The sequence below is a fragment of the Scomber scombrus genome, chromosome 9, assembly GCF_963691925.1.
Source record: "Scomber scombrus chromosome 9, fScoSco1.1, whole genome shotgun sequence".
NCBI lineage: Eukaryota > Metazoa > Chordata > Actinopteri > Scombriformes > Scombridae > Scomber > Scomber scombrus.
The window spans coordinates 14467704-14526478 of NC_084978.1; the positions used below are offsets into that span (position 1 = coordinate 14467704).

General features: G+C 39.6%; 4 protein-coding genes and 1 non-coding gene across 10 annotated transcripts; 1 reads left to right on the plus strand and 4 right to left on the minus strand.

Annotated features, from left to right (window-relative positions):
- Positions 1-503: 503 nt before the first annotated feature.
- On the minus strand, positions 504-7174 carry zgc:92907 (uncharacterized protein LOC436733 homolog). Of its 2 annotated transcripts, none has more exons than XM_062425550.1 (4): positions 6971-7174; positions 4589-4751; positions 2855-2993; positions 504-2754 (listed from the first exon to the last, which is right to left on the minus strand). In XM_062425550.1, exons 1-4 carry the CDS (start codon positions 7049-7051, stop codon positions 2643-2645), a joined length of 495 nt encoding a protein of 164 aa, XP_062281534.1. In that variant the 5' UTR covers positions 7052-7174; the 3' UTR covers positions 504-2642. The 2 variants fall into 2 exon arrangements, with proteins under 2 accessions (XP_062281534.1, XP_062281535.1); XM_062425551.1 differs by having other exon boundaries at positions 6957-7057.
- Positions 7175-12236: 5062 nt separating this feature from the next.
- rap2c (RAP2C, member of RAS oncogene family) lies at positions 12237-16723 on the minus strand. The gene is made up of 3 exons (XM_062425607.1): positions 15987-16723; positions 14204-14489; positions 12237-13588 (listed from the first exon to the last, which is right to left on the minus strand). Exons 1-2 carry the CDS (start codon positions 16257-16259, stop codon positions 14211-14213), a joined length of 552 nt encoding a protein of 183 aa, XP_062281591.1. The 5' UTR covers positions 16260-16723; the 3' UTR covers positions 12237-13588; positions 14204-14210.
- Positions 16724-19906: 3183 nt separating this feature from the next.
- Positions 19907-50442, minus strand: mbnl3 (muscleblind-like splicing regulator 3). 4 transcript variants are annotated; one of them, XM_062426317.1, is made up of 8 exons: positions 50217-50442; positions 43032-44182; positions 37329-37493; positions 36723-36926; positions 36395-36634; positions 35243-35396; positions 26938-27053; positions 19907-22437 (listed from the first exon to the last, which is right to left on the minus strand). In XM_062426317.1, the coding sequence occupies exons 2-8, from the start codon at positions 43203-43205 to the stop codon at positions 22351-22353; spliced, it is 1140 nt and encodes a 379-aa protein (XP_062282301.1). In that variant the 5' UTR covers positions 43206-44182; positions 50217-50442; the 3' UTR covers positions 19907-22350. The 4 variants fall into 4 exon arrangements, with proteins under 4 accessions (XP_062282301.1, XP_062282302.1, XP_062282304.1 ...); XM_062426318.1 differs by lacking the exon at positions 50217-50442 and adding an exon at positions 45659-46291; XM_062426320.1 differs by lacking the exon at positions 50217-50442 and adding an exon at positions 44289-45397.
- Positions 50443-52771: 2329 nt separating this feature from the next.
- hs6st2 (heparan sulfate 6-O-sulfotransferase 2) lies at positions 52772-56008 on the minus strand. 2 transcript variants are annotated; one of them, XM_062425522.1, is made up of 2 exons: positions 55109-56008; positions 52772-54118 (listed from the first exon to the last, which is right to left on the minus strand). In XM_062425522.1, exons 1-2 carry the CDS (start codon positions 55678-55680, stop codon positions 53314-53316), a joined length of 1377 nt encoding a protein of 458 aa, XP_062281506.1. In that variant the 5' UTR covers positions 55681-56008; the 3' UTR covers positions 52772-53313. The 2 variants fall into 2 exon arrangements, with proteins under 2 accessions (XP_062281506.1, XP_062281504.1); XM_062425520.1 differs by having other exon boundaries at positions 52772-54121.
- Positions 56009-56255: 247 nt separating this feature from the next.
- trnaf-gaa (transfer RNA phenylalanine (anticodon GAA)) lies at positions 56256-56328 on the plus strand. The gene has a single exon. It is a non-coding gene; the product is annotated as a tRNA-Phe (tRNA).
- Positions 56329-58775: the final 2447 nt, after the last annotated feature.

The window sequence follows — 58775 nt, forward strand, 5'->3', positions numbered from 1 at the left end:
AGTCCACTCTTTTAATGAATAGGAGGTTTGTTCTTTATCAGACATCTTGGTACAGAATTGGTTCAAATCAGGTTGTTTTTCTGTCTGAGTGCAGGAGTCACGACATTCATTCACAGTCAATTAGTTGCACTTTGCTTTCTGTTTTTTACTTTTTTTTTTTTTTTTTTACTATCCCCTGACTTCAGGGGATTCATAGTTTGTTACTAAGCTTGTGATGTTTCTGTGAAAGCTGCTATTTCTAATGTTAATCAACGGTTGTTTACTCTAAAGAAGTGAATGTGGTATTGTTTAACGGGACTTTTTGTGATCTATTTGTTAAATAGAAACTTCAGTTTTAAGGAAGTGAAAATGAGCACAAATATGGACGCACAAAGTACACACAAATGACATGAAAATGTATTTATGAGTACATAAATATGCAAAATACTTTCAATAAGCCTTCTTAAAACTAAAATGACTTTTATAGTGCCAGTTCAAACTAAACTGTAATTTCTGTCCAACCTGACACTGTTTAATGTGTTTAATCTGATACTATGTTCAGTTAAATGTCCACCTTTTGATTGTTTGCCCAACATCTCCTGAAGTGTTGAGGCCTTTTTCAGTACCAGTACCAGTATAAAACATATATATTTAAGCTACATTACCTGAATGTATTATAATGTGCTGTAACAAACAGTTCAAGTTTTGAATGAAAGTAAAGCTGAAAAACAAGCTTTGGCTCAGTAAACATGTGACCTTCTATTAAAGTGTCCATCTCTATTAGATTAACTTGCAGTTTGCACAACTATCATGTGAATCATTCTGGAGAGGCTGGCAGAACCGGTCTAAACCAGATATCTACAGCTCAGTTTAACTGTTTAATTTAAGCAAAAAACACCAAAAAGGCTGTGACTTTACCTAAAAGATCTGGAATAAAGAGGGTTTTTTTCCCCAAAACTGGTTGTTGATGACAGACACTGCCAACCAAATGATATAATGTTATTTTGTGTCCTGAGTGAATTTGGCTGGAAGCAAAGTAGTTATTTAAAGATAAATGGGTTGTGCTACTAAACTGATTATAATGCAAAAATGTCAAAGTGGCATCTAGACATATTCATGGTCACTTGGTATTTCAGTCAAGTAATTTTGAGTGCCAAACCGCTGCTCAGTGTTACCACTTACTTTATAATTTTTCTGTCAGCGAAAAGTAACCATTTCCTTAATTAAGCTAATGTGGCACAGCTGTCTGGTTTAACCACAGAATTAGAAACTAAAGCTCTTACACTTCTTTTTTTGCATTCTGCATGATCGTCAGCTGTGACACATTTGGTTGAACAAAGAAACTAACAAAAGTCGTCTGTCCAAACATGTTTCCTACCAAACTGATCCCTCTGTTTCTACAGAAATTGTTCTAGAAACAAACAGGAGGGGCTTTCCTAAGAAGGAAGTTTATCTGAAGTCCTCTGTGATTTTCCCCCTCAGTGATATGAGATTTGAGTTTAAAGAACCAGTGTGTGGAATTTAGTAGCATCAAGCAGTGAGGTTGCAAAAAGTTGAATCCCCCCCTCCCCGACTCACCCTCCCCTTGCAGCATGTCAGGGAATCTGAGGTGACCGCAAAACTCATGAAAACAATGAAAGGCCTTCTCCAGAGGCAGTTTGGTTTGTCTGTTCTGGGCTACTGTAGAAACATGGTGGTGCAAGATATAAACGGTTCATTCTAAGCTAACCAAAACGCAACAATTATTTTCAGGTGATTATACTGAAATTAACTGCAACAGATTGATCACTAAATGCAGGTGAAATCAGTGTTAGCTTGTTTGACTAGCTGCCTTATATCAGATGAACACAGCCGTTTGTTAAGTTAATCAAAGTGGCTGCTGAAAACTTTCTGACTTTTACTCTGTGGTATAAAGTGGACAGAAATGTTTCCTGCTGTGAGTCTAAACTCAGCTTAGAGCAGAACTTGACTACGTGCTGCTCTTCGCCCATCATTTCCTGTAAAACAAAACCTCTCCATGTGAAGAAAGTATTGCGTAAAGACATCATGAATCAGCAGCATTAGAGCAACAGCAGTACATTCTCTAAAAATATGAACTTTTCTCGATGGGTCGCTCGCTCCACAAAGCTGAAAAAAAGATTTGATCTCTGTCTTCAAAATAAATTAAAAAGACCCCAACAGAGCTTCATTGAGGATTTCAGCTCCTAATACAAACACAGAGTATGACTCTTCTCTGCAGGTCAGATGATTTATGATGGCCTCTCATACACTGATCACTTAAGCGGAAGGTGGTGCCTCTTATCTGAGCTAAGAAGACATTTTAAAATGCTCCTATTTCTCCTGACGTTATGCAGATTTAGGTTTGACTTAGTAGAAAAAGCACAGAGAAGATTCTACTTTAAATATAAACAGTAAGGGCCAAAACATCCTCCTTTAAAATGGACACTGTGGTTTGGAGCTATTCAGCATGTCACACCTGAAAAAACAACCAAATGTCAGCGAAGTTAAGAATGTATTATTAACAAATACACACTGGGTATAAAAATAGAATAAATCATGTTAAACAGTTGTGTACTGTGCAATCATAATGTATCAACCATGTATCAACATGATATTGTTGAATTCAGTTTGAGAACATAAGCAGTCCTGTTTAAATTAAAGTTTCACTGGATGCCGAGGGCTTTGTCGAGAAAGTTGGCAAAATTCTTTGGCTGTCCAGGCGGAAAAGGCTGAAGAAGAGACAGATCCATGGTCCTCAGTGTTTCTGTCAGGGTGCTGAAAGATTTATCAAAAGGAAAAAAGATCCTCACTTTTATTTTATGCTCATTACATACACATATACTGTAGACTGTATAGACACTATAGGGACACATACCTGCAGGTGCAGTAAAGCAAGTGGGAGTCCATGTGTAGCTGTCTAGCCAGCTCCAGCTGGTGGTTGTCCATCAGCTTGTCATTGACAACGACCAGCAGAGGCTTGTTTGCACCGAGGGCCTCCAAGCAGCTTCCTGCCCCTGAGAGTAAACATGACCCACTATTAAAAGAGCAGTCCGTGTTTTTGCTACACTCTGGGCAGCTGCTGGTGTCCAATGATTTTACTACGGTGTGAAAACCAAACTGCAGAGATTTGAAATATGCTTTAGATTGAATTTATTGTCAGTTGCTTTGTAATGAATGTTTTCTGATAATTATGGACGACACTACAACATGAAATATGTATAAGAACACATAGTTGTATATATTTATACTACGGCCACCACAGAAAAAAAAGATGTGGTCATTATCATTATTATGTGGCTAAAAGTTAAAGTATTGTTGTCATGTGTTGTCATGAAATTAAACCCTGAAGAAAAACAAACACGGACACAGACGTCTGACAGTTTATCTGACTATCGTGACCAAGTTTCAAGTCTCTGCAAGCTGATTTTCACAACTGAGTGACGTAAACCGAAACCAGCAACTGTTGAGAATCTCGATAGATGCACTTCAAAAAACAAAACATGTAGCAGTCAAGTGAAGTGTACGCAATTTGAAACTAGCAGGTCTTCTACTGAATTGAGATCTTGTCTTATTAAAAAACAAATACTTCTGTTAATTTCTTTCCTCCCTGTTTCTTGTAAATAGCTTGAAGCTGCAGAATTCTAAGAAGACTTCCAACCGTGGCCATGTTGTTACTGATTTCTTGCACCAGCAGCACCTTTTCTACAGGTGTGCACTGTGCAGCTACTGGCAGACAAAATTCGAGCAAAGAAGGAGGAAACACGCCCACACGACTGTCGCTCAAACAAGAAAACACTCCAGATTCAGGTCAGTTTGTGGATTGCATGCTGGCATTTCAGTCAAAGACACAAAAAAAACAGATATGCAGTAAATAAGTAAACATGCTGTGTGGGTGATGACCACTGCTGAGTCATCTGGTGCTGCTTGTGGTTCACCTGACTCTTTTCTCACCCTGCAGGTGGATCGTTAGGCTAACCTTGAACAGCTGAGGGCCCCGTTGTGACCCCAGGTTATTTAAACCTGTGTGCCGCTCCCTCCAGTTCTCACATTTTCCCCACAGGCGCCTTTTTTGATTTGCTTCTGTTGCTTCAGTCTTTGCTTTTTCCCACAGTACAACACCCACCCACACACACATCTTCCTATCGTTCACAGCAGAATGCGTATTACACTGAAATCCACACCCCATATTGTAAATATCTAGTTTGTCTGTTTAATGTGAATTAATAAATGATCTTTAACATGGTGTGTCTCTTACTTCCTGGTGGCCACAGAGCTGGGTCAGAACAGTGCTCAACTACTTTGCTTAATATCTGTTTGTGTACTGTCGTGTTTTTAGCGCTCTGCTTCACGCCCTCATGTTGCATCTGTCTGTGAATGTTTGCACAACACTGACATACCTGCATTTTTTTTTTGCTTTGAATTCTACACACTCAATGTTGTCTGGATGGGCAATGAGCATGAAAACTACACCTTTTAGCTAAAACAAGTTAACTAAAGTGTATTGTGTTTTTTAAAAACCTGATAAAATAGTCTGAAGTTTGATTTATAAAACTACAGAAATGCTTAGCCACTATTTACACCTGCTCAAAGTGTTTGATATTTTACTCACCTGCATGACTGATAACGAGGTCAGCCCGCTTCATGTCCTCCGCTATCGAATCTTTGAATCGGAAAGCCTCCAGTCTGATGTGTGGACAGCTGTCAGCATCTGGAAGAAGAGATCCTCTTCCAACCTGAAGAACCAAACGCTCATATCCACAAGATTTTAAAGCCTGTTGGGAGAAAAAAACAGTGACTTTTTTTAAAATAAAACTGGTCAAAAGTTAACTAATTCACACTTATTTCATCCATTCACTTATTTTATAGCAGTAAATTAGCCTGATAATAAAGTAATGTTAATGACATTTTCAAAGACCCAAGTCATGGAGAGTTTCAAAGGTTTCAGACCAAAATTCAAAACCACTGTGAAGAGTCGAACATGTAAGTATTCTGATATTGAAGTTTCCTACGAGCCATAAAAGGAACCGCACTGAGCTCAAGTTGCTTTCCTTGGAACAACACCTGACACTGCACAGCACACGCACACACACAGGTTCAGTTTCATATTTCCTTGTATGTGATAGTAATGGTTTCACACAGATCTACAGCAAACAAACAGCATGGTTCCAGATTCACCAAGTATGCATGCATGCTGTTTTAAACCCCTTATATACAGTTTTTAGTAGCTTAAAGGTTGGAAATATTCTTCTCCCTAACTGTCTTACAGTGTCAGATATAATTTGCGTCAACTTGTTTCAGCTCTTAACTGAAGCTGTGACTTTATTACTGAGTGGAATATTTAAACCCAAGACTCTGTGTTTATGTGGCTGCACCATTCCAGCAAAGTGAAATACTCTAGATATCATGTGCATCATTTTATAATCTTTTCACTCAAATTCAGCAAGAAATATTGCCAATAATTCGAACTATTTATTGAACAATGTTTGGCTACACAGCATTTGTTTGTAATAGCCAGCCAACCAGCGACTTTGTAAACGAGTTTAAAGTTAATATAGAAGGAATGATTACAATTTTGTATATTTAACAAAAAATATGTGTCGATTAAACTGCAACTTTGGAACATTTCTATCAATGGAAATGAAAAATATTTGTAGAAATATTTTATTCTTTTTGTGTTTGTGTTCTTGTCTTAAAACAAATATAACATGTTTTTCTTGCTCTAATCATTTCTCCTGTTCATACTGACCATCAGAAGATGCCTTCATAATGAACTTACAATGTAAGTGAAGGGCCAAAGTCCATAGTCATCATACAGTGCAAAAATGTATTTAAATGTTTATCTGAAGCGTCAGTGTTCTCCCACCAGACACTTCCCCTTACTTGCCAACCAACGTGATTTTGTTGCCTTTGTAACAGTTTGGCCAGGTGACTTGTATTATTTAATAGGAAAAGTGACACAAATAAGCTGGTTAGCTGTTGCGTTTCATTTTATGAAGCTAGAGAAAGTCCGACATACACTACAAGGCATACACTACAAGGTTTGGTAGCCTCTCCAAAGACATATTGAGACCTTGCAGCTTTTCTCTCTACCTGCTCAGCCTAGACCTGTATGACCCACATATCTATTATTATCGTTAATCATTCTACACACAGACCCACATTTTTGTTTGTTTTGCTCTATGCAAGTAGTTTTTTTCTTGGGCTTTATGACTCTGCTATGACATGCTGATACGCTCAGGATGTTATTGTTTTGATTGCTACTTCAATCCCTGTATCATATCTCTGTCCATTGCTATGATGTGTTCAAATTCAAATAACTAAATCGTAATATTACATTTATGTGAAGCTAATATGAGGCTTCAAACTGGTCAAATCAAATCTGTTTTTTTAGTGCCAAAGTCCTTGTTTTCGTTACTAACCCTAACCCTAACTTCTCTGCAGCTCAACAGGGCAACACAAAGCAGGAATTTGATGCTACAAAGACTGTAAATGTGGCAGATAGCCACTTGATATTACTTCTGAAGCATCATATAAGCTTCACATTAACTTTTAAATACATTTTTGCACAAAATGACTGTGTTGACTCACTCTGGATTTTGGCCTTCATCATTTCCACTTAAAGTACATTTGAAGGGTTATGATTAGGGACATCATTAATGTTACTACCACCTTTAATTATGTGATGTATTTTAAAAGCTTGTTATATTATCCATTGTGTCAAATCTTCATCTGAAAAGTAACTAAAGCTGTCAAATAAATGTCGTGGAGTACAAAGTACAAAGTAGCATCAAATGGAAATACTCAATTATAGTACAAGCACATCAAAACTGTACTTAAATACAGTACTAATTAACATCTCCCCACATGAATATAGTATTGTCCCATGTCAACATTCATAACATGGAGGATGTACTGGTATTAAAATGCTCCACTGGGCCGTTTTCCTAATAAACACAGTAACCAGGTGTCTCTTTTACCTAGCTGGTCTCACCTGAGCGGCTTCAGAAGACGTCACGTTTTTAATGAGCTCATCAAAGCTCGTGGTGCCAACCGTCACAAACACGGTCTTCATCGCTGCTCGCAGAAAAAGCACTTTTAATCAGTTTTCAGGCTCGTTTTGGTGTCATTTTAAACAGTTTTCAGCTCATCTTCATCATCCTGCAACTGCACACCATGTAGCTGACAGCTACTTCCGCCTCCGGCTGATGACGCCAGCACGTTGAGTATTAAAGCACGTCGTGCCGCCACCTACAGGCCTGGAGCTGCAACATCAAGTCATACGAACAATAAACATATCTGAACATACATGGCTAATTACATGAGAATTTAGATTATATAAAATAATAATATAATACAGTTTTTAAAAAGTAATGATCTTCACATAGTACATCAAATATTTTCAGTTCTTCATCACTCTGCGGAGACACTTTGCATGTTTTCCTTTCATTAGTCTCAAAGCACTATGATGATTTTCCAAACAGTCCCTTTTTAAAAACAACAACAAAAAAGGGTTTCATTTTCCTCCATTTAAGATGTGTGGAAGAACATTTTTGCCAGGAGTATCAGGTTGTTCAATATCAAGTTACTTCATGTTAATACAATGAACAAGCACAATTCTCTTGTGAGCGGAGTAAGTAAGTTGGATTTTGGTTGACAGCCAAACCTACAAACCTTCCCCAGAATATCAAAGTGCATATAATGGCAAGCCAAAGGATCTGTAGTTTATGTTTAAAGGCCTAAAAACTCTGTTTGTAATGTGTCTGATCTTTTTTTATTTACAGGAAAAGTAGCACAAATGACTTCTTTTCTGGATAATGATTTACTGTTACATGGTAATGAAAGGTGTTATCTGCTTTTCCGTAATCACTGAAGTTTTGGAGCCAGATGGCAATTATGATTGGTCTGCAAATAATTCTCAGGAACTGGAGGACACTGGAGAGCCTCCTTTTGAGGACTGGGTGATAGAGTCAGGCAAAGCAGCAGCATATGTAGCTGGATATGCACCTGGGACACAAGAACTGCCTGCTGTAAATGAGACAAAACTGTCTCCCATCTCTCATGGTTGTGCTCAGCGTCTGCCCTTCATCCCCTCATTTTAAATCCAGGCCTACAAGTGACAGTGAGTAAAAGGCCTTGTCTCCTTCAAAGGTCTGCTGTCCTTTCAATTTGTGCCAGACAAGCACTCCTGCGAGGCACAGCACAGGAATCTGGGCAGCATGTGAAGTCCAGACTTCCTGTACCTGAGTATGCAGGTGTACCGCAGCAAACCTGCATCAATTCTTTAAGTAGGTCAAGACAGAATAGAATAGAACAGAGTAGAGTAGAATGGAATGGAATAGAACAGAGCAGAGAAGAGTACAGTTGACTAGAGTGGAATAGAATAGAGTAGAGTGGAACTGTATAGAGTAGAGTAGAGTAGAGTTGAATGGAATAGAGTAGAGTAGAGTACAGTACAGTAGAATATAATAGACTAGAGTGGAATGGAATAGAGTAGAGTACAGTACAGTAGAATATAATAGAGTAGAGTGGAATGGAATAGAGCAGAATGGAATAGAACAGTACAGTACAGTAGAATAGAATAGAGTGGAGTAGAGTAGAATGGAATAGAATCAAATTAAACAGAACAGAACTTAGTTGAAACAACATAAAGACAGATGAGCAGTTATTAAAACAACATGAGTCTTCCTCATTCTTCCTCGTCCTTTCTGTGAAAAGTTGGGTCAAGGCCTTTTTGGGTTTACAAATAATCCTGCTGGCCATTAACACAATCCTGGAAAGTTTATTCTTAGATCTATAGTTTAGGTGATCGTACCAGGCAGGAAGATGACACATTAAAGATCTAAAATCTGCTGACTAACGCAGAGGCCGCTGAAGTTGATGTGAGCACCTCTTGAAAATATACTCTGTGTTTTCAGAGAAGCTCACCAGGAGGTACCAAGATATTTAAAGCTTTCCTAATTCAAAATGTTGGCCATCAGGTGAAACTGGCTCTGTTTTCAAATCTTGTTTTATACAGATAATTAAAGAACACGACCTTGTGGATCCCAGTTTCACTCTGGATAGGAAGATGTCTACCTGTAAATCTGGGATTCATTTGGTTACTGGGAGCTATTTTAATGTCCAGACAACAGTCATTGAAATACTAAAGTACAATTATAAGATACTTCTACTTCACTTTTCTGCTATTGTGTACTTCTGCTCCACTGCATCGCAGAGAAAGACAGCACATCACGTTTACTTAACAGCTGTGAAGTCATTTGTTCGATTAGCCAGCAAATTTCACAGACAGCAAAATTAATCATTGCCTCTGACGTGCCTCATTCTCCCTTCTGGTCAGAGACACCAGTTTCTGAATATTAGGTATAAAAGATTAAGAATATTTATATGTTGTGTGATAAACACTCTTCTTATATACTATAAACTGACTCTTGGCTGCCTCTTATCCCTGGTCTTGTTGTTTTTATTCCATCAACTTTTCATTATATTCTGTATTGTGTGTATAACAGCATTTTAAATGTCTTCACTTGTCTTATTGTACTTATGTTTATGTTTTCAGGCTGCAGAGTGAATTATGGGACGATGAATATCTGAACTAAACTGGAGTTAACAGCTGACTATTAGAGATTAAAGTTTTAATGTACAAATCTTGTAATGCTCTCTAAAATGCAACAGTATACAAATTAAAGCTGCAACCTAAAAAGCTGCGTTCATATTAATAAATTACTAACAGGGCTTTTTCACAACAGATTTTACATAGAAGGAAACGCTCAGATGTTACTAATAAACTTAGTCTCTGACTGTTTACTGTTCCAGTCAGCCGGGACAGTGTGACAGTGAGTCAGCACACACAACAGCAGCACCCTGAAACTGACGCTCATAAATGAAATTCAGCCTTCATTAATTTGACTGTTAACACCTATACTTTTATGATTAGCAAGTCAACATGTCAAGTGAGGAAAGGTAACAATCTAGTAATATGCTATCTAATAGTAACACTGATGTAAATCATTCTGCAGCATAATGATACTTCTGTTATTTTACTGAAGAAAATATTGAATGCACAATCTTTACCTTTAATGTGAATTTTTATGTTGTAGTATTACTACTTTTACTTAAAGGACAGGTTCACAGTTTTCCAAGTCTGTCTCAAAACAAGTCAGAAGTCCAAATGAACATTGAAACAGGTTTTTTTTTTTTGCTGTAATCATTCCTCTTGTTCATAATGACCATTAGAAGATAACTTCATAATGCCCTTTCAATGTAAGTGATGGGAGACAAAATCCACTGTCCTTCTGTGCAAAAATGTGTTTCAAAGTTTATCTGAAGTAATCTGAAGCTTCAGCCATTAAAATGAGTAAAATCGAGTAGATATCTTTAAACGTTAATCTTTTTAGAGCCAGAGTCTCTCTTTTTGTTACTATACTTCCACCACAGCTCAATAGAGAAACACAAAGAGGGAATTTGATGCTAAAACAACTGCAAATGTGGCAGATAACCTCTAGATATGATTAACTCTGACTGCTGAAGCCTCATATAAGCTTCAGCTAAACTTTCAAATACATTTTTTTCACAAAATGACTGTGGACACACTGTGGATTTTAGTCCTCATCATTTACATTGAAAGCACAATTGAAGGGGATCTTGTAATAACTGGTATGAACAGGAGGAATAATTACAGCGAGGAAAACACCTGACTGTTTTAGGAAACTCTTGAAAAACCATGAACCCATCCTTTAATGATCTGAAAACTCTGTACACCCCGGAAAGTTAAATGTAGTTTAGGTGTTTTGTCAACCAGATTAATCCCAAGAAAAAACATCTTTAACTCATAAATCAACAAAGCTGTGCTTACTGGTAAACTAATCAGAAACATTGCAGAGCTTCTCACGTTACTTGATGCTTGAATTCAAAGGGTTTCACACTGGTTTACTTGACTCTAAGCACAAGAAACTGTCCTGTAACTGAGCATACTACACAGATATGTCCCTGTGAGCACCAGAAGAAATGGAAATCGTCATCATTCACAGCAAAAAAACACTAAACAAACAACTTTTTGCTGGCAAACAGTGTAGACTGCAGGCAGCTGAGAGCCTCTAGTGTATTTTTCTCTTATGGTGCAGACAGAGATGAACCCAGCATGGGAGCCAGGATAAGACGATAAAATGGAAGTTCCCCCACCACCACCTCAAGGAGCTTGAAGGAGCTGTGGTGACCCAGCTGATTCAGAGACGTCAGCTCTATCCTCACACGGCAGCTGCTGCCAGCTCACTGAAGGGTGCAGAGTCTAGCACCCAGCAGCTCCACCTGCCAACCGCAGAGCAAGAGGAAGGAGAGGCAGCTTTGTAATCTGTAGGGTGTGAAAAATGCAAGAAACACATTTGCAAAGCACCCGTCAAACAGTACTGCACCCTGCCAGTCTGGTTCTTGAACACACAAACACAGCAAAAAAGGAAGTGGAGAGTGCAACCAGTTTCTAATTTGATATTTTTAGACAACGTAGCTTCAGATAACCAGAAACTTCCCTTACATCACCAACAAAACTATCTCTCTGCTGGTCTTAGTAGCTGTTCTGGAGCTTTTAGTCGTATCAATATATCTTCATCTGCAGATGCGAGATTGCTCAGTTGTTGTGTTGGCATCCATCTTGGAAGACTTCTTTACAACCGCAATCTGCCGATGAAGATCAAGTCATATGAGTCAAAGTTTCAGAACAGCTGCTAAATTGATCGTGTGGTGTGTTTAATGGTTGCTAACAAAGAATCAGGACTTTATTGATTATTGTCACTGTCGATGAATCTATAAATGTCTTAAAGTGATGGATTCATTTAGTCTATAAAAAGTGAGACAATGGAAAAGAAAAACGCTGACTACAACTGACAATTTAAATTGCCTGTTATCTGATTAACAGTCTTAAATGCAATTATACATTATTTTAATCTGAAAGGCTGCAACCAAGGTATTACTCAAGAATATTGGCTTAATAACTGACTCAAACAATAATTTGAATATCAAAATGCTTGTGCTAGTGGGATTAACTATTTCAGCTCTACAAAACCGGTCAAAATTGGCACAAGAATTGTATGTAACCATTGCAAGTTTAAGAAAAGGGTTAACGTGATTCACAGTAGCATAACCAAGAAGATGAGGCTGACCACTGAAGTCCCTATTGCTGTAGCGAACACGAGAGAAAATTTGAGAAATGATCAGATTAAGGTCAGCAGGAGGAAAACTCAGAGCTGGTTGTTTGTTAAAGACGAAACTTTAACTGTGTCTCATGACGAAAGCAGAAGGCCAACATGTTTTATTACCAGCTGATAACAGCGGTTTGTCTTAAGAGAGAAAAAAAGAAACATGAGACCAGGGTGCAACAGAAATTATTTAAGGCTCTGTTAAATTCTCAGCTTAAAAAACAAAACAAAACAAAAAAAAGAATATACCATGTATCCTGAAAAGTCACGAAAAGCAAAAAAAACCTAGTATAAAATTAAATGTTTAAAACTGGCTACCCATGTCATTAGTTTTTAATAAATAGGTTACTATGATAAAAAAAAGAATACAATGTTAAATCTGCTTAAATGTGCCAGAACTTTTATCAAACCACATTGCAGCGGGAGTTATTTTATGACACGAATCAGCGTCTCCTGGATTTAAAGCAACACACATCATGGAGTCAAACACAAATATGCACCGTGAGCTTCCTTTGGTCTTTCCAAAATCATTCTCCGACAGAGACTCCTCGAGAAAACTGGATATTTGGAAGACCTCCTGCCTCTGCGTGGCTCACGCCTTGTACAGCACAGCAATAAAGTTCCAGATGTTTGACAGAATTCAGGCTAAACACAGTAAAATGGCTCTTCTTATCACTTCAAGTTGATTTAGTAGGACATTTTCAATTTTGAGCATGCCTAGTTTCGGTTGAGCTAAGCTGCCTCAGGCTACTGCGATAAAAAAAAAGGAAGATTCTTAAAATTTATACCAGAGGGTGGATAAAATGACCATCCCTTCATGAAAATGTCACAGGTTTAATCAAGTTTCCTCGAGCTTAAAAGCTTAAGTTTAATAAAGTTTAGGTGTAATTCAAGGTTTGCTGAATAAAACGAACCGTAAACCTGGGCAGCAACTCATGAGCTCCTTAAGTATGCATGCTGAAAAGTAAAAATGTGTCAATAATATGAAATACTTTTTCAAACTCCAAACTTGAGACATAATACAATTAATAATAAAGTATATAATAGTGCTTAAAGCAGCTTTAAAAAGAAGCTGCAACCTCACAAACACTCTTGCTTATTACTTCAGGGATACTTCCGACTAAAAGGAGAAAAAAAAGGGAGAGACTGAAATTCACAGATGGCTGTCCGAGCTCGCTCCAAGTCAGTCTGTCTTCTGAAGAACAGCTCCATCCCAGGACATCACAAAGGCCGTTAAGGTTGCAGCAGAAAACGTCTTCTAACAGTTATGATATCAAAAATAGGAACGACGTCTTTCCTGTCAGATGCTCTGTGACAGAAAGTCAGAAACTTCACCAGCTGCGATAAAGTTTTGTCAAGTCAAAAGTTTGGTTGTTCATGGTTCATCAAAATGCTTGCAGTGATCCACACAGATGGTGCATCTAAAAAAAAAAAAAAAACAGAGAAAAGGAGAAGAGATAATTATTACAACAGGTATAAAAAGGTCAAAACTGGCATTCTCAGCGTGCATCTGTGCCAGCAGTGCTTAACGCAGGCAACATTTCTCACAGAATCTAAAGTGCACTTCCTGTTTTGGAACATAATTTCTTTTTCAGGATGTTCCATTTTCCTCTTTCTACGGCTCGGCTCACAGGACTGTCTGCTTCATTAGTCTCTACTCTTTGGGGGCTTTTTCCCCCTCCCGCCCCTGAGCTGCTCAGACAGTTGTGATCTTCATGCCACATACTTTGTGCGATCTTATGATAACAAGCTAAACCAACGGTTTGTGCAGAGCAGCACCACCCACTCGTCCTTCTCACTTCCAGCTGAATCTCTCCTCTGCTCTCCCTCGCACTGCATTGAAGCACCACACAGTCATCCATGTGTCACATTTCTCCTCAGCTTGTGAACCATTTTTACACCGGCACCGCAGGGACATTTCATCACATCTTGTAAAATTAGTGACCAACCAACTGTGCTGTGTTTGTAAGCTCTGCGTTGCAGCCTGAGTGTGAATCTAAGCATGCAAAGGAGGACGAGAACAGAAGTGTCCGTACCTCTTCTTCACTGTACCACACAGGCCGTGCAGCACTGTTCCTGCTTCTCCGGCAGCGTGGAATAATTCATCTGTCGGACTATCTCGGCGAACAGCTCGTCCACCATGGTCTTGCTCTTGGCAGAAGTTTCAATAAAAGGGCAGCCCCACTCTTGAGCCAGAGCTCGCCCGTCTGACCCTGCGACCTCGCGCTCAGACTCCAGGTCGACTTTGTTCCCCACCAGGATCAACGGCACCTTCTCGAAGCGCTTCACTCGCACTATTTGGTCTCGCATTGGTCTTATGTCCTGAAAGATGAAAGAAGAAAGGAGCATGAGCGTGTTAGTTTCCCTGGAAACCACAAGGTGATCAATAGGGCGGGAATAAAAATCAGTATGAGTTTATAGTTGTGTCCTAATCCTGTGAGCACTTTGAAACCCTAAAACCTGTTGATTTTTGGCAGAGACTGTTTCTTAGACGCTTGCGTATCATCACTGCCTGGTACGGAAACAGCACTAAACAGGACCACAAGGCCCTGCAAAGAGTGGTTAGTTTGGCTGAACATACAACAAGTGGCGCTTGACCCTGCCTTAAAGATATTTACACCAGGCGCTCCAAGTATAAGATTAGGAGAATCATCAAGGAGCCAAACCACTGCTGCGGTTGGGAAGAAGGTACCGTAATATAGAAATAAAAACAATGAGTCCTTATTGACTTTGACATTTTCTGGCAGTTTCCTCTGTAGTTACAAAGATATTGTGTTGTATAGTAGATCAATGTTTTGCAATAAATCAGATATTATACTCCAGATCCCTATTTTAAGATCCTAATACACCATGAGAGCACCACATTGTGTGATCCCAACTTAACTACAGTAGCAACAGGTTAAAATGAACAGGAGTCACAGGATGGTTCATGGATCTGAAATAACAGCACTAAAAACATGGGTACTGTTCATCAGACCTTTATGCAGCAACTTAAAACCCTGATCACCTTTCTGTGTGCGGACTTTAAAGTCCCCCTCCACTCAAAAATGTGTTTTTCTTCTTGTTCCTTCACTGCACAGAATGACGTATTGTTTCACACCTGAAGAAACTGATTTCACATTCATCTGAAAGTAGAAAGTTTCTCTGTGCTCATCGAAACTCTGATTTTAGGCTGCAGGCCTATGAGCAGGATTTAGGATATCACAAATAGTCTGGAGGCCCATGATGGTCTCATATTCAGATGAGTGAGAATAGACTTTGCAGGGAATCAGGAGACATCTTGTTTATCGTCCTCTTCACCACAGTCTTCTTATATATAATATTATAAATCCATTATAGTTTATTCATCATGCTCCATGTTGCATTTCTGTTATTTATCTTTCTTTTTCTATTATGTACATACAATATCTATTAGACATCTATCTGTCCTGGGAGAGGGATCCCTCCCCTGTTGCTCTTCCTGAGGTTTCCTCCATTTTGTTCCCTGTTGGAGTTTTTTTTAGGGAGTTTCCTGCTTACTACTCAAGAGTTTAAGGACAGAGGGTGAACATTGCTGTACTCACTGTAAATCCCCCTGAGACAGATTTGTTATATTGGGCCATACAAATAAACTTGATTCACTACATTTGCATATTAATAGAGTCTGGGATTTTTAATGGGTGAGAAGCAGGGGGTCATTTTAAGGATTTTAACAAGATGCTTGAAGTTTTTTGTGAAGGAAAACTAAACTGTGTCAGACAAATATTCATATTCAAAGTATTTTACATACATCTTAAACATGCATAGAGGGGGTCTTTAAGTTGTGAGTATGTGAGCTACCTGGAAAGACTGCTGGTTGACCAGGCTGTAGACCAGGATGAAGCCCTGTCCATTCTTGATGTACAGGTCTCTCATGGAGGCGAACTGCTCTGTCCCCGCCGTGTCCAGGATCTCCAGCACGGAGGGAGAGGAGTCAACCTCGATCTCCTTACGGTAGAAGTCCTCGATGGTCGGGTCGTACTTCTCGATGAAGGTACCGGTGACAAACTGGACGGTCAGCGCGGACTTGCCGACGCCGCCGCTGCCCAGCACCACCACTTTATACTCTTTCATTTGAGGCGGGGAGGCTAAACGGAGCAGCTAACGACGGAGCGAAGAAACATTTATCAGGCCTTTAAACAAGCAAAGGAACCCCTCTTCTTTCACTTTAACCCGACCCCAGCGTTCATACTCGAGTTAGGACCGACCACCGTTAGCTAGACGTGAGCCCCATGCTCCGAGTTTCTTTACCGGGTAACTTTCTGCCTCTGCCTACACACACGGAGCTGCTCGTCCTCTTACCGACAGCATGCCCCTCATACAGCGGCCCGCAGTGCTGTCCGTGTCCGTCTGTCCCGGCCTGGTCCCGGCCCCGGTGTGTTCGCTATCGACGGACGCACCGCTGAGTCAAAGTTAAGCTCCGAGGGTCCATGGGGGGGGGGGGCTGTTGCTGCTCCAGTGTGTGCTTAACACCGCACTGGGCAGATTTTTATTACAGAAAGAAAATATTTTTTTTCTACTCCAACTGCTTCCCTGAATCTAAAAGCCTCGTTTCCGCTAACCAGAACAACACTTCCGGTTGTGTTTTTTTCCATTAGTTCCGCTTCCGGTGTTGCGTAGTATTTGGTGGCCCATCAGATTCTGTGACCTGCAGTGTTTGAAGAAGTACTCAGATTCTTTATTTCACCCTCCTTTTGTCTTTGGATCAATTTTTAGACCCTGGAGGACAACTCAAAAATGAGGTATGCTTTCACTTAATGAGGCCTAAAAATATGTGTAAAACCTGTGATAATAAGTTTGGAATGAAGGTGGCTAAAAAAAAGTAACACAGAATTAATCAGACCAAACTGGGTCAATTTTGACCCGAGAGGACAAAAGTTGCACGGTCAATTGGAAGACAACAGGAGTGGTAAGTAAAAGTATCAATACCACAATGTAAAATTACTTCATTACAAGTAAACATCCTGCATCATACTTGATAAGATAAAATAAGATATGATAAGATGTACATCTTTATTGATCACCCTTGGGAGAAATTCAAATTGACACACCAGTACAGTGGGAAAAAGTAGCAGCGTACAAGTGAAATTGATAAAGTTAAATAAAATAAAATAAAATACTACATACAGTAAACAATATCTGTAATTAATTCTGCAATATATAAATGTGCAATATGCAGAGGTTCCTGAGATTATATACATGTTCCTAGGATTTATATAGTAAGGACAGCATCAGTCTTTTTAGTGGGAGTGGGAGCCTTTGAATTTTTCTCTGCAGAATTACAACTTTAGTACTTTAAGTAGGATTTTAAATGCAAGATTTACTTAAGTATTATTATATTGTGGCATTGGTACTTCCACTTCTTATAATAATACTGCAGGTCACATCATTTTATCGGTCACCAAATACAGTGTAACACCAGTTATGTGAGAGTATGAATCATCTTTAATGGCGTGTGGTGTTTACACATATAAGCAGTTTTACTCTGGTTTAATGGCTCTCAGTGTACTTACACAAAAATAAGTGAAGAGTGCTGAGATAAATATTAAATGGTAAAAAAAAAAAGAAGACATTATTTTATATACATACAAGATGACACCAGGGGTAATCACAATACAGCTTGCTCAGACATACACCAGTGAGTGAAATGTGCAATGTATCATATTTTTTACAGCAATAAGCCATAGATATAATAATAATATATAAAACTACACTTAATTTATATAGCACTTTTCCAACATTACTAAGTGCTGTATTTGGTTAAAACATTTAAGTTATGCAGTGAAGCAGTCAAACCAGACAATTAAAATAAAACAATGAAATACCCCTAGTATAAGATTAAAACAATAAAATAAAACAATAAAATAGACATGACATGTTGGAAATAAAACAGTGTGGTAACAATAAAATCAAAGCCTTTCTAAGAAGATAGATTTTGAGAAGTGATTCAAAAGATATCACAGATTCTGCAAGTTTAAAATCTTCAGGCAGGGATTGCTTAATATACCTAATGTACACAGCGCAGGTTAATAAATCTTCAAGTCTGTCTTGATGGAGGCCAAAATCCAAAGTGTGTCCATGCAGTCAATTTGTGCAACAATTGATTTAAAAGTTTATCTGAAGCTTAAATGAGACTTCAGCAGTCTGAGTTAGTCATATCAAGAGGATATCTGCCACATTTACAGTCTTTTTAGCATCAAATTCCCTCTTTGTGTTTCACTGTTGAGCTGTGGTGCTAGTAACAAAAAGAGAGACTTTGGCTCTAAAAAGATTAACGTTTAAAGATACAGTATCTACTCGATTTAAGTCATTTGGATGGCTGAAGCTTCATATTAGCTTCAGATAAACTTTTAAATACATTTTGCACAGGACGACTGTGGATTTTGTCCCCCATCACTCACATTGCAAGTGCATTATTATTGAATCTTCTAAAGGTCAGTATGAACAGGAGGAATGATTACAGCGAGAAAAAACAGTTTCAATGTTCGTTTTGGCTCCTGACTGCTGTTTTAAGACTTGTGATGAGATTTATCAACTGTCTTTTAAGGCAATTCTTATAATACACATGAAATAATGGGAAAGCTTCAGATGCTACAAACATGACCAAATCACCACATTTAATTTTGAATTCAAATTTTTTAAATTTTGAATTGTGAAAACTGTTCATATAATTGATCAATTTAACCATTTATTAATCAGATATCATTTAAGCTTTCATAAAAGCCAGTCTTACCTATTGGGAAGAATAACACAAGAAGTGATTTCATTTAACTTTTTGTTGAATTCAACCACACTTTAAAGAACAACATGACACAAATTTAAAAAAATCTTATTTTTGCTTTAACTCCTCACCATGTTGCAGTGATTCAGGTGTGTGTGTTCAAGGTGTGTGTCGGTGATGTCACTGTTATGGGTGGGTGTGCTCCAAAACCTGACTGACTGGCACAGAGTCGGTTTAAGCCGGGTGGGTATGATTTAAAACTACATTTCAAACAAAACAGTACATGTTGCTTTTGCTGACTTGAAACAATGCCTCTGTGTGGCAAGTAAAGAATATACCATTACAACAGCATCATAAACATTTCAGACTAAAACTATAAAACAAATATGTCATATGGATTACCATGAATGAATCCAATTGGGAATGGTGAATTTAAAACATACCACAGCAGATTCATCACATCTGCACCATTCATGCAGGTTTCCCCACCATTGCCGCTATGTGACAAGCAGCACACCGAAAATGGCCAAAATGGAGCGCAGCCTGCAGTTACAGGCACAAACGAGCGCACTTTTGACCAATCAGCATGTTATCACTTGACTCTTTATCTCTAATGTTTTTGTTCCTTTTGCTTTTCACTTTTAGCACATGGATGGTTGGAAACATGCTCCAATAATAACACACAATTATAAAATCAAACAAAAAAAGTACTTTGATTTGGTCTGATATGCTGGCTGATAATGTCTGTAATTCAAATTAAACATTGTAGTTCAGAACGTTCAAGTATTGCAATCAATGAATGAGCTGATTTCCAGTTTCTGATGCAATATTTTAACGTTCCACATCTACATTCATGTGACATCCATTAGTTCACCTGTAAATCTAATGTTCATATTAACACAATCAACAGTCATGCACAGGTAAACCAACACCGTATAATCCATAAATGTATCATAGGTTAAGCAAAAATAGAGTAAAAAAACACACTACAAGGAGATCACAATTATGTGTTTTATTAAAGGTCAAACAGAAATAGCAGAACTCATCATAGGCACATTAACTTACTCTTAATAGCTATACACTGCAAAATAAATTGGCATGTAGCACAGCAGCACATACAAGCACCACAAGCAGAAAACAGAGTGAAACGATTTGGTGACTAAGAAACAGCAGTCACTTTCAAGTCTGTCCTAGAGTGTCAGAAAGAGTTTTTCATATGGCTTAGTCCTGAACAGTCTTTGGCCCTCGTCACCTCCCGCAGGTTTGCCATTCAGTCTGGCACTTCGATTGTACCCAATTTAATGACAGCTCACCAACAAAAGGATTTAAAATAAAGGGATAGACTTCACACACAGTCAATACACGTGCTGTTTGTGAGATTTAAATGTTGATCATAAACAAAACAAAACAAAACAATAAAATCATATTTTGCATGATAAAGGCACAATTACAACTGAACTGCTTTAAATTAATGGTAACAACTAGTCAATTTAATAATAATATCACTCTAAAAATAAATGCGTTTGTTGGCGACTGGAAACCCACATATGTATGTTAAGTCCACTCCACAAACACTTTTCACCGTACATTGAGACAGTAGTGATGACGAGAGCTGGTGAGTCAAAGTAGAGAAGCTTTGGTGAGTTGTGGGTACACGTCGAACAGAACAGAGACCCGTCTCTGTGCACAGACCCTTGAAGTCAATATTAAACAGTCAGAGGGCTGTGAACCGATTCACCAGGATGACTCAATCCATCCACCACTAGGACAAGTGCCATGGCAACAAAATCGCTGGCTTTAAGAGCAATTGAAGAGCATCATATGTCCAAATCTGCAGGAACAGAGTTGTGTAAGGATGTTGCTGCTGCTGCTGCTGCAAGAGTAACATCGGAAAACCAGGTTTCAATTTTGACTGTAATCCTGAGGAGAATTCAGATTTATTATTGTTTTGGATAATGACACCAAGGGAGAAAATAATAACTAATTTCACAAAATGACAGAAATGAATGTGAACTTTAAACCCTGTGTACAAATCTCACACCAGAGTCCTCCTGTAGTCTGATCTGTATGTCTGATCTTATTTTCTGGGCTGCTTATCTACAGACAGCCTGCAGCTGGAGCTACTCTGTGCTTTATATTGGTGCATTACTATGTGCACCTGCATGTTGGTGTGTATTCATGAGCTATGGGCAAGGTAAGCACTGTTCATCACATATATATTCCAGTTTAACTGTTACTTTTAATCCACCTCTCTTGTTTGATGTTAGGGTCAGACATTGTTGGACCAAAATTGCTTCTGTAAATTAACTGATAAAAGCTTCTTTTTTTTAAAAGCAAACCATTCGTGGTTCACAGCTAGGCAATGTCAAGCTGGGCAAAGAACAGGGCTCTAGCAAACAAAAAAGCTAACAAACAAAAGGACATGAAGCAATCTTTTTTACTATAATAAAATGATAGACATACTCATCATTAACGCTACATTGATTTGATTTTTAATCAACTCTTTTATCTATATTTATTCAAAATAAATTTTGAGTATTTTGACATAGTTATGTACATAAGTGCAAACAAGGTGAACATCACACATTCGTATACACCACGGCAAGGATCGACATCACCCAGCGCAGCTGGGCAGGAAGAGACTTCTGGACCACCTTCTTGGCCGAAACTGAAACAGAACTCACTCACGAAGGTTTGCACCTCCATGCAGAGACAGCCGAGCGAGGGCCGTCCGGTCTGCAGGAGGACACGTTTGAATTTGACAGAAAACAGATGAAGAATTCAAATCTCACGTTCAGTCCAAAAGCCTCTTTACCTCCCTGACAGATAGGTGTTTGCTTTAAAAGCCAAAATCCATTCGTATTATTTTGAAAAACACCATGTACAAGAACGGAAAAAACAATTAAGCTCAAATAAACAAAACAAAATAAACACCTGATCTCCCCTAAGGACCTTTGGATATTACAAGGAATTTAAGTTTTCCATACAAAATATTTAATCAAGTCGCAATTACAAGACAAACTAATTAGACATTCCCTTTTTGAATAAGTTAGTGATGTATGTCATTTCAATTCATGTGAAAAAATTCACAATTAGGATAATAGAAAGGTAGCCATGTTGTCATTTTGTTGCCATAGCAACAGCAACTATTACCATTAACAATGACCCCATCATTGTATACAAATGTAGATTCTCTTATTATACCTTTTTTTGTTGTTGGTCTACACAAACTATTAACTATGTATAAATGATTTTTTTGTTTCCATGCTGTGTTTTTTAAAATGTCAAATAAAAAAAGCTAAACTTACCATTAATACATGTCATTTTTATACACAGCTATCACATCTTTATACAGTGAACGAGAAATAAGGCCCTTTGTTTGTACCCCGGGAACCAGAAGTATGCTCAGGACTGAATGAACTGTCCACATGCTAAAGGATCTGGTCACTGGAAACAATGAGCAGAGCATTTTGCATATTCCAGGTGGACACAGAGTAATGATTCATGACTGTATGTGAGAATACAGCGGGCCTAAAGGAGGATGAGAAAGGGAAAGAGGTAAAAACAAATTTGAAATTTTCTCGTGCCACACTGCAATTCCCCATGCTAACACACTTTTGTGCATCAATACATATGTCTAAATGTACTTAAAATTCAAATGCCCTCAAGAGGCACAATTTATTAATCAAGTATTCTGTTATTTCCAGCTGACAGCAGTAAGTGAAGGCATAATGACGTGAAGTTGGGAAGAGACAAACACGAGACTAGAGGGAGGGGGTTTCTTGGCTGGACAAAGCTAGTCTTTCAAAGCTGTAAGATTTAGACAAACTCAATTTGCCTGGACATTCGAATTATCAGTTTCATTAAGTAAGAGAGGAACATTTCTGTTGAAATTGAGATTTGAAAAACTGTCGTCATGGCCACCGCTCAACACACTTAAACACAGAGGTAAAGGAGGAGTAGTCTTATACTGAAAAGTACATTTCTTTAGAGATAACCATGTATTGTTTGAAATAAAATAAATAAAATATTAAAAGTAAATGATAGTTTAAAGAAGTATAAATACATTTTAGGAAACGCGCTTATTCGCTTTCTTCTCAAGAGTGGGATGAGAGGATTGATACCACTCTCATGTCTGTACACGAGACTGTAAGCTTAGCTTAGCATAAAGACTGGAAACTCTGCACCTCTAAGGCTCACTGATGAAGTTATATCTTGTTTGATCAATCTAAATAAAAGTTGAAATGACTATTTCTTGATTATATCTCTGGTTGCTTGGCTACCTCGCTGGGACAACGACAATCCAGATCGTCACTGTGTCTGGCTGATGTCAGAAACAGTGACGTCATGTAACCCTCCCTACAGCTACAATCAGATACAACACAACTTGTAAATCTTCAAGATATTTCGGACATTTTAACATTTGGACAATTCCAGTTGATTTCAAATGCTTCCAGTCTTCATGCTAAGCTAATCAAATGCTGGTTCTTGCTTCATATTTAACATTTAACTCATTCTGTGTCTGACTGACAGACGTAGACGTCACCGAGCAGTAATTTTCGAATCTATAAAATGTGACGCATAGCATGTTGGTATTGTTATCAGAAAGTGCTCTTACACTTTTTTGCATTATTGTGGACATTTTCAGGGTTTTATATAGTGGATAAATTTCCACACCCAGAATTTAGACACCTATAAAATGTCGGACAGTATACAGTGTTATTGTTATATAGTTGTAACAGTTAGTTGATGAATTGATTACTTGCCAAATATCAAATTAATTTTTTCTGGTTTCTTCTGTCTTGTATAAAACAATCTTTGGGTTGTGGACTGTTGGATTGAATTAATCAATCAAGTGAGAAAATAATCGACAGAGTAATCAATGATATATTAAATTTAAATAATTGTTGGCTGCAGCCCTCCATAGTGCACTGTACAGTAGACAGTGAGTGATATTAAGTATTTGTCCTTGAATCTAACTCCGCACAAAAGCGAATAAACGTATTGTCGCTTAAAAGGGACGCATTTGTACTAATTGAGCGTGAAATAAAGGAACGATTTCTACAGTTCAGGGAGGGCACTGAAAAGGATCCACTGAAACCCAGGTGAGTCCTAGAGACCGGTGCTTCTGGCCTGGCCCTGTCCAGTTAAGGGTGTTCAAGCTTGGGAAGCCAATGAAGGATCATGTCCTTGTCGCAGCACTAGTGACTCCATCTGAATGATCTGTCTATAGTGTGTACTTCTGTGTACACCCTCCACAGACGAAGAGTACACTGCAATGCAGCATGAACGGACCTCGACATCATTTGAAAAATAGAAAAACAAAAAGGGGAGCACACAGATTTTCTCAGTTTTTTGCCCATTGATTATACCGCAGTTTATAGGTGCATTTTGGGCACTTTGGGTACATAATAGTACTTTTGAAGGTAGGGGTACAAAAATTGACTTGCAGTAAAGGGTACTGTAATGTACCTGTATGGTGTACATTTGTACTTCAAAAAGTACAATTCTGCTCTACCTTTTCTGAGAGTGAAAGATATTTCTAAAAGTAGTCACACCACCCACTGACATTAAATATAAATCTATATAACAATACACATATTTTTATATGTCTTAACACAGTATCAGCATGGTACCTATGTGACCTCAGAAGGAGTCTATATATAGTGAATCATTACATATCAACATGCCTGTCTTTTAGAGGGGCATGTCTAGAGTTTTTGCATTAGATACATTCACAACACGATAACATTATTTAGAATGAATAATGTTCTGTGTGAAATGCCGTAATATCTGCAGCATTTACAACTAACCAAATATGTGATTCATTGTCTCTTCAACACACGTATGTATGCACACAACTCACTGTTTCATTTTTTTACACTAACAATAAGACAGCACAGCTGTCTCGGAGTAGAAACTAATACAGATGTCATTTACTACTATAATAATGTACCAAATAACACATTTATCTGTGAGCACTCGTCTGTTCTTACAGTGTATCGACAGTGGTGGTTTGAGGAGACTTGAAAGAGGCACATTTGAATTTGGATAAAAGTGATTTCAGCCCAGTTTCCAAAGCTGTCAAGTTCAATTTTATATGCCTGCAGAGCGATTCCTGCCTGGACATTTGAACACCAAAAATCCAGCTGGTTTGTAATTTCTTTCTTTCTTTCTTTTTTTAACCACCAGACATCAAACGGGTGAATTATTCCTCCATCAACTGAGTTAACCACGACTCAGTTCCACTCATAACAACTGTGGCTTCTGTATTTAGAGTCTGACGACTTTTGACATAAAGGACACATCAGTAAAAAAGACGACACATTTTAAAGTCAGACAGGACGTTTTCAAGTTCTCAGCTTTCTCCCTGAAGAGCCATAAAACATAAAAATCTTGTGCCACTTATTCAATCCAAACGCCTCGCAAAAGGAGGAAATTACACAACAAATCTCTAAACAAATCTCTGCGTTTGAGACGGAAACATTTATTTGGAGGAATTATTCTGCTATTGCGTTAAATGGGGGAGCTCTTTGCATATACTGCCGCCTCGCTTGGCACATCCTGTATAGTCTTTGGGCACAACAGCAGGAAACAAATCCAGCTTCTGTCTTATGGAATAATTCAGATTTCAGGTGTAAAGCATAAGATTTCAAAAAGCCCATAATCTTAGATCTCACCCTCGCAAATTTGATAATTTTGTTGTAGTAAGAAGTTATCGCCTGTAGATTGTCTTTCTCTTACATGGTGAAGCCAACACACCATGTTTGGATTTCAAATCATGGAGAAAACAGGACACGGACTATTTCCTGGTACAACCAAACAACGACAACTGATCAGACATCATGACTCGAGATACTGTACTTCATCACTCAAATTCAAACGTTTTAATAATTTAACCTGTCTGGCTCGTTACTGATAAGAATTAAACGGAGACAGACCTTCACACAGAGAACATGACCGCTCCTGCTTATGGTAGTTTGTGTCTTAAATCAGATAATTAAAAACCACATTCTTAAATATTTCTCAACTCAGCCTCTTCGGAAGTGATTAAATTCTTATTTTAAGCCAATTTGTCTTTTTTAAAGGTTGTCACATTACATAAAAGGTTATATCATCTCTTTTGAGATATAAAACTTGAGGACAAGAAAATAAGGATTAAAATCTTACTTAAGAACAAACAGTATGAATTTAAAGGGGGGGTCACTGTAATTATTTTATTGATTATTACAATAAGAGCTTTTTAGAACAAGAGATTTTGCCCTAAATCACGCATGACAACATTTTTCATTGTATGCCGTCATCTGTGAAGTCATTTACTGTTTTTAAGTCTCCTCTGCGGCTGAGCAGATAAATCAAAGGCACAAACAAAGAAACAACAACTCACTGACGTTTCATCAGGCGAGAATGAGAGTAGAGAGACCATGAGAACGAACTGAACATGGTACAACTCTAACAAAAATGTACATTTTTTTAGCCATCTCGAAACGTAAACGTGACGTGATATGAAACACTCTTTCGACTTCTGACGACAACACGTGACGGGTTGTAGAGCGGCAGGTCTGTCTGCCGTTCGATGAGCTTCTCAAGAGTTTCTGACTTTGGAACAGTCAAATGTGTTGGGTCGCCTTAAGAGATGGCTCCAACCCATAAAGGGCAATTAGTCTTCTGTGTGTGTGTGTGTGTGTGTGTGTGTGTGTGTGTGTGTGTGTATTTGTATGTGTTTGTGTGCACTTTTAAGGTGTTGGTATGTATGGCTGTAATAACGAGGGAGCTCTATTACTCAGCCTGATCTTCAAGTCTGTATGCATCAGGATGGCTGCTTTAAAGCTGCAGTAATACGTCCAGGCTTGTATTGTGTGAACTGTCGCAGCTCTCCTAACTGTTACAATATTTCATAAGTAAGTTCACGTCGCCCCTCAGTCAGCGTGCACTGAAGGTGAGGCACATGTTCGCTGCGTTCTCAAAGATGACCGCCCTCTTAGTGCACAGGTTTCGGGGACTTTAACTGGTGTTTCGGGAAAGGCTTACTGAGTTTAGGGCCACCGGAGCCGCCATCAGCAGTTTGGGGACGGGACAGAAATGGGTTTCCATGGGAACGCACTGGAGCTCCACCTGGTCAGGAGTCAGAAGCTCAGACGGGTCTACTGGAAGACAGAAAGAGAGGGGTGAAGGGAGGAGCTGTGACTTTCTACCGCCACAAAGAGCATTCAAACCTTCAGTAGGAGGAAATTAAGTTAGTGTGCAAAATATTTATAATGTGAAGCCAGAGGTTTCCAGATGTCCAAATTACACCCAAAACAAGCAGTAAAAGTGCAATTAGAACATTTGACTCATATGGATTTTGAATAACTGTTTCTAATATTTACATTTCCTATTTTTTAGATTTAGTATTTTTGTTTCCCCCTCTGAATTTCATTCTTTATGTTGGATATAAAACTCTCCATTAAAAGTCAAGCTATAATTAAACTGTTGGTAGTTATCAACCCTTTAATGTATATAAAAACGATGGCTTCATATAGTTGTTGCTCACTATAAACCATTTAATCAATATTAAAAAAACGTGAACGTGACGATTCCTGTTCATTTTTTGATGAAAACTTTTTTTTTCTGTGGTTCTTGCAGTGAGTTTGTGTACTGTAGTATGAACAGCGTGAGTTGGGAAATACTGTGATAAGAGAAATGACAGCCAAACAAAAGTAGAAGCAACATTTATGTCTGTATTTTTGTTTTTTTAAACAACGTAAAAAAAAAGAAGAAAAGTAGCAAATGTCTCCTGGTAGAAGAAAATGAGTCAAACTGTATGTTGACTGTGTGCAGAAAACAGAAATAATGAAAAGAGACAAACTAAAACAAACCAGTGCTCTTATTATTTGGTGTAAAACCTTTATAGCAGGTGCTATTAATGATATAAATATTCTGTACGTATTTTAAAAGAAACTACATCTTCAACTAGTCAGTTAAGTAATGTCTCACACTCATCTGTGCCAAGCTGCATTAAAACAGTTTATTACTTAATTTCAGACAGACTTAAAGTGTTACCATTACTCTCTTTAATATTGCTGAGTCAGTGTCTGCTGCTAAACTGCCTGCCGTCGGGAACATTTCGCCTAATCTGCATGACAGACGTACTGTATGTTGAGGGGAATTCATTACAACAAAGACAAGAGTTAAGGCGTTTCAATTATAAGAAGTGTTGAACTGGCACAAATTTACATTACACAGAGCAACAATGAGACTGAGACAGTAAGTGTGCTGATGAGAAAACAGTTTCCTATTTCAAGGTAAATTCTGTTTTCATTTGCTCACAAAAGCCTGAAAAGTGAAGACAGATGAGATGTGAACAGAACACACGTGAGACACCACAGGCAGGCGTTTGTTTAAGCTCATAAAAGACGGCTATGGACAAGACTCGGAGCCTACAGAGCTAAAATAAAAGGGAACTGAAATGAAAGAGCAAACCTGATTCGAGGTGGCGGATTCAGCGAAAGGAACATTGGTGACTGGGGTCGAGGCCGACGAAACAGTGGAGGTGGTGGCACCGTGCATCATGGGAACTTTTATTCAGGCGAGTCAGACGAAAGACAGAGGACGAGGATGTGGGCGAGGAGGAGGAGGGAGGGAGGGGGGGACAGGAATGATATGGTTACCATGGCAAAATGTGTAGGTTTAAAAGTCATGGCACAAGTCAAGTGATATTGCCAGGATGAATTTGAACAAGTACCGAGACACATGCAAATGAAATAAGAGATAAAGAAAAATACATATTTAATCAGCCAACCAGTTAAATAAATAAAAGGAAATGCATTGTTCACCAACACATGGTCGTTAACCAAACGAGGCAATACACAGTCATACAATCTAATCAGACTGAAGTATCTGATAATTGTATTCAGATGAACGAGGCATGTGTATGGAGAGAGCGAATGATCAATACAAGGATTTACTTTCATTATCGATTAATCTGGCTATTATTTTTTATGATTAATCGATTCATGGTTTCTCCTTAAAATGTCAGGAAATAATGAAAAATGAAAATGTTACCAGACCCCAAAGTCACGTCTTCAAATAACTTGTATTATCCAACTAACAATCTAAAAGATATTCAATCATATAAAAGTATGAAAATCAGCAAACCTTGATTCTTTGAGAAACAGGAAATATTTAGCGTAATTTTTCGGGATACAGGACTTCATACAATAATCAATTATCAATTGATGATTAATTTTCTGTTGATCGACTAATGTTTCAGCTCTAAAAAGGACAAGATATTTTTCAACTATAACATGACAGTATTTAATCTACTACATTTACGTTATCATATAATTGAGTATGATGGTGAAGTGATAAAACTGATAAACGTACTAGTTTAAATCTGCAGGAAAAAAACCCTTTATTTTATTTTCACTGACAATTTTGTGATAGTGTCGGATTTTAATAGCTAAACTTCACATTCAACATATAAAGGTCCTTTAAACAAAGACTAACACTGACACATTAATTGCAATATAAAGCTTGTATAACTTTTAACTCCTGGGTTTGGCATTATATCTTTCATTAATATCTTAAAAGGGGGTTTTTTTGTCTGATTTTGGGACGAATTAAAGGGGAAATTTTACACATTAAGATCATCTTACGAGTAACTCAAGGTGTGAAAAAAATACGTTGTGTACTTTCTGTGAAAGTAACCACGATGACACCATCAGGGATATTTCAGCTTATAGGCTGAAAACAGAAAGCTTGAACAACAAACTGGAGGAAGGTGGAAGACGTGTACATTTATCAGACAGGGAGGGTCTAATGAAAAGAACAGTTACAATATGAGAAACGCAGGATCCAAAACAGGAATTACAAATCCTTATATCTCGGTCTCAGCCTCTTTGATTTTGACTATTATTATTCTAATATCGAAACATTGAGAGGGCAACGTGATAACATTTGTCAGTTAGTCTGCTGGCACTTAGATTAAAACCACCACCATTAAGACTAGAAGACATGTGACAACACATGTGAACTGCATGAGAGACGTGATGACACATTTCATTACAGATGAGTATGTTCTTCAAAATATGGCCGCCTTTTATAAATCACTTCAACCAGACTGAAATATTAATGAATATGGATACCACCATCCTCACCATTAGTTACCCACTTACTCTTTAAATTAGTTTCACTTTATTGTACAGATGGACAGATCTTCTATAAATACACCAGTTTATTTGCTGACAAAGGTTAGAAACATCTATCATTATTTACCTAAAATTCATTGCTATATTTTTCTCTGTTGGTGAGACTAAAGATCTCATCTATCTATCTATCTATCTATCTATCTATCTGTATATATATATATATATACACATACATATATATCTATATCATAATCATTATTATTATTATATGACATACGGTGTTTATTACAAATCTGTAATTCAAAATGTTATCTTTTGTTTGGCCTCTCATGTGGAGAGTTTCAACTGTTAAAAGCACAATAAAAACTGTAAAAAAAAAGAAAAGAAAAGAAATGTGACTGAATGAAATTAAATGAAATTGAAAAGTCCAGAATGCTGAACAACGATCACAACAACTGCAAATTTTTTCTCTTCTTACAAACGACAAAACACACCGTGGAAAATTATTTAGTCATGACTTAAAACAGCAGCAGTGAATCCTACATGAAAGGTTTTTTTCTTTTTTCTGCTTCCCGAGTTTTTGCTTATAATGTGTAATATTACCATCAATATATCAGCATGCAGAGGTGGTGAATGGGGAACAGATGGAGAACACAAGGACGATTCAAGATGTACATAAAAAGATGTGGTCACACACACACACACACACACACACACACACACACACACACACACACACACACACACACACACACACACACACACACACACACACACACACACACACACGCACACACACAGCGATGCCTCCTCTGAAACTTTTTACAATCTAACCATCTTAGCCACAACTGACACTATATCTTCCTGTGTGTTTGTGTAACTTTTTGAATCTGAAGTAATAGTTATTAATATTTCAGTGGTAAATAAAATAATTTCTAAGAACTGTTAACTCAGCACAAAATTATCATTGATGAAAGGTCTTTATAGTATTAAACCTCCTAAGGTGACATTTGCAAAAATATCAAATTGAATGAATTGCTTGCTTAACAGTATCCATACTAACAATTTATTCTGACATTTTTACAATCAATTTTGTGAATATTTACATCGCACAACTTCAATAAAACTGGGAAATGCTACTGTACACGTCTATGCTCATCTGTCCCTACATAGCTTAGTTTCAGGGAGTCTCATACAGGTAGGGGAGAGTCTACAGGGAGTTCCCTCACCACTGAGTCCAGGCACTGACGGGTGGCAGTGGTGGCTTTGCCTGCCGCTGCTCCACTCCCGCCTCTCCCAGTGGCCCTCCGCTGCCAGCAGGGCCGGGATTTTCATAAACCCTACAGGAGACAGGATTGAAGCTCACAGCAAGAGCGTTGATTGCTGGCCCTCGTCCTTCTTCCCTAAGCTGGATGCACCTGGACGCCTGGAGTGCACTCATGAACACACACCAGGCGTGTTTGCACAGACTTCACATGAACCAATGAATTGCCAAACAAAGCATGACTCGTTAAACAATTTGGAAATGAGTGTGACTGTCTCAGAAAAGCAGACAGGAGAAGTGATGACACGCAGAAATGTTGCAACAAAAAAGACAAATAAAGCTCCTAAATGTACGTCTATCATGTGGTTTTTCAGTACAGCTGCCACAATAATCTGTGATATATTCTCCTTAAAACTGGTTAATGCCATTTTCTAGTAAATACGGTGTGATTATGTTTTTTCTGTCCGTGTCTAACCTGCAAATTACTCCTTTATATTTATTTCCAAACCTGCAGCAAGTAAAACAAAAGTAATCTAAAAAATAAACAAACAGTATAGAACTGTTTTTAATTCAGTGCAGGATGGTGATGAAAATCATCCTGGAGAAATTTGGAACTTGCTCAAGAGACGTAAACATTGATTTCACATCACAGTGAACATTTCAACATTTTCAGTTTTTTGCCACAGTAACTGTGAACCTGTTTACACCTTGCATTAATATGTGATCCAATCACAAGTGGACAGCACTAAATACAAGCGTAAATGACCCCCAAGATGCATTGCATCACTCAAACCACTTGCCAAAGTGGTCTGGGATGCGTTTGACTACATGTCTTTTGTAGTGTAAACACTAATGTGTCCTGATGCATCCCCGGCAAGGATGTATGTCATCAATGCAGGATGTAGCAGTTGTTTTGGTAAAAGCATGCAAGCATTTTAAAAAGTACAGGCCTATGTGGTTGGAGTAATCTGAACAGTTCGAACAGCCCTTACATATATATTAGTTTATTAGCTTTTAGCTTTTAATCGCAACTAAAAACAAAACTGGCGCTTGTCTGATGTAATAACTGTGCACAGGGCCTTTTGACCTTGTAGCTTAAGTGATGCAGGCAGCAACAAAATCTGGACACAAGTGGTCAGCTCGAGACATATAACAGATTTGAGGAGGTGTGAACAGCATTGTGTCTCGGCTGTCCCCTTTTGATCAGATCACATGAGACTAATGTTAAAGCCAGGAGTAAACAGGACCATTATTTCCATATAATGTTTGCTGAAAGTCTGACACACCCAAACAGGTGTCCTGGGTTGAGCAATGTTGGAATAACACGAGGTCACCAAACACAAAGAGCTAATAAGAATGACAAACTGCTTTCTTCATGACAGACATTTTTCCTGTTACAAAAGAACAGGTGTACACAATATAATTAATGATAGCTGAATTAAATGTATCTGCTTCAGTTTCACGGTGCTGAGATTCTGCATGCTGGCTTACTTTCACAGTGTACCTGTTAATGATAAAATCAACACCTGTGCTTTCTGTCAAAAAGCCTACTGTGAAAAAGGTCTGTAGCTTTAACTGCAGGCATTCACCTGGCGTGCAGGTTACAAACAACATACACAAGTTGTATATTTACAGCTTTATATATGAATTTTTTGTTTAATGATGCCCTGTCACTCATCCTTACTCTGCTGCTTGTGTTGTTTCACCATGCAATCATACAGCAAGGATTTAAACAACCACTATTTTCTGAATGAGACTCAATCTCACCCCCTCTCTACAACTGGCTGAACATTGGTGATTGAACTGAGTCGCTGAAGTCTGCATGAAGTAAACAGGCAAAGTCAATTTGTTTATCTTGACCGGAAGCAAAAACAACTTGCCCGGTTCCTGTTTGAGATACAAGGGGAGCGAAATCTGGTGTGAACACACCCAAATAAGAAGGAATCCAATTAGTAAAAAAATATGTGAAAACATATGTGTGGGGTGAACCATGATGTTAAAAAGTCCTCTGACATTCAGCTGTGAGAAAAGACAAGACTTTTTCATCAAAGTCCCTACCATATCCACATGATATTTCCATATTTTCAAATGCACATATTTCCTTAATATCAAGATTTTAGTTTCTCAACTAATTTTCAAAATCAAAATCACAAGGTTGAGTTTTCAAAACACAACCTCTTCTTTGATAAAAAACAAAGCTTTGTCTGAGATGTATCACTTGTCCAGTGTAAGTGAAGTGTTTGTCATATTGTCCTCGTATGAACTAAGAACAATGACCGCCAAGAGGGTAGAAAAATGCATTGATATTGTAAAACAATATGTTGTGGAAAATTGGTGGCAGTGGTAGTCAGACTAGTCCTTCAGTTACCAACCAATACACAAAATATACTCTGCCCTACCACGTGTAGTTGCTATTTCCAGCTAACCTGCCAATGCCTCCCGAGGTCACCATGCACACAAGAGATCCCGCTGCGTTATGCAAAGAAACAGTGTGTGAAAAATAAGAGTGAGTATGGGAGCGGATGAGGTGAGGGAGAGGAAAACAAAGGGGAAAAGAGAAGCTCACAGACACACGAAAAAACAGATAGATGGAAAACACAGACGGGGAGTTTGATTGTAAACAACAGGTCAAGACAAGTCAAGAGGTTTGAGTTAGAGCAGGCAACACAAGTGACATTGAGGCTGTCACAGTCAGTGCACCAAAAATAAGCTGCTGATAAGGATACGAGCAGCAAAGCAAACTGCTTTCAAAGCCCTGATCAGTATTAGTACAGTGTAGAAATGATAGCTCAAAGCAGCAAGAAATGGAGATAATAACTGTGTGTGATAAATGTGGATGGGAAATTTATTTGACCTTTAACACAGGACAGGTCCAATGTGTGGGTGTTTTGGATTTAGACCTCTATGTGAAATTTAGGCCTATCAATAATTCATGTCTGGCGGCCTGCAGGCCTTTCACGCACCACTGTTGCTTTACAGTTTCCAAGAACTGAAACGTGTCTGTTCAGCATCGATACCTCATGTCCCCTCTGTCATCATGGGCCAAATATACGTCTAGTAAAATACATTTTCACATATTTTACATTTATTTTTTTATTCCACTTTATGTATCTAGAGGGTGTCGTTATGTCAGTGACACATCTTTGCACGAAAAAAAATCATCTAGTGCTGAACCTAACAATTCCTTTCATTATTGTTGAATCTATGTCTATGAAGAAAATATTTAATATTATATTAAGAAGAGAAGAAAAATCCTCAATCCTCAGATTTCTGTTTAATGCAGAAAAATTAATTTAAAACAACTGAAACTAGTGGGGCTAGTGCTGTCTTCTTTGCTCTGTCTCACTTCCTTTTGTTTTCCCAGCCAGTTTCTTTCTGCTACTTACTGCTACTTTCATTTCAAATAACTTAAACACAGATTGATTAGATAGCAGAATATCACACATCTCCAGGCTGATGATAGAGCAATGCAAACACCCACAACCATGCACCTACATACTGATCTACACATCGCTTCATGTTATTGCCTGTTTTTTTTGTTTTTTTTAATTAATTTGCTCTGATTACTGAAACATGTGTTTTCTAACCTTGCTTCAGCAAGTCTCATCACATATGAAGCAACAATGAACCAAATGCAGACAACACAACAGACGGTGGAGGAAAGAAGCGTGATGAGAGGACAAAAAGGCGGAGAGTTACACTGCAGAGAAGCTTTGCACAGACACAGCATGCAAACTGTTATTATACACTGTTAACCCCTTCTTTCCTACAATAATACTTTGTTGTCTAACATTAAATCCCTTGTATTTGCCTGCCTAGAGCACTGGTGAATCAAGCTCCAGACGCTCTTGCTCCATGATCTGTAATTTTGCCACAACATGTGTGGTGTGGTCAACAGAGGACGGACTGTGTCTTATTGTTACTGATGTGTGCAGACACTCACCCGTGGGGATAAAGGCTGGTTGTTGGAGCTGCATGTTAGCCAGGGCTTGCTGGTAGTGGAACATGCTGGGGTTAAAGACAGTGGCAGCAGCTCCATTGCTCTTCTCTAAGATCTGCCTCTTTGGTAGCGACTGCATGGCCGCCTGTGGCAGACCCTGGCCGGCAGGGGAAGGAAAAGAGTGCACAAGAAAGATATGGAAATTAGCCTTCAACGTTGACACATTCAGGCTATTCATTTTTCCTCACAGTATAAAAGCACTACTAAATACTGCATTATTTTGTGTCGTCTCTGAGTAAATATACAGTCGCAATGTACTGAAAGTGCCCCTTAGACTCAACATCCATTTATTGTGGATGTTTCTGTTTACCACCACAAGAGGACACTGCAGTATCTAAGATTAGCTGAAGTGATGTAGGCCAGCTCCAGAGGTCAGACCAAGAGCAAAATGGGATTGCTATGACTTCATTCTCTAAGGGGGCTTGTGCTGAAACATCAAACTGCAGTGGAAGATAACCAAGATAACTCTTTACTCACAATAGATAAGTATAAATGTAGCAAAATATGGGGAAAAAAGTATCACAACTGCAGGCTTTAACTCAAAAAATTGATTTGTTTTAGTAAAAAATAAAAATAAATAAAAACGTAATATACCTTGAAAACATTGTTTCTTATTGATTCATTTCAGCATTTTATATAATTTTTTAAAAACTTTGTTTCTTGTTTCCCAGCATCAGCACTGCAGTCTGACCTGATTATGTTACTGCTCACAATGCTAACTTTAGCCCTTGTAGCATGCTTCAGTGAGAGTACAGGCTCAAACACACGCACAGTTGCAGAAAAAAAAATCCCCTAGCTGCATGATCAAATTTCAGGCCGGTGGGGGGATACTGTGATACCCTGATCTTTCATTGCATCAGTAAACAAAATCCAAGAGGAGAACAAGAAAATCTTCTACTGTTTCAGTGACTGTTCAGTAAATGATTTGTAACTTTTAAGAACGTGAGCATCAGTTTACACTCGTTCTTTTTCTGTTCAGCAGATCAGAGATAGACAGCCGATAAGATTTCAAATCTTTGACATTTTGATGTTTATTTCTGGTTAAAAACAAAAAAAGAGTGTTGCGTGTTTGTCACTGTGTTGAGGAGGACTCACCAAGGCTGCGGACGCATTGTTTTGACTGGCTTGATGCTGCGCAGCCTTGATCCTGGCCTGCAGGTGAGCAGGGGGATGGAAGTACTTGCACTTATCTCTGCTGCAGCGGCCCTTGATGTAGTCCATGCAGACAATCACAGAGTTCTCGCTGCAGTCCACCATGCCAGCCTCCATGGGGTGAGCGTAGCGGCAGTCGCTCTCACCCCGCGTGCAGTTACCGCGCTGGAATTCTCGACAAACCTGGCAGGGCCAGTGGGACCTCTGATCAACATTTACCTTTCATCATACTTTGGCCAAACATAGAAACACAACAACTGCACACACATACCTCCAGCTTGTCTGTGCGCACATGTTTTTGTACGGAGGTGCCGTTGCCCATGGCTGCTAGGCCGGTGGGACTCCCAGGGACCAGCAGGGGAGTACTGGGCAGCAGCTCAGGCATCAAACCCATGCCTGGGCCCATGTGGCTCAGATATGGACTGAAGGCCATACTGGGACTCGTTGCCAGAGAGGGCGTCACTGGGAATGTTGTCTAGTGGATGGAGAGCACGGCAGAGATGAGAGAGACAAAACAACAAGTTATGGCAAGGTTCTCCCGAGCCTGAGGAGAACATTTGGTGACAATGAAACCAGTAACAAAAAGCAATGAGATGCAGTGGAGTAATGAAAGAAAAAAGGAATTATGGAATCCCTTTTTGAAGCCAATAAACCTTTACATAGTGTGAAATGATTTCTGCCTTTATTGGACAGTGAAGTGACAGACAGGAAACGAGGGGAGAGAGAGATGTGTATGACATGCAACAAAGGTTGCAGACTGTAATCAAAACAGAAGCTTTGCAGTTCTGAGGCTCTCCTAGCATTAGTGTTTTAACAGCTAAATAACATTTCTTCAGACACAATGAAAAACATTACAGTTTTAATTTGAGCTACTCACTATGGGCTGCAGCTGTGCTCCAGGCAGCATGAACTGCATCTGTTGCGCCAACATGGCTGCTGCGGCCTTCTGCTGGATCAGGTTGTTCCTTCCGTTAATCTCCAGCTGAGTTTTCAGGTGTGGAGGCGGGTGCAGGTATTTACAGTTCTCACGTGTGCAGCGCCCCTGAAAAGGAGAGGATGGAGGACAGATGAGAGGGAGAGCAGGCGGACGTGGTGACACTGACACATTACAGTGACTCTGGATTTAAGGGAGATGAAGTCCCATAATAGGGAGATGAGAATAATGTGATTGAGAGGCTAAATCAATCAAAGACCACATGACTCTGTGTCACCAAAATTAAAAAAGGCTCACCTAATTGCAGCACTTGATCTAACATTAGCAGAGGACTCAATCATATAATGAAGCACATTTTGTTATAATAAACATCAATAATCAAGTGTGTTTTTTAAAGCAGAACTACATCTTGTTAATTCTGGTGAAATACAGTACTAATGACGTCCCAGAAGAGCTTATGTTGGATAATTCATGAGAAATATGCAACCACTTTCTAAAAATGTTCATCATTAAAAGTATGCCACGCTGAAACTGCCAACAATCTGAGCAAAACAGAAACAGCATTCATTTAAAGTTGTATGTTACATGCAACTGTACACAGGAAGTACACATTTTCGTAATTTGTAAATTACTTTGCCACTAAACTGTACATGTTAGCTTTTCTTTTTATACATATGGCATGTTATTTTTAAAGTGATGTGAAATGACAGGTGAGTATTTATTGAGTATTTGAGCCAGCTTTGAATTTTTCCACTGTGGTAAAGCAGAAGTCAAACAAACCACACTGACCCGAGATAAAGCTGGAGAGTGGAAACATATGCTCGACTCTCACTGCTGTGTGTGACACATTCTGTATCTCTACCGTGTGTTTATCAGTCTAATAAATGAGCTACTTTCCAGACAGAAACCACCCCCCAAATATTTCAGCTCTTATGTACTGATGGTGTGTTATTCAGAGAGGAGCTAATATGGGGTTAGACAGGGTAAAGAGTTCAGTAAACCTACTTTATTTATAACAATATGATGTTTTATAAAAAGGGATACATTAATATGTTAACATACCATCAGTGTCAGCCACAAACAGCAGGTTACCAAAAGGAATATAAATGTTTTTTCTTTAACATTTAATTACAGTTGGCTGAGAAGCCAGGATTAGCAGTACCAAAAAGAAGAAGGGACACCTGCACACTGTTTTAACTTGCTCAATAAAGATACTTTAATATATACAACAGTATACCAGTATATAAAGTATAGGTGGGAAAACGAATGCCTGATTACAAATTCCTGGAGGTAATGCTCGCCACATCCAGAGGTCAGAAAGCAGCGCTGAACTGCACACCAGAAGAAGAAATGTCCTGCTAAAGGATACATAAGCAAGACGAGTGTTTGCTGACACAGGGTTTGCTGGTACACCGGTCAACTGAAGGACAGTTTTCATAAAGAAAACGCAGACACACACACACACACACACACACACACACACACACACACACACACACACACACACACACACACACACACACACAAACACACTCACACATGCACAGAACAATGTGCTCCAATAACTACAATTAGGTATTAAATATGTCCGCTTTAATGTGACTTTGTTAAACATGTTAATCAAATGAACACTGAGCACCTTTCATGACTATTAACAAATGTGGCATGAGACGTGTTAGCTGAACAGCCAGTACTCTGCTGTCGGGCTTGTGTGCATAGTCAAAGCTTTTGTATTTGTCCTGCATGCAAAGCTTCATTCAACACATGCAGGTTCAAACAACGGCAGCAGATAGTTTATATAACCCAAGTATCGTATGTGTTTAATCAAAGTATGAACGTTTTACAACGAATGTGATGACAATGGCAATAGAACACACTTGCAGAGGCCTCACAGCTCAGTAATTTTTTTGGATTATGAATTAAACTGATTACTGGAGAGAAATGGAACCATGTTGAACGCTGACTGAAGGAAGACTGTACTTGAACCTGTAATCAATACCATCCAAAGTGAAGCTATGTATTCAAAACAATGACTTCATGATTGTTCTGCACCAGCAGCCTTTGCAACATATTTTTTTGATCAGAAAACATTCTTCACGCTCCATTTTACTTGTCACTTTGGCTTCCTGACAAACTGTAAATCAAATTTTAGCCATTTATCTAAAAGCAATTCATTTTTCCCCAGAACGTCCTCAAAAGCAGTGTCCTTCCTCCTTGCTAGAGTCTGTGGGGAAGGTGAAGATGGTGCTGCAGGAACACTGCAGGTCAACACACACTCAAGGGAGAAACTGCAGTCTCCATTAAACCCCTGGGCAGACAGCAGCTGTCTGCTCCTGCAGATGAGCTGTTAACCCTCTAAACTACCTCTGCTAAGCGACAGCCACATGCTCTGTCATCAGGCCACACACACACACACACAGCAGCTCTAATTAGGTGCCTGTGAGCATGCCGCACAATTGAGCAATAAAGCAAGGGAAAATAAAAAAGAGTCAGATAACAAACTGACGTCATGGTGCAGAGACTCTGACGGTGATAGATGATGTCGCACTGAGATGAGGACACATAAAAAAGGGCTTAGCAGCAGGAGCACAGTATAGGCCAGAAAGAAACTGCAGTGTCTTCGACTGTATTCACACAACCTCTGGACAAAAAGTGTTCAGGGTGCAATGTGTACATCTCTGAAAAATGGTCAGGATGGTACATAGGCTTTACACAAACACTCTCGCCTACACTTGAGATGCGAGCAAGCTGTGTGTCAGCAGGCTGTGTGTTTAGGGATGAATCTGTAATGAGGAATGAGTCCCGTGAGCCCAGCAAACCTGCTCAAACTCAGACGAAGAGAAAGTGTCTATTAATGAGCCTAATGATCTAAATTATGCATAATGTGATCCAAAAAAGAAAAGTTAGACCAAATGACTGTCTGACTTTTGGTCGATACAACATATAAAACACATCTATTTCTAAAGCTATAAATCTGGGTTAGAGAACAAGGCCAATGAAAAGTGTTGTTGAGGAGAGTATTGGGTCAGGAATCTCCTTTTGGTAGCCATAGCAACACACTACGCAACACAGAGAAAGTCCCTCATAGTGCAGTTGTGTGTTGTTGATCAGAGAGGAGAGAGACGGGATATTAGCCTGTCCGCTCAGACAATAGCACGATCACTAAACTGTTAAATACATTTTTTTGAGCTGTAATAATGAAAATATGAAACCAAGCTGATGCTTTTCTACAGCTGAAGGATCGCCAAGCTCAGGTTTGGACTCATATGTGACAATGATGTCATTCGAACAAGACGCTGCTGTTAAATCTACTGTATGTTGGGCAGGTGTGATGGCCACACTAATCATTTAAGATGACAGCAGCACTCCAGTTAACAAGGTAAAAAGAACTAGGCGGTGAAGCCCCCCCCTACACCTCCCTCTGGTAGGTTCAGACCAACCAGACAGAGCTAATGGAGGAGCAACAGAGAATGACAGCGTTCGGCTCGGACCGGGCTGGAGATGCCAGATATGGGAGGAACGGCGAGGAGGGAGGCCATTAGCAGATAAATCCATAAAATTAACAAAGAAGGGAGGGGCGCGCGGAGAGCTGGAGGAAGGAGTGATGTGGCAGAACGGCTCTGTTGGGGAAAGAGCGTGGTGCTTCTTTGTTTTTTCTAGTCAGTCAACCAAAAACCACTGCTGTCAGATGAATATAATCCTGAACAACAATGAGGATAAAAACACTGCTGTACAGAGGTGGCTGTTGACATACTGTGCCAGCATTAAAGCCCTGCTGTGGCTACTGATGAAGAAAGCTACTTTGACCTTCAACTGTCACCAACTTCAGTTCTTTCTCCAACGAACAACATGACCTCAGGGCTTCAAACCACCAAACGTGGCCTTTAATGTTTGTTCACTGCCTTTGGTACAAAGCAGCTCGCCTCTTCCTCCCATCAATGCACCCAGTACAGAGCCAGGCTGTTGCTCTGTGCTAAAAACAGCCGTGCCACTCAGGAAGATCAAACTATCCAATGGGTACGCACTCCTGTGCTGTTGCTAGGCCCCCCTCTCTCTTTCTCTCCCTCTCCATCTCCCTCCTGCTCTGGAGGACATAACACAGAAAAATGGCTGAATAATAAATTCTAACTCAATAAACGAGAGACAGCAGCTGCACTCAGACAGAAAGCCCCTTGTCTGGGTCGCACTTTTTTGCTGCAGGAAAGCTGGTCGAGCAAAACGTCTCGCAAACACACATGGGTCCAGACGCATACACGCACACGCCAAACACAGCGACGGTCTATTCTCAATTTTAGCACAATCGTCCATTGATAGTCGGAGCCCCTTTAAAATACAGTGAAGCATCATCACTTCTCAGATTGTTGGTTTTTCTTTTGCCTGTGAGTAGTGCTAGTGTTGTGGTTCTGTGGAAAGAAGATGAGAGTCAGGAGAGCAGCTGCAGTGGTGTTGAAGCAGCACGACCGATTAGCCCACATCAGCGGTGGAGGGACAGACTGTCAGCGAAGTGGCATTACGAGAAACTAGCCCGGGTGGAAAAAAAGAATACCTTTACAACCAGAAGACATCGGCATCAATATATGATTTTTTTTTTCTTCTGTTCAGGGGTCAAATTTCACATGTCACGCTGCCAGATTGAAATTAGGTTTGGGCAATATGACGATCCATACAATGACACAATAGAAATTTATCATAGCTATTTCTGCACATTTTATACGGCGGTATATGTCTTTAAGGACTAAAACAAGACAATGACAATGTTAGAAATAAATTGGCAAGGTGCTTTATGGCAACACAAAATTTAAAGGCTTTTTGCTTGAGTGTATTCAAGTACTTTGATTGGGCATCATGATTGCATCTTCTACTCACATTTCCTGTCTACCTCTCGATTGTAAACTATCTAACAAAGATGCCAAAAAATAACCTTGAATGTCCAGTATGTAATTCACCTCATGAGCCAAAAACATTCACATCCGAATCTTTTTTTTCTTTTATGTTTTAATAATATCAATAATAATGTATTTTATGTATAGAGCACTTTTTAAGCTACTCAAAGATGCTTTACACACTGTACATCATGAAATAAAATGACCTTTTACATGATAGAAAATGTTGTGCATATGGCCCAGCCCTAAATGACATACATCCATTTGGAGGTTGTATGTTTCAGTAATCATTCTGTGAGGAATAATAATGAAAAATTCTAGCCCACAATTATGGTGACATAAAATAATGATAACAATGACTTCCATGTATCATCCAATGCTAGAATCACAAGGAAAAGATGAAGTTGTCAAGATGTAAAGATGAATTTAGAATATTTCTATCAATAGCTTTGAAAAGTCTAAACAGGGGTAAATAGGGTGAACCAGCTGACAAAGTTGGCATCTGCATGTGTGTGTGCTTGTGTGTGTGTGTGCGTGTGTGTGTGTGTGTGTGTGTGTGTGTGTGTGTGTGTGGGTGTGTGTGTGTGTGTGTGTGTGTGTGTGTTGTATGTGTGTCTAAAAGCTGGCACCACTTTTACTTCAGTGCCGGTACAGTATTATGCAGCCTTAACTGACCTGACACAGTCCACAGGGCATGTGTCGCAACAAACAAGAGATGTATGCCAAGGACTGATGAGGAGTGACATGTGCATTGCATTGTTACCTTGAGTGAGTCAAAGCAGGCGATGACACGGCCATTCTCCACATGGCAGCTCCGGGAGGGGTGGGCGAACTTGCACTCGGCATCAGACCGTGAGCAGGTGCCTCTCTGAAACTCACGACACACTTCCAGGGTCAGCCATTTGGTGTCCCGTCCCATGGTCATGCTGACAGCCATCACAGACAAACACCGAGCAGTGGTGGTGGTGGTGGGGGGGGTGGGGGGTGGGGGGCAGACGTACGGAAAACTGTCTGGTGAATGAGAGGGTGACTAATAGTGTCGCAAGGGGAAAAAATCCCAAGAAAAACACAGAGGAAATAGAAATAAAAATATTTTCAGTGTTTCTTCAGCACAAATAGGTAGCTAGTCCTTTTGGTTGGGGTATTTTTGGGGGATGTTTGTTAGTTCTTCCTGGGAAAAGTGGCAGCTGAAGTTTCACTAGTGTGAGATAGAGGGGGTTGACTGTTAAGCAGAGGCCAGCTCTGTCTCGAGAAAGAAAAAAAAAGAAAGAGAGAGGAGAAAAAGCAGACACTACTCTGAGGACATCCCTTCTGGCATGCTTGGATATGTCGCTGAGATAGACACTGTTCAAGGAGAGGGAGGCACGAGACAACTCTGTCTATAGCCCTCTGCCCTGCCTCCGAGTGCCTGCACCTTCACCTGGCCGCCGGATCAACTGACACCCACCGTAAGTCACTGTTACATTCACGTCAACATGGCCAAGGCTGTAGCAGGCGCTGTAGTACTAGTTATCTTTTGACTGGCCGACAAACTAAAAAGAAAGAAAAAAAGCAGAACCTTATAGGGATGGCGTCCTTCTGCTGATGAGACGAGGCGGTGGCTCAGCTCAGGGTATGAGGGGACTGCAGCTCAGCAACATGGGATGGATGACTCTGTGGCTGTCAGGATGACATATAGCCTCCATTCAGGGCCAAATACACACTGGGCTCCGTCCTGCTCTTATCCAGGAGAAGACAGCAGTGCAGCAGCTAAACAGCAGCAGACGACCCCTCGCAGTAGGCACTTTGGAGTTCCACTTCCTCCTCTTACTTCAGCCTCTTTCTCATCCCTCCTTCCCTTATTCTTCTGTTGTCATCCTCCTCACTGACCTCTCTTCAGCATGTCCTTGCTTGTTGCCAAACCCCTGCTGTGGACTGTAAAAACAGAAAAACAAACGTTAATCTAAAACCTTAACAAAATGGCAGCCTGTTGAAGAGAGAAGAGCAGGTTTAAAATGCAGCGTTAATATAAAGCTGTAACCTCGTGTGGAGCTCGTTTCAAGGCTAAACGGAGGGTGATGAGGACCACGAGGCAGGAGGGAGGAAGGGAACAAGCCAAAGAGAATAAAGGGAGAAGGGAGGACAAACAAATAGGGGAGCAGAGCATACGGGAGGGAGCGAGGCAGCAATGAACAGGAAAGGGCAAGCTATGTCTTGATTAAGTGATACAACAGAGAGAGAGAGAGAGAGAGAGAGAGAGAGAGAGAGAGAGAGAGAGAGAGAGAGAGAGAGAGAGAGAGAGAGAGAGAGAGAGAGAGAGAGAGAGGGGATGGAGGGAAATTGCAGGCAGGACAGAGACGTCACTTAAACTCCCTGAGCTCTACGGAGCAGAAAGTAATTGACTGACTTGACATGAATCATACTGCAATACACTGTCAGAAGCGATGTCCTTGAAAAGCTACAAGCTGGCACGTGAGTTCGTCACCAGTCATTCACGACTACGGCAGATAGTTATTAATGTGGAAGAAGAAGAAAAAGGAGAGACAAGGCAGCAAGAGAAGGGGTAGTTCTTCACAACTGCAGCTGCTGTGCTCAATGCCAGGCTGCAGCCAATTGGACAGACTTTTGCAGGCAGGCAGAGCACGTCGCCGGCCAATGACAGAGCAGTTTCCACAGCGGCTCCTCCCTCAACAGAGCCCGTCCTTGTTCCTCCCAGGCTTTTTTACTGGCGAAGCACAGTCATGGCTGAGCCACATGCTGATTTTCAAACTGTACGAGAACTCTGAAGTGACTCCAAACAGATTTGTCTTTTGACAGATGTGCAGGAATAAAGTTGAGTCTTATTCAGATGGTGGACTCTCCTGCAGTGTGATGCAAGGAGAGCGCATGCAGCCTGCTGCTGTGTGGCTCACTGTGAGGGAGTACAGTGACGTGTCTGGACACTAACTGAATACAGATAACAATCAGTGAGGTGGCCCAATAAAGATACACACAGAGGAGAAACTACAATTTAGCTTCCCAGGGGAAGGCAAAGTCCAAACTGCATTTTGGACATGGGAATTTTTTAAGAAAAAGAGGGCTTGCCTGTATAAAACATGAGGGCACTGTACATTAATACACAATGGAGTGAAGTGAATAAACAATAGGCTGGATGCAGGAGAGAAGGAGTACAAAAAATCGGAGGAGGAGGAGGAGAGGGGGTTGGAGCAGATATTATCAGTCCCTGTGTCTGATGGCAGCAGACACAGACGGAGGAAGCGGCGGGGGGGAGAGTGTGAGGCAAGGAGTGTGTGTGTGTGTGTGTGTGTGTGTGTGTGTGAGCATGCAGATAGACAACCCAGAAGGAGAACACTGCAGTGGAGTAGGAGAAGGAGGGATAGGGGGAGGTGGGAGCTGAATTGATACACCCACCTTCAAACACAAGAACAAAGACACATCCCAGCCAAAAAAAAAAGAAAACCAAAAAGGCAGGAATGAGGGATGAGCAGGTACAGCAACTCCTTTGCTTATTATGCTTGTCTGTGCCTCCACCTCCTCTCAGCCTACCTGCAGATCGATACAAACTTTTCTCAGGGGGACAAGGCAAGCACTCCTCCTGCAGCTTTGCCCGTCCTGCATTCAGGTCCACATCAGTATCAGGCACCCTTGCTTACGCATGCCCTGACGACGCAGCTCAGCAATATGCAACCCGCATCATCAAAATGCTCCTCGGCAACGCTCCTCACTTCCTCTCCTCGCTCTCGCCACACCAGACACCAAATGGTGCACAGTTGCCATTACAACTGTTCTTGGAAAGCTACGCAGTAGATATTGGCTACAAAGCCCTTCCACTTCACGGCCGCACCCTGTACCTTTCACTTTGCTAAAATACTATGCTGCCATCACTCTTCTTTCCAGGAGTTCCCCCCTTCTGAAAATGTCACCAAGTTGTTTAACCAAGCCTCTCTTTGTCACCTTTGCCTTTGGCGTCTATCAGGGCCATTACGGATACTGTAAGACAATGGGGGCAGCTATAAATAGAGAAATCACGCCATGCCCACATGGGGTTTGTGTTTGTTTCAGCATGTTGATGAATAGACACGTGAGAGCTATTAGTAAGTCAGTAGATCTGATATTTCAGATAACACAGGAGGGTAGTTTTATGAATGAGTTACACAAAAATGGGTCTAACCACTTTATATCTGAAAGCAGAAAAGTAGGACCTGTAAAAAAAAGAGGAACAAATGACAAAATCAAACGTGCACTCAGGTTAAACTATTACATAAAAAGCAGTCAACCCACCAAGTTTTGATTGACTCGGCTGTGTAAGTACACCGTGGGACTAATCTGTGCATTAGTCAATGAATAATTCAACAGCAGCAGTCGGCCAATATCACCACCAGCGCTGCTATCTTCATGAAGATTCTAGAATTCTAGAAATTCATGCAGCTCGACTCACCGAGCATTAATGAAAAAAAACAAGCAGATGACTTTGTCTCCAAAGATGTCACAAGCTTTAAGAAACCCAACAAAATTACCAAATCAAAGTCACATGAATTGTCCCCATCAACAAAAATACGCCTCACATTTATTGGATGCTTTACTTCGACATCCGCCGTCTTTTTTAGGAGACGGTGCTCCTTAGAAATGGAGATCCTTCAGTTCTGAATGAAACATCAGCAACCAAACTGCAATATTACACAACAACACTATCTCCAGTACCACAGCAGAGATAAACACATCAAGACATGAGAATAACAAACAGCCACGGATCAAATAATTAAGAGGCAGATGAAGTGAGGATACGGCTGAGGAAAAAGAAAAGGGAAGTTTGTCTTGAAGTGCTGCTACAGCTAAATATTGATCACGAGCCCTGTTCAAGAGACACAGGCTTGATGCTACACGCTTGAGGCTGCGTTATTGTGCAGTCACAGCCCACACACAGCACAGCAATCCCAGTGTTGTCCTTCACGACATTGATGAATGGGTTAAAGCTTCTAAGAAGACAAACATTTTCATGATTAATGAAGTACAAAAATTACAATCACAATTTCTCACGTCTTCGAAGAGCTTGTTTTATCTGACCAGTGGTCCAAAACTAATTATGTATATCATAAATGACAAAGAAAAACAGCTAATCATCACATTTAAGAAGCTGAAAGAAGAAAGTGATGAGAGAAACACTTAATTGATGATCAAAATAGTTGCCAATTACTTTAGTTGACTAATTAATTAACTGACAAATTGTTTCAGCTCTGATACGCGGATCCGTTCAAGATGTTCCACCACAACTTTCGGTTGTGTTTTCTCCTTTACTTCTATAGAACGTGTAAATATTGTACAGAAACCAATCTTGGCCTACTGAACTTGTTTGACCTTTACACTGCAGCATAAACAGTCATTTGCAGGGATGCGGCACGGTGAATAAATATAGAGCGTCCTAGTTCTAACATTCATTATGCTGCTGCCTGTCCTCCAGGTGTCTGCAGTGAGAAGAGGGGCTCCAGCAGTCAGTAGGTGGGGGTCAACGTGTAGGTGGAACAGGAAGAGGAGGTTGGGGGGGGGGTAAGGAGGACAGATGGGGGTGGCTGCTGTTGACTCCAGCGCACTGCGTCCCTCGTCAAACTCAGTGCACCAAAGGGCTACCGACAGTGTAACCTTCACCAGAGCTCTGACGTCTGCATCATGGCTGGTGTGCAGGCTGGGTGCCACCTCGACAGACAGCCCTGCACCTTATCTGCTGACATTAACAGATAGCCTTATACCAATAAAACTGTAACGTGTCAGCCACACATTCAGCGAAAGGCAGGGTGACACATTAAAGGACAATTTTTCAAGAATAAATGCAAAAATACTGATATCATTCAGGTGCCCGTATGTAAATTTAAACAGGAATGACGTATGAAATATTGTGTGGATCTTTCTCCTCTTAGACTGATCCCCTTCCTTTTAATTTTTTGCACAGTCATTATATAGGCATGGAAGTATTAAAAGGCTTATAAAACTTTCATTTCCAGCCAGAGGTTGATGGCAAATTTGACAGTTTACGAATTTTGTTGCACTTACTGTGAACTGCAAAAAGATTAAGCGGAATGGCTAAATGGACAGGTCAAGTGCTATAGGTTAAAAGAGCATAAAAGAATGATAAAACTCAAGAATCGGCTGAACTTCAAGCACTCAAAGGAGAAAATATGCCAATATGTAGGAATCTAGCTTGCTCTATTGTTGCATTGTTGTGAGCAAGAACACTGGGTAAATAATATGCACAGTGTATGGGAAAGTACAGTGTTATAGGCTAATACTGCAGAGAAAAGGAGAGAACAAAAGGATCATACTTCTACAAGGCTCAGCACTTCATGTACTGGGGAAAGCCAGAAAGGGATTTTGTGTTACCATTTGGTTTCATATGAGAATCTCTGGAGTTTTCGGTGGGAATTTATTTTTAATCTGGAGTTTCCCCATTCCCAAAAGCTTGGTGAATTCCTTTTTGGTAGGCACAGGTAGTTATGTAACAAACACTGAAGCTATGTAAACACAATGCCGCTGATCTCCATCTAAAATGATATGCATGATCCACCAGTCCACCAAACAGACAATTCCGTTCGAGAGCGGCCACGATACAAGGACAAGAACAAAACAGGATAACATCAATGACCAGGTGATTGATTAAAAAGCACAAGGTGGAAGATCCATAAATCACAATGAGAGTGAAAGCCAGCAGCCTGGAGGGAGGGTGCAAAGTAATTAGGTTAAGTATCAGTAATCCTTTCAGCTCATTAAAGCACCACAGCTTTCATTCAATCAAACATACACCAAACCTATCCCATCTTGGGGACAATATAGCCGACTCACAGAATGAATACTTGGAACAACTCAGCTTAACTTTGGCTGCTGAACTTTTTAACAAAGAAGAGAATAAAGTGCAGGCCCTGCAGCTTTCATTTTACTTGACCATAACACTTGAGCTTGGAGTTTCACATCCCTATACTAATCTTCATGAAAGTTAACTGTACATGTTACAGCTGAGTAAATAATTTACTGATAGCACAACACTTGATTTATTATTGCTGCTTAATTGTTGATGGTTGGTTTTTATCTGCACCATCTTCCTGGGCAGTTAATGTGTTTCCAAATGAGAGAAATGAAAACAGGTTATGTAGGAAATGTGGTGTATGCCTGTGTGTGTCGGTTTACCAGTGTTTATATTAAGTAAGGAAAACTAGCTAGACTGGTGCAGAGTCCACAGCCTAGAGGGAGTGTGAACTTGTCACGACTGGCTGTACTGTTAAGTGAGCCAAGACGTGGCAATACATCCATGAGAAATACATATATATATGTGTGTGTAGACATGTAGTGACAACAGTGTGTGTGCCATGGTGGCTGAAGTGTCTGACCCTCACAAGAAACAAGGACAACACTGCAAGCAAAATCCCTCACAGACATTTAACCAGGATGCAACCTGCAGGTGTGCCTCACCTCTGCCAACTGTAATGGATATAAACTCAATATCACAATGAGCAGAGTACATCTCAAAGTAATTTCACATTGATTTTTTTGCTCTCAGCTCTGTGGCATGACAGATGAAACCCATTTAAAACACTGCAAAGACATCAAGTGAAATTCTACATATTGCACTCAACCAAATCCCTGTGTGCAAATCCCACATTAGACAATGCACGCCACAATGTGCAAGCAGCTTGCAGCGTTATTTGTGTCCATATGCAGCACAGCGGTCATCTATCAGCAGACCTGCCCAAAGCAGGTTAAATGCAAATGTTATTACCGTGGTGCAGCGCAATGTGTAACAAAGCTATTAACGGTAACAAAGGCTGCTTTGAGCCTCCACGCAACAGGCAGGAAAAGGCAGAAAACACCGCTACAAGCAAGAATGAATAACAACTCACACCTAATGTTAGCTTGAATGCGTCAGGTAGCATTAATATTGCTGCAAAGTCAACTGCGCCAGACGTGGTCATGCTCAGCCTCTTACCTGTTTATAGTCCAAATCCGATTCAAATGTCTTCCCCTTAAATTAACGTCGGTTAAAATGTGTATTTAGTGTATATTTCCCCCCACAAAGACTCGTTTGTTATCTGCTATACACTCAGCTTTGCCTTACAATAAAATAAGGATAAAAAAAAAAACGTGTTAACGCTTAGCTAGAAATAATAAAACCGCGGAGTGAAAGAAAGAAGCGAGGGGTCTGAAATGTTAGCTGCGACTACATTTGCTCTGGTGCAACACTGAGTGGACACACAGCAGAGTGATTTGGGAGGAGAAAAAACAGAGGGAGGGCAAAATGGTAAGGGAGGAGTTGGGAGAGAAAGTGTGTGAGTGTTTGCCTCCGTTTATTGGATAACATTATTAAGCAAACGGAGAGAAAATCAAAGTCACGACCAAAGTAGAGCAAGCAAGGTAAACTACCATAAACACGTCGCAGGTAGTGGTACAGGATAATGGATACAAGACTTCCATGGATACTTATTATTACTTTTTTTAAAATTGTATGTTTTAATGTTTCCAATTTGTATTATAATTGGGTTTTATTATTTATTTATGTATTTACATACACATAGATAAAGAAAACACCTCCATGGATACTTATTATTAATTTATTTGTATTGTATGTTTATGTTTCCAATTCTTACGGTTAAATGTTTGTTTTTATGTAAAGCACATTGAGTTGCTCCTGTGTATGAAATGTGCTATATAAATAAAGCTGCCTGCCGACTGAGGGCCAAATGTCTTTTTAACTGAAGGTCAGATTATCATTAGTCCCCCCAAAAAAGCCATCCATACCCCAAGTGTGTGCTGCCACTTTAAAGATGTAGTATCTTTTAAGTGCTGACTGTTTTACTTCATTTCTTTTTAGCAGAACCTTTGACTTTAAATGAACCTTGCTGGCTGCTGCTTTTATGCTCTTATTTTATGTTTTATGTTAGTTGTTTTTTAAAAGTATTTTATATTGATGCTTTTACCTTGTAGCACTTTGAAATTGGCTTCAAATGTGAAGTGCGTTACAAATAAAATGTATTATTTTATTTATTTTTATTGTTATTATTATTATTATTATTATTATTATTATAATATTTGTTATTATTTTATAGGAATAATGTTAGCAGTTTGGCTCACGGGTCTAGTTCAAATGTAAACATTAGTTAGCCAACTGCTGCCAGAGGACTCAAAAAATACATTTAAACATTGAGGCTGTTATATTATATATTCATGTCATGTCACTCGTTTAGTTACTTTATTAAGAGATAATATAACAGTATTCAGTGATTTTTTACTTTTCACATGTAAATGTCAGCCAAAAATAGGAAATAATGTTAGATCGCCGCCTGCTAGCGAGTGGCTAACACTCTGATGTTGCTTACACTGTCTTTATTTGCTCTACTGCAAAATATTTCATCTGATGAATTGATGACCTAAAAAAAATCAAACTATTGCATTGTAACAATTTTTATTGTATAGGCCTGTTGTTAGGTTTTGAAAATTGACAGAAGCAACATATGATTTGTTTTTTTTTATATAGTCTGAGTTACTTTTATTTAGGTTTGGTGAAAAAGTTAGAAACAATATAATTCATGTGTTCCTATGTAGACGAAGCTATTTTCTATACAACAGCGCCCTCTGTCACCCAGGTGGTTCAAAACCTTGCATTTTGATTTCTGTGCTGTAAATAAAACCCTGATAGAAACAAAATGCCTGCTGTTTTCGTCTAGAAAATTGATTTCCACTGAAGTTAATATTATGGGACACCAACTGAGAGAGTATCCTCATAAATGCCTTGATTTCTGGCTTAATGATGAGCTCTTACTCAAAAAACATAGTAATAATTCATATATCATCCAGAAATGCATAAAGCGAGTTGTTCAGCCTTTTTATCCACTATACACTAAGGTGATAAAATGTATATGCACTCTTCTGCCTCTACTCTTAAACCTCTTGATACAGTATATCATCGCTCCTTTAGGTTCATAACTGCAGATGACTTCAGAGCACAGTGTTGTTTACTATATAAGAAAGTTGGATTACTGTCGTTGGCAGTGAGATGAGAACAGCACTGAATTGTTTTTATTTACAAAGCACTTCTTGGCAAACTTCTTGGTTATCTCACGCCTTAACTATACATCAGTGTCACACTGAACCAGGTCCCATGACTATGGTCCTCAAAAATCATCATGTGAGTGCTGAGATTGGGAAACTGGCTTTTAAATACTATGCTCAACATAAGTGGACCAATCTACACAATCTACCAATCAATTTAAATGTTCCATTTATGTCCTCTGAGGATCACATTGAACTATGGCTCAAATGCATATCTAAGAAAAGCTGTGAGATCCACTTTCATCTCAGTACTCCATCCAGGAGATTCTGATTTCATTAACATTACTTGAGCACTCCCTGCTGGTGTTGCAGAGACTTGCAAGTGTAACAACAAAATGATGCAGCCTTTCAGTCTATCAGACAAAATGACATTAGGACAACAGTTCAGTGAATGTAAAAACATTTTTTTTTATAAAAAGGTAGATTTGGGACACATTCAGTTTTTTTTTTTACAACATTTGCAGTTATACTACACATTGAGGTATCTATTTTTTGTAACTTAAAGACACTTAAAAACTGGTACCTTTAAAAATGTACATATTTCAGACAAGACAACAGTTTGGCAAACATACAGATTGTAAATCACAAACAGTAGCATATTTTCTGATTAAAACAAGATTTACATTGTTCCTTCTAACAAAGAGAATATAAACACCCCCTTGTTTCAAGCTACATCACAAGAGTTCAGATGTGTGTGAAAGCCATGAGAACAATCATAGAGCCTTGTGTGAAAGACTGCAGGTAGCTTAAACCCACCTTTCTTTCTGTCAGGGAACTATATCCATTATGAATATCATTTGTGGCAAAGAAATACAATCAATATCAATAAATAAATGAGTGTTACTTAAAACAGTTCATGGTGAGAAAAAAGTAAATTCAGTGAAAGGCATATACTTAAAATAACGGATTCATTAACAACAGACAAGGCAGAGATGGGTACACTCAGTATTAAGACATCGTACTACTTCTTCCTGTTACTACCACTGTTCCACGTTGTCCATGTAGTCCTCCAAGGTGCCGTTCTCATCTAGATCCCACCAGTCTGGGAGCGGCACCTCAGACTCCACACCGGCTTCATCAGCTTTTCCCCTCTGCTCTACTACAGGATAACGGGAGGTTTCTGTGGGCTTCAGCTGCCTCCCTAGCTTTGTTGTGAACCGTCCACGGAGTCGCCTCCTCTCCTGCTGCCGCCTCTCCCGGGCCTGCCTGCGCTCCTGCTGCCTCGCCACCTGGAAACGCTGAAGGAAAAGGTCACGGGCGTACTCGTACAGCTCCACGTCCCATTGGTTTAGCTGGCGGATTCTGTGTTGCGTCTCAGGAGGCACCTCAACGCTGGAGGCGCGTGTGCCATTCAGCTGTGTGAATGGTGCGATGAACTCCAAATTGAAGGTACGTTCAAACAGGTACTGGGTCTTACGCTGGTACTCGGTAAGTCCAAAGAAGGCCATGCCGCGCAGGTTACGTTTAGCGCTCTCCAGAAGTAGGGCCCAGCGCTCCTCCTCGCTCATGGCAGAGACGTTGTAGCAACCCACCAGGCTGAGATCAGCCAGCATGCGGGTCTGCCGATTGTTGGCCAGGTTGTAGGGGCAGTCCATGAACTCCTGCAGGGAGCAACCTGACCAGTCATCCCCTGCGTAGCAGCTCGGAAGCTCAGACAGTGTCGGCGCACGTCCATCACAAACGTGTAAGGAGGCCTTCCATGTGGCACCCCGCTGCACGTGACGCCACTCGCTCAGGTACCGTGACACTGGATCTCTTAGGATAGTTATATAATAATAGTTCCTACTGGAGAGGAAAAAGAGGACATTAGGTCTATTCATATTCATTTTTCTGTTTAAGTTGCAACCAAAGCAAAAGCTCACAGAGGTCAGTAAATATGATTTAACAAGAAGCAGTCAGTAAGCTCGGCAGAGAGAAGGCAGAGTAAAAAACATTCAACAACTAATTTTTATCCAGATAGTTTTCGATCATTCTGTGATTAGTTGTAGATTTTTTCTAAAACTAATATGTACATGGTCAGTGAAGTATCTCATTAGAACCAGTTGGGTTCGTGTTGCTTGGATTCACACTCTAGACAGCACTGAATAGCTCATCAAATGAACATCTGTCTATATAGGCCAGTCTGACCCGGTTAACAGCTAAAGCATCTATGTAATATCAAAACATTTTGACCTGTACCTCTGAAATCACTTCATTATACGATGGAAAAAACATAATTTGACCATTTAGAGTATATTTACCTCTTCAGTAAAGACTATTATATATTGTGGATGATTATCTTTCAGAGTATTGCTCAATTGTCCGTACTGCTCAATAATCTTTAAGATATTGTATGTAGGGCTGTGCAATATCTCTATATTATATTGATGATGTGATATGAGACTAAATATCATCTTAGATACTGGATATCGTGATATGACATAAGTGTGGCATTTTCCTGGTTTTAAATGCTGCATTATACTAAAGTGAACAACTAACCCTAACTCAACAGTCGTGTGTTGAGTTAGTCGTGTGTTGTAGCTGTTCTAAAATTTGAGTTTACCCATGTGATCATTGTATCCACATAACTTTGCTTTTATTTAACAAAAATCTATTTTCTGTGTAAATATTTGGTAAAAGCAGTGATACAATACTGTCATAATATTGATGTTCAAAAACATTAAGATTTTTGATTTATTTATTTTTGTCCCTACTTGAAATGTATGTATTGTGATTGTATGACTCAAGTTCCCCTATGATACCCACCCAAGCATCCCTTCCCTCTTCACCAACCTGGGCAGATTCCTGGAGGCCTCCTGTGAGTCCATGCGTGAGGGGACGCAGCTGGTCAGCTCAGTCCAGTCCGCATGAAGTCCGCAGCTCCAGCCGGTGGAGAACCGGGAGAAGAGCCAAGTTTCCTTTTTACCTGGCCGGTAACAAGTACATTTCTTCTGACCTGCGTGGCACTCGCAGGGTCTCTCCAGCTGAATATTCCGCACCAGGTGACGACCAAACGTGGTGCCGCCTGTCTTTTGAATGTGCAGAAACACAATCACGTCGTCCCCTTTGATATTGAAGTCTACACCGCGGTATAAATCGGCTTTGGTGAAGTTGAAGCGAGGGATAAAACGGACCAGAGCGCCGTCCTCTGCAATGTACGGATCCTTTTGAAGACCCTCTTGGTTTTCATTGCTCCGGGAACCAGTTGCACTGCCAACATTAAACCAGGAGCCCAGCTGGTGCAGCATCTGGCACTCAGACCTGCTGGGACACACATACTGGATCATAATGACGCCGAAGAGCAACACCATGAGCAGGACGATTAGGAGCCGGTGGTGGCTGCTGCTGCTGGACTTCTCATCCATCTTCCCGGGACGGACAGAAAAACATCACTCAGGCAGTCCCGGGGCCGTGCCTCGACTGGGGAACCTCTGGGAGTAATGTTTATACAGGCGCCTAAAAAAAGCCAAAACAATAACAATGCAGCTGCTAGCCAGCTAACGATAGCTACCGTCGACTGAGGCTCAATTAAACGGGCGACATGTCAGTGTAATACTTGCTGTTTTGTAAGCAGAAATGCGCAGAGGTCTCACAGCAGACAGATACGTAGTTTTGGCGGTAGCGTTGTTTTTTCTCAGTAATATTTACAGTGATAGTCTTTCTCCTCAGCAGTAAATCAGCCTCTCTCACTGCCGTCGATTCTTGACCTTTTCTTCCCAGCAGCCTCTGCGCTAAACGTGAGAGCAAAAGTTACGTCACCGCAACGTAGTGGACGTAACCATGGAGACACAAAGTCAACCTTACTGCCGGTTCAAACTGTTTGAAGCAACATGTGTTCGTTAATCACTGATAATCAATCAATATCACTTATAATTTGCTGCTGCATGTCGCTTTAGTGTGTTTGAATTAATTTGGCGTGTTAGGTGGTCAGTTTTTTATCGCCGAAATAGCTCAGTTGGGAGAGCGTTAGACTGAAGATCTAAAGGTCCCTGGTTCGATCCCGGGTTTCGGCATTTTTGACTCAGTGAACAAAGTTTCCTCTGCTGATGTTCACCCCTGAATTTGAGTTTATTAACTGTGGAAGCCGTATGTTGTTTTGTTGAGACCAACTGATTTCAAATGTGGTCAGTTTTAAGGCAAAGAAAAATTAGCAAATGCATAAACTAATTGAATAAATACATCAATTGGGTTTATTTCTTACCCCCAGAATTTACTCCAGGTGGACACAGAAAGATGTACAGGTTTTAAAAAGATTACAAACAACAACAAAATGTACATTTATCCTTAGTTTTTAAAAAAACTTTTCCTAATTGTTTGAGTGTGGCGAGGCTACTTGGGTGATCTCAGTATTTCTAAACTCTTGGTTACAGCCATTTCTCCTGAATAGTATCAGTAACACTGAAAATTATAAACTAGCTTACAGGCCTGTTAACGTCAGTGATATACTACATATATATATATATATATATTCGTATAACACACTTATTCCAAGTGGCATACTCTGTCTCTCACTAACTATGCAATCACATTCGTGTTTATTTATTGTACTATTGCACTATGTAGTCATATTCTTATATATTTATTTATCTATGCAAAATTGCACTAACTTCCACATCAGTGTTACCTGATTTATATTGTTTGATGTACTGTTGTTGTGTTATGTGTGTAAGGTGTTCTTGAGTGATTTAAAAGGTGTATTTAAATAAAATGCATTATTATTATTATTATTATTATTATTATTATTACATATATGTCCCATGAGCTCGACGGTTCATTTTAAATCTTGAATGAAATCCCTTGGTGAAAAATAAAAATTAAAGTCCCCACCTTTATAAACAAAATAGCACTGTTGTTTAAATGGCTTTCAGATTACAGTTCTATGTGACCAAAATGGCCTCATACTTGTGAAGAAAAAAAGAATAATTAAATCAACAGTTAATTAATAACAAGTTACATTATATATCTCCTTCATTCCCAGTGCATTCAGTACATGTCCACACAGTTAAGCTACATCTTGTATTGGCCTTGTTTTTTGTGGAAGCCTGCCCTACATAGCAGCCTCATGAGCCTCATAATGTTCCAATTTAATTAAGTGTTACAGGCACTGCATTCATTCAGTTTTGTGGTAATTCACTGTGGGAATTTGGCTTTCAGCAAGTTTCCCATTATCACTGAAGGAGAGCTTTCACTTGTTAGTATTTGTTCATCAATGTATTGTCTTTTGGCCAGATTGATATGGTCAACATTTATATAACAGTCTTGCGTAATGTGAAATTTGTTTCCCCCTGTAGTACCATGCTCTTGTGGTAGAGCTTGTGAAATATGCCTCTTATCTCTAGTTACTTTGTATTACCTCATTTTTTGTAACCTTTCAATAAATACACTATTTTGTATTCAATCATTCATGCCTGCAGAGTAAATACTGTGGTAATACTGTAAGCCCTATATGGGGTTTCCATTAATTTACCTGCTGCATTGTGGCCATTATAGTATAGACACTTGCTTGTATGGTATCTTATGATTTTAATAGAATAATACTTTACACTATTTATATTTATATGTAACTTTTTTCAGGGTACTCACTGACCAATGCTGTCATGTGGATTATTATTATATGTATAGTTTTAAACTTCAGGTTAACAGTCAGTTGTACAGACAGTAAAATCTGCACATTCTCTTAGTTGCACAGTTTGTTTTTTGGGCTCAGTCAGTGTCACTAATGCTCTGTGGTCTGCATGTCATGAAAGCTGTAGATGTGTCCACAGGGTGTGGGCGGATGCCATTGTCTGTCACACAGGGAGGAATTTTACCCAGCTCCACCCCACATTCCTCTAACAGTGGCATCAAATTAGGACTCCTCTGGAGTAATTAAAGACTTGCTATAATTCTGTGGACCCAGGTTTTCTGTGCTTTGATGTTAAACTGCACTAGACACTACTTGTGATCTGGCGCCATATAAATAAAACTGACTTGACTGAACCACACTTAACATAATTCTCATGGTGTCACAGAATCTGATTCAGTGGCTGTATTAAAACTAGTATGACTCTTCCCAGTCATGACTTATACCAGCTGCTGATAGGCCTATGTAAAAAATGACTTTAAAACAGTTTTAAATATAAGGTACAAGAAGGTAATTGATCAGGCCCTTGATGATCAGTGAGCACCAGTCTGTCTGCAGGCTGATTATATTAAATTAAATGTTCTCCTGCAGGAGTAAAATGAGGCCAGTTAAAAACAAACAGACGTGACGTAGCTGCATCTACGTCATCAATGATCGTGTATAAAGGGAAGATAACTCACTCAAATCAAAACTAAAAAACTACACGAAGAGGCGTCCACAAGGATTGCCACTTTTGCCTTTTTCACTAAATAATGATGATTAGGCTATTGGTTAACATTTCCCAATCAATCCCCTTTAGAAATAATAATTTTATTTCCCCTGTTTTGTTATTTTTCA

Excerpts from the sequence above, each read along its gene's own strand:
- zgc:92907 (XM_062425550.1), bottom strand. The coding sequence starts at position 7,051 with ATGAAGACCGTGTTTGTGACGGTTGGCACCACGAGCTTTGATGAGCTC. Across the intron at positions 4,752-6,970 it reads CGTCTTCTGAAGCCGCTCAG|GCTTTAAAATCTTGTGGATA; the intron begins GTGAGACCAGCT and ends TTCTCCCAACAG. Across the intron at positions 2,994-4,588 it reads CCTCGTTATCAGTCATGCAG|GGGCAGGAAGCTGCTTGGAG; the intron begins GTGAGTAAAATA and ends GTTTACTCTCAG.
- rap2c (XM_062425607.1), bottom strand. The coding sequence starts at position 16,259 with ATGAAAGAGTATAAAGTGGTGGTGCTGGGCAGCGGCGGCGTCGGCAAG. Across the intron at positions 14,490-15,986 it reads TCAACCAGCAGTCTTTCCAG|GACATAAGACCAATGCGAGA; the intron begins GTAGCTCACATA and ends TTCATCTTTCAG.
- mbnl3 (XM_062426317.1), bottom strand. The coding sequence starts at position 43,205 with ATGGCTGTCAGCATGACCATGGGACGGGACACCAAATGGCTGACCCTG. Across the intron at positions 27,054-35,242 it reads ACCAGCCTTTATCCCCACGG|TAGACCCGTCTGAGCTTCTG; the intron begins GTGAGTGTCTGC and ends TCTGTCTTCCAG. Across the intron at positions 22,438-26,937 it reads CTCCGGTGGCCCTAAACTCA|GCCCGCTGTATTCTCACATA; the intron begins GTAAGCCTTTCC and ends ATCCTCCTTTAG.
- hs6st2 (XM_062425520.1), bottom strand. The coding sequence starts at position 55,680 with ATGGATGAGAAGTCCAGCAGCAGCAGCCACCACCGGCTCCTAATCGTC. Across the intron at positions 54,122-55,108 it reads GCCTCCAGGAATCTGCCCAG|TAGGAACTATTATTATATAA; the intron begins GTTGGTGAAGAG and ends TTTCCTCTCCAG.